Source organism: Podarcis cretensis (assembly GCF_951804945.1).
Source record: "Podarcis cretensis genome assembly, chromosome: 1".
Taxonomy (NCBI): Eukaryota; Metazoa; Chordata; class Lepidosauria; order Squamata; family Lacertidae; genus Podarcis; species Podarcis cretensis.
The window spans coordinates 76,474,247-76,546,335 of record NC_137170.1 but is presented as its reverse complement, the minus strand read 5'-3'; the positions used below and the strand labels follow the sequence as shown (position 1 = coordinate 76,546,335).

Sequence of the window (72,089 nt, the reverse complement as noted above, 5' to 3'; positions counted from 1 at the left end):
TAGAGTGCATTACAGTAGTCCAAGAGGGAGATAACTAGAGGATGCACCACTTTTACAAGACAGTCTGCGGGCAAGTAGGGTCTCAGCCTGCATACCAGATGGAGCTGGTAGACAGCTGCCTTGGAGAAAGAGTTGACCTGTGCCTCCATGAACAGCCGTAAGTCCAAAATGACTCCCAGGCTGCGCACTTGGTCCTTCAGCAGACCCAATTTATAATAATATAATAATAATAATTTATTATTTGTACCCCGCCCATCTGGCTGGGTCTCCCCAGCCACTCTGGGCGGCTTCCATAAAAACCAAAAATACACTAAAATATCACAGATTAAAAACTTCCCTGAACATGACTCAAATTGATTGTTTTGTTGTAGATATTTCAATAATCCCAACGTCTGCGAGTCAATAGCACAGATGTTTTAAAGGTTGTTGTACACAACCCTACCAAGGAAGGTAACAGTGGTTACCCAGAGCTGGTTGCTGGTTGCAAAGGGCTCCCCATAACAGTTCAAGCTTCAGGACCCTAAAAATGTAGGTCTGCCACTGGTTCAGCCTGCTCCTTTTCTATCATTGGTTTAAAAATACAGGAGAACATTCTTTGGATTTTCTTTGTAAGCATATAAGGGTGGTGAAGGGAGAAACAAGGGGAAAGACATTAGCAGATCACGCTTCCAGCCCAGTCCTAGCCATGCTTAAAGAAGTCCTACCATTTCAATGGGACTTGCTTCCAAGAACACAGGGAACTGTCTTAGATCATCATCTAAGTATTGTCTATACTGACTGACAGAGGTTCTCCAGGGTTTCAGACTAGGGTCTCTCCCAACCCTACCTGGAGATGCTGTGAATTGAATCTAGAATCTTCTTTCTGCTGAACATGTGCTGGGCCATAGAGCTGTTCTCTGAGAAAATGTGTGTCCATTGCTTCCTGCACATGAAATTTGTTTAGAACATCATGAAACCTGGTGGGGTTTTTTGGTTGTCTTGTTTCCTTTTCCTGATATAAAAACACCTGGGAAGGGTCAAAATTTAAAGGCATATGAGAAGAATTGACTATCAGTATCAAATCAAAGGTCTCTTGAGCCCAGAACTCTCTTATGAAGATTGGCAAACCAGACACCAATAGCAGCAAGCTTACAAGGAAGACATTATAATGATGATGTAAAGACTTTAGAACTTGATTATCACAGCTGCCCAGCCTCTGAACCTAGGAAGTCCATTATTAGATATAACTCCCTCTTACAGTAAGCACAGTTATGGCAAGTGCTAAAAGGACTAGAGCCATAAAATCAACCACCACATAATGAAACAATTCAGCAAGGACTGAACATGTTTAGTAGCCACAGAGTGATGGCTGTCACTTGGAATAGAAATTGGGGAATGGAGCACGCTGGGAAAGGGAAGAGCTGGCTGGAACCCCAAACAAGAGCATTCCTGTTAGGCGGTATGGAGATACTGCAACATTTTGTCTCAAGTAAAGACACAAGGCAGCAGCGTTTTTCATTCCACCCTGTATTCATCACATGCAACACTCTTTCCATTCCACTGAAGTTCATCTCCTGCCCAAAATGACAGCATTCATCTCATGGTCTACTGTGGTGAAATTATGTAATTTGCAACATCTGTGCAATTAATTATTTGAAATACATAATTCCATGACATTTGTTTCAGTGCAAAGGAAATGCAATGGGGTGGGGTGGGGTGGGGGTGTAATCAATTACTTATCATTGAGGGTTGAAAGCAAAAATGACAGTGAAGAGTCATTGTATTCACTGGACTGATTTTTGTTGTGGACATGGGCTGAATAAACCATCATTGGCAATTTCTGTTCCCATTTCCATTTCCGTCAGAATTCTCTGACATGCCTATTTGCAACTCCCACTTGCTATGACTAATGGACAAACTCTCCATGAACTTGCCTCTTTAAGAGGCACCTGTATCCATTATTATTACAATAACCCATGGCTGAAATCAATAAATCAATGAATTCATCCATTAACTGTGCATTGAGTTAAAGACTACTTGACTACCATGACCTGAGGTCTAACATTTTGAGAGCGAGGAGAGCGAGGCCCATTTCTTCCCTCTCCTTTCTCCCCATACTGCTCATATACGCAGACATCTTGGTCAAGAGCTTATGCTGGTCATCTTATTTTTTTAATGACACCCTCCCCCCCCCATTTTTAATGGAATATGATTGCTGCTGTCTCCAGCCCTATGGGTCTCATGAGTCTTGTTGCTGCTTCTTGGAGAGGATGCTTAATCCTCCCCCTACCAACCCTTTCCCTCTGCAACACACCTCCCCAAGCAGAGTTCCAGACCCTTGTTCATAAATTCAGTGCAGGTCTTCAGTCCTTTTGGTGAAAGGGGAGAAGTAGCTGCGAGCAAATATTAGTACATCCTCTGGAGGGGAGGGGACGCAGGTGGCGCTGTGGGTTAAAGCCTCAGCGCCTAGGGCTTGCCGATCGAAAAGTCAGCGGTTCGAATCCCTGCGGCGGGGTGCGCTCCCGCTGCTCAGTCCCAGCGCCTGCCAACCTAGCAGTTCGAAAGCACCTCCGGGTGCAAGTAGATAAATAGGGACCGCTTACCAGCGGGAAGGTAAACGGCGTTTCCGTGTGCGGCTCTGGCTCTGGCCAGAGCAGCGATGTCACGCTGGCCACGTGACCCGGAAGTGTCTCCGGACAGCGCTGGCCCCTGGCCTCTTAAGTGAGATGGGCGCACAACCCCAGAGTCTGTCAAGACTGGCCCGTACGGGCAGGGGTACCTTTACCTTTACCTTTACTGGAGGGGAAGGACTGCTCCGCCCCTCTCCTATAAGCAGCCCCCACATGAGGGCTCATTTCAAGAAGGAAGCAGCAATCAGGTCAACATCACCGACTTTTGTGGTATAACATTTAGCCTAGTCTGGATGAGTTATTCTGAATCAAATGTTCCTCAGCAATTGGCAGCTTTCTCCCAGAAGTCATTTTAAAAGCTTCTCTACATCATCCTTTTTATTTTAAGCACCAGTACATGTTATTTCTATCACATCTTTTGTAAGCACAAAGCAACTCACAGTAACAGAAGCCAGTGTTTTTACTCTAGGGGAGATCAGTCACTTCAAAACAGATCTCCCTTTCTCTCCAGAGGTTTGACAATGCCTAAAACATGTCTTCTGAAGCCTGCTTCAGACTTCAAGCTACCATATATTTCATACATGAAGATATGCTGCAGCTCTACCTCTCTCACTGTCCATGCGTGTGGATCTGGTAGCATTTCTGGAAAAGCTCATTTGAAGATCCTGGATTTCAACCACCCATCTAACCACCTAAAGTTGGATTCCAGGACATCTCCATTGCATTTTCCAATAGTCAAACTTACTGACTGGTGCCAGGGCATGCTCACATCCTACTTTAGGGATAACTATTTGCAGAAGTTTTCTTAGTCCCCAAAGGACTATAAGGATTACAGAAGTGCTGTGTACATTTTTCCTTTGGAATTTGGTGGCTCTGAATGGGTGTAACTAGGAGGATTTGGCCAGATTCTCAGTGTTCACAGACCCCAAGCTGCTCTGTTGTGAAGCAAAGAGTCAAAATGGCAACTGTTTCCTTACTCATGTTTTTAATGGGATGAAGGCAGCTGCTGTCAAACGTTGCCATGGCTGAAATCTGCCACCCAAATAAATTGTTAAGAAGTGTGTGGCTTCTTGGGGAAGATTTTCTGTTGGTTAAAATTTTTAATATTTTAGCAAATGCTTAAATTTGACTGAAAAAGCATGACCATGTGTTAAATGAAGCATGCCTTGCAGGATAATCTGGAATAACAAATTGAGAATGAAAGACAATGAATTTGATCCAAAGCAAATGCCAGGAGCTGTGGCAAATCAGATTCATAGTCTTGGGATCCAGAGGCAGATTTTGGCAATCCTTGATAATATGGCGCCCTGAGCGAGGCCAACATTTGGCACCCCCAAATGGGTCTTCTCAATTATGGATCTTCTCAATTTCGTGCTCCCTCAGCTTGGCACCTTGTGGGGAGGGGACTGCCCACACCGCCCTAAATCTGACACTCGCTGCAGGATATGTCCCGTGTGGTACCAGACTGTATGCATACTTGTATAAAATCTGTGTCCAGAGATGTTGCCCTGTGCTTGCACTTCAGCATGAGCCCACCACCACCACACAAAAAGCCCCACAAAGGGAGTAAATATATTGTGGGAATGTGGAGTACTGTATGAGTAGAACTTTGTGAGTCCACATATGTAAGATTTGTGTCACAGGGGTCTATGCAGTTCAGCTTGAATAAGTGGGGCTCCTTGGGAGGAACTTCGAACTGGTTAAAGCAACACTCACATCCTGTGGCGTGTGGACAGCCCTGCTCTCACTAGCTCCCTGAGTGATCAGAGTGCTTGCCAGCAGCAACACCAACATAAGCAAAAGCAGCACCCAGGGCTGGTCCAAAGTCATGGTCTGAGCAATCAGAGTCCAAAACAAGGGGTCAGGTGACAGGCAAGGGCAGGGCAGCCTGAGGTCACATTCAATTTGGTTTATGGCCAAACGGGGGCAGAGGCAAGAGACAAACTTGGGGGAGTCCACCATTTGGTTCAGAATAGACAGAATGTCATGTTGCTATCAAAGCACAGTTCAGGTATGAAGATGTTGTACCAGAAGCTCTTCCAACCAGATACTGGGGGTTTTGAGCTTCAGCTGCCTGAGACGCATCCTGAACCCATCTAACTCTTGTCAGCTCTCTTCATCCAGAGGTGTCCTAGAAAAGCGAGTCTTACTCCCAAGGAGGCCTTGACTTTGGAGGAGTCCTTGCCTGCAGTGTGGCACTTCTGCTGATGGGGTGGGTTTCTTACTGGGATGTGAGGCACCATCGCTCCCTTGGACCTCATTCAGCTGAGTGTCAGAGGCTGAACACCTCCATGTTGTAGATGACCCCCCTCCCTAGTCCCAGATTAAGCCTGACCTGTGGCTTGGTGCAATGCTGAGGCCTACAGGCCATCATCTGACGAGGAATCCCCCGGCTGAGACATGACAAGGGGGCATTGGTTGAGAAAGGTCTGTAAAGCAGAGTTGGTTTGATTCAAAGCAATCCTATCATGAGACATATGGGAGAATAACAGGGAACACTGGATGCCAAATGAAAAAAGTGAGTGAGCAAAGCATAGCAGTTCCTGATAAAAAAAAGGACTAGTGTGGAAGCAGCCACAGCCTGCAAGGGTGATCAATCAACTTCATTAATTTGAATTCTGGAGAACAGGATCTCTTCTGTAATTTTGTCTGAATAATTTACATTACCCATCTCCCTGATTATCATATTAACTGCATTTGTCCTTTGCTGGTGCATTACAGCTAATCAGAAATGCAGGGGTGCAGAGTGACCTTTTTCTGCCAGCGTAATCCATTACTCAGCAGCATGTGAGAAGTTGGAAAAAGCACAAGCTTAGTTAGCAGGGCTCGTCTTGCAGAGGCTGCTGCTGTGCTGAAAAGCTCCGATTTCCACAAATGTTTCCGGTCCCCTACAGCACTCACCTGTATTACATGTGGCCACTTGCTATAGCCCAGGAGCAGAATTCCACACTGGGAAGGGGAGGGGGGAAGGGCTTCTTAGGACAACATATCAGTGACCCAATAACTGGTCCATGGGCCTGCTGCAATTGAGAGGTGAAATGTTTTTTTCCCACACCCCTTCCGAGGAGTGCCAGGAAGCTGAATGCCAGCATTTTTGTCTGCTTGGCATTCGACAAGGGGATGGAATTTAGGACGAGACTGCAAGCAGGACACAGACCGGCCGAATCACATGGCTACCAACACAGCATCCAAAGAGCAGGCAGAAATGAGAGGCGGAAGGTACAAGCCCAGTTGCACAAAGTGAATGGGCGAGACAGATACATTAGCTAGCAGGACAGGGACCATCAGGGTTTCTCCAATTTACCAGCATTATATAATCTGATTTATAGGCTTGTGAAAACACTCCACTGCTGTTATTACTGCGGAAACGAGAGCAGTCTGCAGCTTTCCCCCATCCTCCCACTTGTTCCAAGTGAAGTAGCAGGAAGTGTGAACAAGTGTTCCGAATTATTAGAGGAAGTATAATTGCAAACATTGGAATCTCAAAAATCAGTACACACAAGCAAAAAAGCAAGTGCTCCCAAGAAATATAGACAGGCTTGTAACAGGCCAAGTAAATATGTCTAGCAGCTCAGTGCTAGTATATCTGACACATTAAACGTTCACAGTAACAACTTATTAAACAGATAAAATAGTAATGTGTGGTCTCCAGAGTAGGTGATTAGGCCTTCTGTAAAGGCCTAAGTAACATCATTTTGAAGGATTTCATATCTCTTTGGAATTTTGTTGATGGAATTTTGTCACAGATTCCATAACTTTGACTAAACAAGAGACTGGAACAAATAGATTTTCTTCTATATTTATAATTATTATTTATTAAATTTGTATACTGCCCTTCATCCGAAGATCACAGGGTGGTTCACAACGTAAAAATACAAAATCAACCCCCCCCCCAACACACATTTTACCAAATTCTAAAAATCCCTCCATTCTATGGCAAACCTACCACAGAATGTCAAATCAGTCCAAGGCCCAGTTGTAGAGAAATGTTTTCCTCTGGTATCATCCTACATATAAGCAGGTGAAGTCGGATTCTGCTCTGTTAGGGGCAAGGAGGAAGATGTTAGGTCCTGTTTTTCGAACACGTAACTTGGTCTTAAAATTTCATCCTATGATAGACCTCCTCATAAGACACATCCTTGGTTTTGGTGTTAAAAATATATTATTTTAAGGGGGGAAATGTCTTAACAGCAAAATGTGGTGTTTCAGCCTCTCTTTAGAAGCCACATAACTGCAATGAGGTTGCAAGCTTTGATAGCAACATGATGGAAAGAAAACTTCCTGAAACCAATTAGAAGGTGAATGAACAGTTTCTATGACGTCTTTGCCCTTGCATACAGCCAATTGGAACTCATATGCTTTGCATACAAATCACCCATTGGAATATTGGAACAAGAAACGCAGCTTTCAAACAATAACATTTGAACCTTTTTTCCATAGACACTTAAAACAGCATGCACATATTGCTGCAGCTGTTAGGGGACCGTATTTTGCGAAGGTGTGTGAATCATTGGCTTATGATTCTTCAAAGAAATCTAATATCTAGAGATCTTCCTCTAAATGGGCAATTTACCTGCGGCAGTGTGCTTTGAGACTGGGGGGGAAGAGAGAGGCACAACAAAGGAGTTTGCAGTTTGAATCTGGAGCAGAGGTAGAGAGAGCTGAGACTTTTTAACTGCAGTTGGCTAAAGGTGAGGCATCTGGGGGCTGAAGTTCCTCCCTTTGAGAATCAAATGCACGATTTGGAGCTGCACCACCTGTTTGCTAGGCGGCTGTATATGCCTGAATACATTGCAAACAAAGTCAGAACTCGAACCAGTGGCTTCAAGTTACAGGAAAGGAGATTCCGACTAAACATATGGAAAAACTTTCTGACAGTAAGAGCTGTTTGACAGTGGAGCTTGGGAGATTGTGGACTGTCCTTCCTTGGAGGTTTTCAAGCAGAGGTTGGATGGCCATCTGTCATGGATGCTTTAGTTGAGACCCCTGCATTGCAGGGGGTTGGACTAGATGACCCTTGGGGTCCTTTTCAACTCTAAGTTTCTGTGATTCTTGGATACTCTAATCTTCCAGTAATCATTCATACAAAAGAAAACTGGGCTATGTACACACCATACATTGAAAGCATATTTTTCCCACCAAAGAATCCTGGAAATTGTATTTTACCCATCCCAGGGCACCCTTAAACTACATTTCCCAGGATCCTTTGCAGGGGTGATGTGCTTTAAATTCTATAGCAGTACAGCTGGACTTCTCACCAATTGGGGTTGAACAATACCTGGTATATAAAGACGTGGTACATCAGAGCCTGACTGATTCACAGGCAACTATCAGAGTTGTTACAAGGTTGTGGACTTCCACAATACAGTGGTGCCTCAGGTTAAGGACTTAATTCGTTCCGGAGGTCCGTTCTTAGCCTGAAACTGTTCTTAACCTGAGGTACCACTTTAGCTAATGGGGTCTTCCGCTGCCGCCGCGCAATTTCTGTTCTCATCCTGAAGCAAGGTTCTTAACCTGTGGTACCATTTCTGGGTTAGCGGAGTCTGTAACCTGAAGCGTCCGTAACCACTGTAGGTACCACTGTAGGCAGAAAGCTGTAAATAATAATAATAATAATAATAATAATAATCCATGTAGATTTCCTCAATTAGTTTTCCTCCAAGTCCTAAAACATTTCTGTAAACCTTCCTCTTCACACAGCACTATCAAAATCCCTGAGCATAAATGGAGCACTGCATTGATTTTGCCTCAGTGCCAGACTATAATCAGTTTTACAAGCTCAGGTCTATTTCCTTTCAGAATAAAATTGGTCTCCCCACCCCCCCCCCCTTTCAATGCTATTAAATTTTGAGCGCTAAAAGACTTCCTTCCATTGTCTCCTTGACTACTACTGAAATTATATGGAGAGGGATACAAGGAAGGACCTTATACTGAATCACATCAATGGAGCATCCAGGTCCACAAATACAAGGAGTCGCAAGCTTTCTGTACGGATCATTTATCAATCTCGCCTGCTGCTGTCCACTTCGACTGCAAAAGCTCTTCAGGATCTCCAACAGGTTTCCTCTATGACCATCCTATAACTTGAGACTCATTACTTTTTTCTTGCCAAACAACAACAAAAAACAACTGGAGTTGCCAGCAATTAATCTGAGACTTTCTGCATGCAAAGCATTACCTCTACAGCCAAGCTGTAGCACTGGTTATCCTGACTGGCAGGGCTACCCTCCAGAGCAGCCTTCTCCCAACTGATTGGTGCCCTCCAGATGTTTTGGACTGTAATTCCCATGACCAGCCCCAGCCAGCACAGTCATGTGGGCTGTGGCTGATTGGAGCAGTAGGCCCACGAAGGCAGGAGTGGGGAGAAGATAGGAAGGGATCTGCTGGCAGATCTCTGAGCAATTTGAAGTAGATCAGCAATGATATCTGACCCCCAGTTGCTTAACAATGCAACAACAAAATAACAAATCCATGCACAAAATATCCTGCTGAAAATATTTATCTATTGTTTTCCACAAAGGTTTCATGGTGGTGTAATCCAAACAACTTCAAAAATAATTCTATATACAGCGATACCTCAGTTTTTGAACATAATCCGTTCCAGAAGGCTGTTCAGCTTCTGAAACGTTCGAAAACTGAGGTGGAAAAAGAAAATGGGGGGGGGGGGGGGACACAGCGGAAACTGTTCAACTTCCAAGGCACATTCAAAAATGGAAGCAATTACTTCCGGGTTTCCGGCGTTTGAAAACTGAAACGTTCGGCTTCTGAGACACTCGAAAACCAAGGTACCACTGTAACAGATAATTTTTTTAACAATACAAAGCAGACACATGGCAGACAGTTGGGAAAGCTTTTTGGAGGATGGGGGAATGTCTTCGTTTCCAGAAGATGGAGATAGTGGGCACCTGTCATATCTCAACAGGGATGCTATTCCACAGAACAGGGGCAGCCACATCAAAAGCCCTGTGGAGTGGGCTTCTGAGATCTTTGGAACTTGAAGGAAAAGCTTTCCTGCAGACTGCAGTGACCTAATGGGCACATAAAGAAAAAAGATGGGCGGGGTCATAAATAACAAATTAATATATTATTATTATGAAAGAAAGCTGCAGGGAAGGGAGTAACCAGGAGTGTGTGTGGTAGGACTGTGAGCTCTGTTCTTCCCTGACCTAAGGTATTGCTTTAAGCACAGGAATATGGGTTATAATAGAATCTGCTGTGTGAAATTTGCACTTGTAGTGGAAAGCCGTGTTCAATAGAGATTTTGATTTCCCAGCTCTCCCATCTAATCTCTAGTGGCTCTTGTTCCTGCTTCCCTAGTACCAGTATAACATAAAACATGCCCATGGGCATCTGCATTACATCATATCTATTACCTACTCCTAGGTAATAGGAGTCACCCTATTGCCTAGTCTCAGTTACATTAGAATACAGTGGTACCTCAGGTTACATACACTTCAGGTTACATACGCTTCAGGTTACACACTCCGCTTACCCAGAAATAGTGCTTCAGGTTAAGAACTTTGCTTCAGGTTGAGAACAGAAATCATGCTCCAGCGGCGCGGCAGCAACAGGAGGCCCCATTAGCTAAAGTGGTCTTCAGGTTAAGAACAGTTTCAGGTTAAGTACGGGCCTCCGGAACGAATTAAGTACTTAACGTGAGGTACCACTGTACATCATACCATATGATAGTTGTTGTCTAAGTTGTATTCTTTTAAATACCATATTTGTATGGAGGCTGATATAGTTGGCACCTTTATAGTCTCACCATGTACACAAACCCTCCTCTAGCCGCTGTACTTCCCCCAATGGTTGTCTACTCTTCAAGCATTACTGACAGTGCTGCCTCACATTCTCTGTTTGGTCCCACCCAGTCCAAGATGGGGAATCTGGGTGCTGTGTGTACTAATATTGGTGCCATCCTATCCCACCTGCTCAGGATTTATATCTGACCACCATCTTCTTGCTGACCCTGCCCACAGACGCAGCATGGCTAGTGGCCTTAGTATATTGCTGCTCATGCTATCTGACCCGCCTACCATTTTGAACCTTTTGGAATCTGCAGCCTTCACCCACTTGCTATTCTTCACCATCCCCTGTCCCGTTCAGGCGTGTCCTTTCCACTCATTATTATCTCTGGGAATATCTCAGGGAATGGCCTTCCCTCGACTCTATGCCTATATCGGATCCTGATGTCAGCTTGCGGGTAAAGTCATTTCCTCTCTGCCCCATGTTAATAGTTTCCTTCTTTCACGCCTCCTTTTCTTCCAGAATTTAAAGTAGTGGGGGTGGGGGAGCTGACCACACCCTCATGGGGAAGACAAGGAGGGGATATGAGCTCAGAAGTCTGGTGCCAACTTCATTCTTCTAATCTTTTACTGATTGCAGTCAGAGCTGTTTCTTTGTCTTGCCACTCAGTACTCAAAGTCAGGGTTAAAAACCTTGCTTCCTTTCAATCCCTTCATCCCACCCCCCCATCCATTTACAAACTCCAATGCAGGCACACTTATTGATTCTTTATCTGTTAAGCTTATTTTCAAGCCATAAGAAGACCTCCCCCACTACCAAGAACACTAACAATTGTAATAAAAAGAGCATACAGTCATACCTTGGAAGTCAAATGAATCCGTTTCGGAGGTCCATTCGACTTCCAAAACATTCAAAAACCAAATTGCGGCTTCTGGTTGGCTGCAGGAAGCTTCTGCATCCAATCGGAAGCCACATAGGATGTTCGGCTTCCAAAAATAGTTCGCAAACTGGAACAGTCACTTCCGGTTTTGCAGCATTCAGGAGCCAAAACATTTGGGAACTAAGCTATTCAAAAACCAAGGTACAACTGTATTAAGGATACATCATACCATATGATAGTTAGAAAGCCACAGCATGATAGAACAGACCCTCCAAGTGTCCCTAGACCACAGGTTTCCAGGAAACATCAAACTGGTACAGCTTGTATTTTAGGCAAGCTGAGGCTTTTGAGTATTCTTCAGTGACAACCCCATATACAACAAACACATTATGGCAGTCTAATCTGGCTGTTTCCAGGGCATGGGAGGACATAGCCAGGTTTGCATAAGTGAGCGGGTGATTCTTAGACAGGCATTCTAAAGGCATACATTATTCAAGCAACATCAGATGGAGCCCTACGGAAGGGTTTCGGTAATGCTGGCCTTGCTTTTGATGAATGGTGACTTAATAATGAAAGCTGAATGAATCTGGGGAACCTCCACACTCCAGACTTGGAGTGATTCTACAGCTGTCTTTCATTAGCAGCTCTGATCTGGGCTCCAAATAAAATGGGCCTGGATTAAGTGGTGTGGCAAGTGAAAGCATTAATTATACTTCAACAAAATAATGGAAACCTAGCATTACCAACCAACCAAGCAACTTGAACGCTTCCCAACCTAAATATTGATTCTTCTTGGTTACTGCACCTTCACAGCCAAATGTACAACCCACTGCACTGACGTCTTCGTGGAGAGTTAGTTCTCCAGCCTTTAACAATAGCTAGTATGAAATTAGCCCACTTTAAAAGGCAAAAAGGCAGCTAATGAGGAACAAGTGACTAAGTGGCTATTTCAGGGAGAGAAGGAGTGGTGTAGCATCTGTATAGCCTACATGAGTCTTCCCGAATAATACTGCAATGCCAGTGGCATATTTTGACTTGGAAAGCTGCACAGCCAAGAGTCACTCTATTACCTAGTCTCAGTTACATTAGAATTCTGTCTTAAACTTGCAGTTCTGCCATGAGCTATTTTTGCTATATGGACTTTGAAACGTCTCACCTGCTTGCTTGAGTGAGAAAATGCTCCATGACCTTTCCCATATGCAGAACTTCAAGATTTTTTTTATTAATATTGTTTCTTAATATTGATCTAGCAATCTAAAATGAATGGGTGGGTTTTCTTAAAACAGCAATAGCCAATAAACAAGATCAGCTTTTCATTTCCTGAGATTTTTATAAAGTAAACTTTGGCCCACAAAGCAGATCCTAATAAGGATCTGGCCCATGGAGCCAAAAAGATTCCCCACCTCTGGAATACAGAATTGGTCTCAAATTAACAACTAGGGGTTTTGTGCGTCTGTGTGTGTGGTCTGCCACTGCAGAACAGAACAGACATTTTGTTTGTTTGTTTGTTTGTTTGTTTGTTTGTTTGTTTGTTTAACATTTTGCCTCTTCCTCCCAGGGAAGCCCAGGATGGCAAAAGAACAACAACCGTCAAGTGATAAAACAACGAAAACATATTGAAAACAAGTCCAATACAACTTTGCAGAGGCAATAGAGCAAATTGTGCCACTAGCACTCCTGGGCATGCCTTGTTTTTAAAATGAAATTTGAAATGCTATGTCAGCTTCAGAGTAACTAGCCAAGTTGACCACCAGAGTCCCTAAAGCTGGTGTTTTTTGCACTGTTCTGCTAAAGAGAAATGGATTAAAAATAGCAGAAGCTGAATCTTCTTTTCTGCCACCTCCCCCTGCACTCAGTCAAATGTTGCTCAGGAAGTTTGCATGATGCACGAGGCAGCAGATACCATATTAACTTACAGATGCCAGACATTATGCAACCTTCTGCTTTTCCAATTATGCTGCCCTTAACAATTCCTCTCTGCTTTCTCCACGCATGCATTACAGTACGTTACAAACATGCACATGATCCAGAGTGGTTTAACCTTTAATCTGTTAAAATGGAATGTTTCACTATTTGAAATAACCCTGGTGAATTTGTCCTGACAGGCTTAAAAAAAAAAAAAAATCACCTGTACTTAGCGGGAGGAGAAGGGTTTGTAAAGACACCTTTCATGACCATCAAGTCTTAATCTGTTTCTTATTCTTCCGCTGCACCGAAACAGCTTAGCAGAGTGCAATGATAGCAAAGTTGCTTCCGCTTTTCACTGATCAAAAATGAGGATTATTATGTTGCTGGTGTGCAGCGCTTTAATAAAACAGCCAAGGGACAGTCATAGCTCAGTGGCAGAGCACATGGCTAGTATGTCGACGGCCCCAGATTTAATCCTCAGCCTCTCCATGTAGGACTTTTGTAAAGACTAGTCCAGCCCCCTGAAATGCAGGAATCTTTTGCCCACAGCTGTCCCTGGGTGGGTTTGAACCACCAGCCTTCTGATTAACAGTCAGCTATAGTGTTTGTTTCAAATAGATGCTATGGAACTATGCATTCATTCCCTTATACATAATGTGATCTCTCATTTTCCCTCACAACTGAATGTGTGCACCATCTTTGTTACAGTATGTACTGAGCGGAATCCTAGAACAATAGGATCCAGAATGCAGCAGTCTGATTGGTCTGCAGGAGCCACCCAATCCAGCTCCAGGTGGAAGTGAATCAGCAACCTGATTGGCCTGCAGGAGCAGCCAATCAGGCTCCTGGATGCTATTTCGTTTATTTTGCACATTTATAGTCTGCGGGCTAAAATTAAAGGAAAAGGGAAAATGATAACAGTGGTTAGTTTAAAAAAAGAGAGAACTGGCATTTTAAAAAGTATTTTAGACATTAGAGGTTTGCCAGGAGAGAAAGATGCACAGTTCATCTAAACGAGCCTATCTATTAGATTAGTTACCTCAAACTTTAACCAAGTTTTTCCTGGGAGGGGGCATCGCTGATAAAGCCTGATGCTTGGTAGGAATGCCACGAGTTTTATATTCCTAGATCTATGAGCAGAAATGAATCTAAGAAGATGCTCCCTCAGATAAATTCTTTGAACTAGCATAAAGTAAGGTGTAATGCCTCATTCATTCGCTGGGTGTTATAGTCAATAAGTGATGAATGTATGCACTAACTTTTGGTACCTTGGAATAGGGTTTAACCCTTTCAAATAGGCAGGATCTGTTAAACTAAAATAAAAACTCTTGAGTTTCAGAAAAGGTGGTAATGTCTGGAGTGTGTGTGCAGGTTTAGTATCCAGAATAAAGAACAGCCCACTTCACCCATGGAGCTGAGCACTTCTTGACCAAAATTTTGAGTACAGTCAATCCTTGATATTCAAACATCTTGGCTGACAAATGTTTCAGAAGGCAAACGCCCAAAACCCAGAAGTGAATGCTTCTGTTTTCAAATGTGCCTCGGAATTTGAAAGGCTTCTGAGGCGCATTTCTCAGTTTTCCTCTTTGAACTTGCTGACAGTGCTTTGATCCTTGGTTTTTGAACGTTTTGGAAGTCAAATGGACTTCTATAACTGATTACTTTCGAAAACTGAGGTTCCACACTTATTATGCTATTTTTGTGATATACAAATTACATGAGAATACTTGGTGTACTTATTTGTGCATCCTTATTCTTGCTTATAAAACCAAAGAAAGAAAGAAAGAAAGAAAGAAAGAAAGAAAGAAAGAAAGAAAACCAAGGTTCCACTGTACTTTAATCAGGACAATATCCCTACATAGGAAGATCTTCAGTTTAGCAAACTGTAGGATTATGGGACACATGTATTTCACTGAAAACATGTAATATATACAAGTTTTGGAAAGGTAAAATTTCCCAGAGCTCCCAAGTGCCTGCACATACAGTGAAACACATGTGCAATTGTTGCATGTGATCTACACATGAGTTGCATGCAGCTCCTTATTTGGACATAAAACCAAAACACATCGGTTTTAAAAAATGCTTCCATCCAAATCAACAAGATTCCAGATTTGTTGATGCCAGTAGCAGCAAGACCATATTAACCTCTCTACATGTTGAAAAGCAACTTGAGGCATTTGGGTGACCTGTGCATAATAGGGGGGGACGACACCTCCATCATACATACATTAGATTTTTAAAAGAACTGGACTAGTGAGTGGGTTCTGACCACAGAGCTAATTTTACACCCTCCCCCCCCCAAAAAAAAATGTATGTAGGGTTAAAATGAATGAAGATATTTCATGTTGACCAGTGCAAAACAAGGGTGGTGTTAGATATTTCAGCTATCTGCAGCTTCTTTTCATCAAAGCTTCCTTTCAGGAAACAGAATAATTTAATGATACAAACAGGAAGCATCTGCTTTCTCCTATATGATAATAAAAGTAAGCTCCTTACTGCACATAGGAAGGAAAAAATAAAGACCTGAAAAATTGTTGATTTTTCAGTTCCTTTTGCTCCATAAGCTCTTAGTGTCACTGAGGGCCAAATTACACAACTCCATTAGCTTACTGTAGTTTGAGCAGATATACGCAGTGTTTGGCACATGCTGAAGCAACTGTGTATTACTTCACTGACTTGCAGCTCAAATAACCTTTATTTGGTCTGTGCTAAATCCCCTTAAGATTTGTGGCATGATAAATATGCTGAATTCACGCTGAATTCACAACGGAACCTAAGAAGCCACCTTACATCAAGTAAGACTGTTGGTCCCTCTGGCTCAGTATTGTCTATCTACACTGACTGACAGCAGCTGTCTGGGGTTTCACGCAGGAGAGGCCAAGGAGTGGATCTGGGACCTTTTGCATTCAGAGCACATGCTCTGCCACTGAGCTATGGCCCTTCTCTGTGAGAAGGCGCTGAAGAATGAAACAGTCATATACCTCCTTTGTACAAAACATAATGGATCCACTTTCGCTAAAAAGGTGTTGCTTCCAACAAGGCCACGGGAAATAAATCCTTTCAAATGAGCTGTGACAAATGTATCATGAGCTATGCCTAATGCAAAAGCTAATTTGAGGTTTCCTACTCTCTATAAAAGCTCCTAAAGAAGAGACCATATTCTGCTATCCAGTCCATTTCTTAAACATACAATCTCACTAGGACTTTGTCAAGCTGCTTTTCAGAGCTGCTGCGGACAAGGGCCACAATCAAAAGAACTCACAGTGCACATCGATCAAGGAATTAACTAGGGGAAATATACGAAGGACTGCTTTTTCCTTTATTTATTTGAAAAAATTCTATGCTGCACTTCGGGGTCAGGCAAAGACTTAGTATTTTATCCTAGATTGACCCAGGATGTCTCTGCAGCTTCTTAGTTGGAATATAAATGGCAGAAATTCCCAGAGAAAAGAAGAAGAATTTTTCATATATTGAAAAAAGAACAATTGGACATCATCTGCTTGCAGGAAACACATGTGACCAGGCTCCATAGAAAAGTTTTGATTAATAAAAGATTAGGCCAAGAATTCATCTCATCGGATAAAGTAAAGAAAAGAGGAGTGGTGATTTATGCAAAGGAGAGCCTGTCACCAAAATTTTTATTCAAAGATGAGCAAGGAAGAGTTTTGGCTATTGAAATACAGGCCCAAGGAGAAAAATTTTTGCTATTAGGAATTTATGCACCGAACGAGGGGAAATCAGGATTTTATAGGAAACTGCATGAGACAATCCTGGACTATTTGGACTACACCAACATCATTATGATGGGAGATATGAACGGAGTGGTCTCTACAAATATGGATAAGTCACAAGACCTAAGTCTAACAAAAGATGGCAGACTACCCAAAACTTTTTTTGAACTAACTGACAATATGGACTTAATCGATATTTGGAGGACTAAGAATCCCTTAGGTAGAGAAGGAACTTTCTTTTCTGAGGCTCATCTGTCATGGACAAGAATAGACCAAATATGGACAACTAGAAGGCTGGCACCTATGATTAGAAAAGTGGAAATCTGCCCAAAAACTTGCTCCGACCATAACGCTATGAAAATGGAATTAAGACTTACTCCAATCGGCTCCTTTAGATGGAAAATGAATGACACCCTATTAAGAGATCAGGAGATTGTGAAGAAGGCCCAAAAAACCTTGAAAGATTATTTTGAAATAAATTTGAATACTACGGTGGAAAGGAGAACAATCTGGGATGCAAGCAAAGCAGTTATGAGAGGGTTTCTGATACAACAGAACACGATAAAGAAAAGAATCTGGAATGGGAAAAAAGATAAGATTTTAGAGAAGATAAGAGATGGAGAGAAAAAGTTGAGATCTAAGCCAAAATCGAAGGAGATCTTGAGAGAAATTAAATTTTACCAAGCACAGTACGCGAAATTGATAAATCAAGAAGTTGAGTGGAAAATTAAACAAATGAAACAAAGATCATTTGAATCAGCTAACAAGTGTGGGAAACTATTAGCATGGCAATTGAAAAAGAGACAAAAATTGAATACAGTCACCAATCTAGAGATTGAAGGGAAAGATATCCAGAAACCCGAAGAAATTAGGAAGTGTTTCCAGAGATATTTCAAAAAGCTCTATACTCAAGGGCCACAAGAGGAGAAGGAGATAGACCAATTTTTGAAAACAAATGGTTTACCAAAACTTGCCCAGGAAAAGAGAACAATCCTGAATCATAAAATAACACAACAAGAAATAGAGGGTGCCATCCAGAATATGCAACTAGGCAAATCTCCAGGTCCGGATGGGCTTACCTCCAAGTATTATAAGATATTGAAAGATTATTTGATACAACCATTAATGGAGGTATGCAATCAGATTTTGGAGGGGAAGAAGGCACCGGAATCGTGGAAAGAAGCCTTCATCACATTGATCCCTAAAGTGGAAACTGAAAAGACTCAACTTAAGAACTACCATCCCATCTCACTCCTAAATGTGGATTACAAAATTTTTGCAGATATTTTGGCAAGTAGATTTAAAAAAGTATTAAATGAAGTAATTCACAAGGACCAGGCAGGCTTTCTCCCAGGAAGACATTTGTCTGATAATACTAGGAATATTATTGATATTTTGGAACTTTTGCAAACCAACATTAATACAAAATCAGTGTTAATTTTTGTTGATGCGGAGAAGGCCTTTGATAACATTTCTTGGAGGTTTATGAAGAAAAATTTGGAAGGGATGGGAGTGGGACGGGGGTTTGAAAATGGAATAGAGGCAATTTATTCAGAGCAGAAAGCTAAACTGATAGTAAACAATGTGGTGACAGAAGAATTTAAAATTGAAAAAGGAACACGACAAGGTTGCCCCCTATCCCCTCTGTTATTTATTTCTGTTCTGGAGGTGCTTTTGAACATGATTAGGGAAGACCGGTTGGTACAAGGAATACAGGTCGGAGTGAAACAATTTAAATTGAAAGCTTTTGCAGATGATTTGGTTTTAACACTACAGGAGCCAGAATCTAGTACAAAGAGAGTGTTAGAATTAATTTATGAATCTGGTCGGGTAGCGGGGTTCAAACTGAACAAGCAAAAAACCAAGGTTTTGGAGAAAAATCTGACACCTTTGGAAATAGATGGGTTTCAGAAAGAGACAGAGTTAAATGTTGTTAAAAAGGTAAAATAGTAAAGGTAAAGGTACCCCTGCCCATATGGGCCAGTCTTGACAGACTCTGGGGTTGTGCGCCCATCTCACTTAAGAGGCCAGGGGCCAGCGCTGTCCGGAGACACTTCTAGGGGTAAACTTGTCTGCCAAAAATTTGAATCTATTTAAAGATAATTATGAAAAATGATGGTCAGAAATTAAGAAAGATTTAGAGATCTGGTCAAGATTGAAACTTTCCTTGTTGGGTCGAATTGCAGCTATAAAGATGAATGTATTGCCGAAGATGTTATTTTTGTTTCAGACCCTACAGATCGTGGACAGAGTGGAGTGTTTTGGGAAGTGGCAGAAAGATATTTCTAGGTTTGTCTGGCAGGGCAAAAAGCCCCGAATAAAATTTAAAATATTAACGGATGCAAAAGAGAGAGGGGGGTTTGCCCTGCCAGATTTAAGGTTATATTATGAAGCTGCGGCTTTCTGCTGGATGAAAGATTGGTTACTCCTTGAGAACACTGACGTCCTAGATCTGGAAGGGTATAATAATGTTTTTGGATGGCATGCATATTTGTGGTACGATAAGGTAAAGGTTCATAAAATGTTTAAAAACCATATTGTCAGGAAAGCTATATTTATGGTCTGGACAAAATACAAAGACTTATTGGAAGGTAAGACCCCGAGGTGGTTATCACCAGCGGAGGCCAAGGTTCGAAAAAAACCCAATATGGAGGCCGGATAGCCGAAATACTGGGAAATAATAGAAAAAATTGGAGATAATTGGAGGCTGCAGAGCTTTGAAAAATTAAAGAATAGGGTGCAAGACTGGTTTCATTATGCTCAAATTCAAGAGGTTTTTAAGTCAGACAAAAAAATAGGATTCCAGGTGGAAAAATCGAAATTAGAGACAGAACTGTTAGAACCTAAGACCAAGGCACTTTCGAGAATGTATAACTTGCTGCTTAAATGGAACACCCAGGATGAGATAGTCAAATCAGCCATGATAAAATGGGCTCAGGATATTGGGTACAACATTATGTTAGAAGACTGGGAAAGGTTATGGACCACTGGAATGAAATTCACGGCATGTAATGCCCTGAAGGAAAATATTATGAAAATGATATATAGGTGGTACATGACCCCAGTCAAACTTGCAAAAATATATCATTGGTCTGATAATAAATGTTGGAAATGTAAGGAGGCTGAAGGGACATTCTTTCATCTTTGGTGGACTTGTCCAAAAGTGAAGGCCTTCTGGGAAATGATCTATAATGAGTTAAAAAAGGTGTTTAGATACACCTTCCCTAAGAAACCAGAGGCCTTCCTCCTGGGCATTGTGGACCAAAAGGTGTTAAAGAAGGATAGAACTTTTTTTATGTATGCAACTACAGCAGCAAGAATACTCATTGCAAAATATTGGAAGATACAAGACCTTCCCACGCTGGAAGAGTGGCAGACGCAGTTGATGGACTATATGGAACTGGCGGAAATGACTGGCAGAATCCTAGATCTGGGAGAAGAGACAATGGAAGAGGACTGGAAGAAATTTAAGGACTATTTACAAAAACATTATAAGTTGTATGAATGTTAAGAATCTGCATGACTTGGAAATTTTAGCTCCTGCAATTAGATTAGGAAAATAGAAAGTTAAGTTATAAGTAAGAAAAAGTTGAAATTTAAAGTTATTTTATGTATTATCTTAAGGTATAAATATTTGACAAAAGGTACTTTAAATTTAGAAGTAAAACACTCTGAAAGATATAAATAAGATACGAAACAAGGTAATAATTTGCTGATATGTTTATTGTAAAGAACGCAGGGTGAGGGAGATGTGGGGAAGTCCAGTTAGTAACCTAAAAATGTATTTTGAAAGTTGGATTGTTTTTCTTTCTTTCTTTTTTCTGGTTTGTCCTTCTTTTTCTTTTCTGTAAACTGAAAATATAATAAAAATTTTAATAATAATAATAATAAAAGTATTTTTTTCCTAGGCCTCCCTGTAGTTCCAGTATTTTAAGCAATTTTAAACATATTTAATTAGCTAGTGCTTAATATTGTTATTGGGAGTTGTTTGGTTTGACAGGGATTTTTTTTGTGTGTGTGTGTGTATTGTTTTGCTTGCCGTGCGGTTTCCTTTGTTAATAGTTGCTTCTGTGTGTTTTGATATGATGCTACTACGTTGCATGTCACCTACAGAATTTTTCTGCACTGGTTATTCATAAACGCAATTAAGTAATAATAAATAAGGACCTTGCACATATGAACCTGCCCCTCATTAAAATCTTATTTGGCTTCAAGGCTAGCCCAATGCATACTACTGCTACCCTCCCCTCTCCACCAGTGTCGCCCTGGGCTCCTTCAGGATGAAGGGCAGGATATAAATTCAATATAAAAAATAAACTGTTGGTGGGCAACTTCAGGTGCCACCCCCTGCTCTCCCTTTCTTTGTCCTTAAGGAAGACTTCCATTAGTAAGCCCTTCAAACACTTTCAGATAGAGGGCTTTCCTCTTGATAGCCCTTTGAAGAGAGGTCTATCCTCTGTAAAACCATTTACAATGCAACCCTATCAAGAGGACGCTAATGTTCTTGATATCAAAGTAGATTTCAGAAGCAGGAAGAACATAGGCCTGCCAGAGGAGACATGCCTCAAAATATGGTCAGAAAAAGCCATGTTCTTTCCTTTGTCTCTGGCTCCACATACAAGTTTGGATCTACCCATAACTGGAATGTGTTGACCAAGAGGGCCCTTAACAGCCTTGGTGATTCACCCTTCGCCTTGGTCAATCAGTGTCAGAGCCAGCAGTTGTGATGTAAGTCTTGGCAATAGCAACTTGAGGACCCCAAACTGCAGTATGACAATTGGCCCTTGCCATTTAAGAAAGCACGGGTTCTGCTTGCACATATCCTTTTAACTGAACTGGACAAAACCAACAATGTGCAAAGTTAATCTCTAAACAACAAGCATCTGTTAATATAATAAACCTTTTGGTGCTAACCAGCTGACTTGTGACAATGCATGGCTTATATTAATTAAATATACTGAAAGGGCAGGAAGCTCAACTTTGCAACTTGGCTTGTTCGTGGCACCGAAAGACCAAAACCAGCAGGCTGGTCTTATCACAATGTACAATTCAAGGAAAGTGAAAGGGTATTATTCATGAGGGTGGGACATCTGACTGTTGATTCACTATCCCCACCCAAAAACATTCCTTTTATTTTTGTTTTAAGTGTTACGGCTGCTTTTAGATGGGTCTTCTCCCCCCCCCCTTTTCTTTTACAGTTAACGGGACTACTTGGCCAACAGAGTCCTTGCCTACCACAAGTTATTGTTGAGGTCAATGGCTTAGATTTATTTAAAGATTAGATCTGCTGGTTCTAAGAATAGGATCTGGAGTTACATGTGCAGTCATAAAGATTATAAAGCCCAAGAGTCAAATGAAGTAAGGCTCTACTCCACCCTTCCCTGTAGCAACACAATCCCAAAAATGGTTTGGTTTCTTTTCTCCTTTTTTTGTCCCAAGGATTCTTTAAATTTAAATTTTTTGCTTTAGCATCAAAAGTGTCCAAGATATGTGTAAGAAATGAATTAGCCAAGTGATATGGACTTCACTCATCATTTCTGCTTTCTTAATTCATAAGTCACTGGGATTTTAAATCTTTCAAGACTGAAGGGAGCTGGCAAGTGGTGTTAACAACATATTTGTTCTCCGGCAGTAGTTTATGCCAAATACATTGAGCAGAGCTGTCTGTTTTTTTCTGAGGTGATTTGGAAATATTTATAATAGAAATGGTCGTATTAAATTATCTCAATGTGTTCCCCAACCTGTACTAAATGGGAGATGTATAAATTTGGTCTATTTTTTCCCTTATTGATGATGCAAGGGACACAATTTTCCAACATTCTTAAATCAATAGAAATATATACTTTGTCTGATCTTCACAACACTCTGAGTTTGAAACACTTTTCCTAATTGCACAGTGGAACAATCCATCTCCAATGGTAAGTTATGCAATTTCTTTTCTTGGCAGTGTCAAGGAAAGGACATATAAGAATGGAGTATGGTAGCAAGCTAAAAGACAGAGGCATTATATGTTGATGTTAGAGAATGAGTGCCTTTTCACGATACCCACAGTCTTTAGTATGCAGGACTCACACCATTTGGGAGACCAAGTGTGTTTCAGTAGCTCCTACATCCAGAGGATTTGAAATGCCGCATGTGATTAATTGACCTTTGCATGTAATCTCCAAGATTTCAGTCTGCTTTGGCAGGATGCGTTTGGATTAATTTTGTATCACCTGCATATTTGGTGACTCTGCTTTTCACATCCTTCCCAGGTCAGTAATGAGTAGATGTTAAATAGCACAGGTCCCAACACAGAGACTTTGTGCATCCTGCTGTTTACCTCTGTCTATTGTGAAAACTGGCCCTTCATCTCTATCCCTGGCTTCCTATCTGCTTAACCAACTGCTGATTCATGAAGTAAAGGGCTTTCAGCCTCCCTTGTATTCCAAAACAGACCTTTGCTGGAGAACACTTTCAAAGTTGCTCCAAATGGAAAGCTTGTTGCATTAACCAGTTTGCTATTATTCCAATGAATATGGTAGTGGAGAGCTTCATTAACTCTGAACCCCAAGTTGTCGTGGAGTTACGCACAAGGATTGTACCTGCAGTGAACATGGCAAGTGTTAATTAATAGCTGTGGTGAATGGTCTCAGGCTGCAGTTTTGCATTTCATTTCCATTAGACACCATTATTTATATGCTTTTCTTCTCTCTACACCTGTGTGTGTGGAAATACGAACACATGCTAACTAAGGCTGAACCTACCTGAATTTGGTGAAGTGTCCACTAGGACACAAAAGCTTATGCATTATTGGTTTGTTAGTCTCCAAGGCGCCACAAGCTTCTTGGTTGTTTCTGCCGCAGCAATAGACTAACCTGGCTAGTCCACTGTAAGTTGTTTGGTTAATGTGAACCCAGTTGTGGACCTACTAGGCTGCTGAAATAGTAATGATGTATGATGATGTATGTTGGTCTCTCACTATCTGGATTATTCTCATCTACGAAAAGATAGCCTAAGCCCACAGTTTTTATGTGGTCTTCATATTGGAATCGGTGCATTTTCCAAGGTGGTCTCACATCTGAAATTGAATGTATGGCATGACAAATACAATTCTGAAGAACTGGATCGTCATAGCACGATTTGTAGCAGCGAGTTATTAGTAACATCAGATACTACCCCAACTATCTGCCAAATGGAGAGTTTGCATGAAAACTTTCTCCATCTTGGTATATTCCTTTACATTGGCACTCCTTTACTGGAACTTTATTTTCTTTTTCTTTTCTGCTTGCTTTTTCTGCCTGGAGGCGTTGGAGGTTGGATGGCAGCTAACAGACTGAGGTTGAATCTTGACAAGACAGAAGTACTGTTTTGAGGGGACAGGGGGCAGGCAGGTATGGGGGACTCCCTGGTCCTGAATGGGGTAACTGTGCCCCTGAAGGACCAGGTGCACAGCCTGGGAGTCATTTTGTACTCACAGCTGTCCATGGAGGCACAGGTCAATTCTGTGTCTAGGGCAGCTGTCTACCAGCTCCATCTGGAACGCAAGCTGAAACTCTACCTGCCCGCAGACTGTCTCGCAAGAGTAGTGCATGCTCTGGTTATCTTCTGCTTGGTCTATTGCAATGTGCTCTATGTGCGGCTACTTTGGAAGGTGACTCGGAAACTGCAATTAATCCAGAATGCAGCAACTAGACTGGTGACTGGGAGCGGGAGCTGAGACCACATAACACCAGTCTTGAAAGACCTACATTGGCTCCCAGTACATTTCCAAGCACCATTCAAAGTGTTGGTGCTGATCTTTAAAGCCCTAAACGGCCTCGGCCCAGTATACCTGAAAGACCGTCTCCATCCCCATCGTTCAGCCTGGACAGCCTGGTCCAGCGCCGAGGGCCTTCGGGTGGTTCCCTCACTGCAAGAAGTGAGGCTACAGGGAACCAGGCAGAGGGCCTTCTCAGTAGCGGCGCCCGTCCTGTGGAACGCCCCCCCATCAGATGTCAAGGAAATAAACAACTACCTGACTTTTAGAAGACATCTGAAGGCAGCCCTGTTTAGGGAAGTTTTTAATGACTGATGTTTTAATGTATTTTTAATATTTTGTTGGAAGCCGCCCAGAGTGGCTGGGGAAACCCAGCCAGATGGGTGGGGTATAAATTATTATTATTATTATTATTATTATTATTATTATTATTATTACTGCTGCTCCTGCCACATTCCTAATCTGAGATTGTATTATTTAGTTATTTATTTTTAAAGGAACTAAGGCAAAATTGCTCAGAGGACATTTCCGCCAGAAAATTTGGGAGATTTTTTGTTTGTTTGTTTTACTCGCCTCCCCCGCCTCGCCCTTCCACAAGAAGGCCACTTTGCAGAAGGGTCTCCAAATATTCTCCACTATTGACGTTTCCTCACCACTATCAAAATGCCCTAGAACGAGGCTGGATCCAGGTTGTGGAGTATGCAAAATGGTAGTCAAACTGTGAACACTGTTGCCGGGATGTGATTTGCATTGGCGCCCACCTCCCTTAGGAAAAGAAAGAAAAATGTTGCGCTATTGCCACTGACGCTAACTTCTCTAACGCTGACAAAATTTGGTGAAATGGTGCCCACAAATTAACTGTCTACAAATAGAGTATAGAATTTCAGGAGGTGATTTATGAACCGCTCTAGGGTGGGGGAAATGCTTGTCCACAGAAGCCATTAAGTGCCAAAATTTGGGGCTTATGGCACAGTGGCACAAAGCGTTTATTGTGCAACATTGCAGCCTTGAGAAATGATCTAATTGTCTTTCCCTTTTTCCCCTCCTACACCCCCAAACAACAAATTGGCAGAGAGGTTTGTTTAATTATATAACCATAGATAGCCTGACTCATAAACAGATCTCTGGAACTGGTTTTATCTTCTCTTATTATGTGTAAACAATAAATTGGACCCAGCTGACACCTTGGTGCTGCTATAAGAGGAAAAAGCACATGTATTGGCAAAAACAAGGTCTTTGTAACAAGCTATGGCCCGTACTCTTGGTTCATGTTAGAAACCAATTGTTTCCCTTTAAAAACATAAAAGTTTAAGAAGTGGCACAGTATGATAAAAGTTGGTAGTAGGTTACAAACTATGAACATGTTTCTCTTAGGCGATTCCAAAGATCTACATCTCAGTTGTTCTCCATGTCAAAGCAATATCACATTTATTGCGCTGCCGCGCTAAAGAGACCAGGGTAAGATCAGCAGGTCCTCAGAAGAACATGGCAACTTTAAGAACCACTGCCTGACTTTGCTTTTTCCACTCCTCTCTCTGCATCAGCAGTGGCTGGTGAGGCAGTGTTGCTCACCTGGCTTCACAACAGGAAGCTGATAACCAAAAGTGGGAGGGGCAAGGCAGCGGAGAGGCAGGTGTGGTGGCAGAACCAATCAGATACTCCAGCCACTGCACCTGCACCATGCTGACCTCCCTGCTCCCTCTCAGTTACTGACAGTGACCTCCATGTTGCTGCCCCACCCCAATGTGCCCTGTTGACTGCTACTGATCTGCATCCCTTTTTCATTTTGTGGTGTGCCTTTTCAATTGTAAGCCTGGGTGCAGGTATTATTTAAACTGTTGTTGTTGTTCTAGTAGCAACCCCGGAAGCCTTTTCGGCATCTGGTTATTGTAGTTCGCAATTAAGTATCAAGTTAGCAAGCTACTATTTCTCAATTTTAAATATTTATTTTTGGACTTGGTTGGGAATGACCCAGTATTTGTTCCGATACGCGAGATTGAACTCCAGGCCAAGACCAGTCAGCCCCTATGGAAGGGAGAAGCCTTGGCCAAAGAACATAAAGAAGAGGATAAAGATGAAGACTGCCAAAATAAATTATTGAACTATGCAGGACAAATTATTACAAAAAATGGCAATTGTTTAAAGCATATTTTTTAAGCTTTGTGTATAGATTTTTACATTAGTATAACTTGTAAAAGTCACTTGTAATAATACGAAGGAGGTTTTAAAATTGGATTGTTAAATATATAAGGTTTTACGGATGTTCCTAAACAAGTATATTATAATGGAACCAAGAGGGGGAGTAGAGGGAAGTCGACCAAAATTTATGGTTTAATTTGGTTATGGTTTTTTTTCTGGTTTGTTTTTTTGTATTGTTGTTTTTGGAAAATCAATAAATTGTTATGAAAAAGCAAAGCAAAAAGGGAATGACCCAGTATCGCTTCTTGTGCTGTGCTTTCACCAAAGTTTTTCCTTGCATTGGGAACCTGGGAAGGGGGAGATATAAACTGTGACAAACTGTGCATGCACCAGTTCTAAAATTTGTTTTAGAAATTCTCCAAATCATACTAGAAGAGAAGTGGAAGAGAAAGCAGGGTAGAGTCAGCCTACTAAACAGTGATGAATTAGAATGGAGAATCTGCAGGAGTTGTTCTTCGGTTCTGCTTGTGGGTTTCTCATGGGCATCTAGTTGGCCACTGTGAGAACAGGATGCTTACCTACATGGGCCTTGGGTTCTGATCCAGCGGGGTCCTTTTGTGTTCTTATGACATCTGTTTGTATCTAATTTAGTAGTTATCCAATAATTCACTAAACCTCTGGAAATATGAATGCAGCATAGTGGGGAGTAGTTATTCTAAATACAGTGTTGGACCTAGACAATATAAGACCCTGGACATAATGTTGTTTGGAGGACTCCATTTAAACAGCCATGGGTATCCTTCAATTGTGAAGCAAACCTTTTAATTCATACAGCTGCATAATTGACAAAAGCATTGGATTTCTTGGCTTTTAAAGTCTGTTGATTTTATGAATGTTTTATATCATTTTATGCAAACTGCTTAGAGGTGGGGTGTTTTTTGTTTTATTTTAATTAAGCGGTATATAAACTTCTTTAATTAATTAATTAATTTCTCCCACAAATTATTCCAGTATCTGTTTTCTGTTTCAAGCCATGAGCTGAAATTTTGCAACAGGACCAAGTTCCACATGACTCAGTATGGCCAGCTTTGGGGTTATTCTGCTCTGTGTCCTGGAATATGAGGAGAGGCATGCCTGTATTTTTGCCATAGCCCTAAAAAACTATTCCCCCCTACCCTCTCAGGACCGAGTCTGTCACCTGGGAGCTCAAACATGGCTCAGCTCCATATTGTTCTTTAAAAAAAAAAAAATAGTAGGTGTGATAATGTGCTCTGTTACCTCTCTGGCAAATCACAGGTTAGTTACATGCTGCTGGTTGTGCAAAAAAAGGCTGCACGTTTCACTTTCCCCAGGCCTGGGACTAGACATTTTGCTGCCTGAGGCGAAGGACAAAATGCCTCCCTCAGGCCCCATTCTGGGTACAGAAACCAGCCAGGCTGGCAGCTAAATCATACTTCATCGCTGTTGACAGGATAGTATATACCACCGCATGTGAGGGTAGCAGCAGGCTAACTCACAGGGCACAGGGAAGGAACACACAGCTCTTCCCTTTAACTGAGAAGAACGGCTGGAGCTCAGGTGGAAAAGTCAAGGGGCAATTGCCACCTGAGGCAGTTGCCTCACTTTGGCTGATGGTAAGACCAGAACTGACTTCTGCCAATGAATCTTCTGTTTAATGCATTAAAGTTTTAAACTTTGCTTAGGAATCAACAGAGTGTCTTGAACGGCAATGTTTCCCTCTGGCAGCCTCAGCGTGCTGCATTTTCTTAAGGTGGGAACAGGCCTTTGATAAGCCCACTTACCAATACATGTGAAGCCTTGCAATGGGTGGCCAGGCCAGGCCACCACCATGAGATGCCACAATTCCCCAGTTGGCATTTGTCGCAGACAACAGCCTAGAAAGGTGTGATCTCACCACCACTTACAACCAGGTTAAAGAACCTTTTTCAGGTGGAGAGGCACATTACTTAATGGGCAAACACCGAACTCTTTTCTTTTTGTGGCGAGGGGGGGGTGCATGCTATTGGTGAGTGGGGCCAGAGGCAAAGTGGCCAGAGCAATGGGTGGGATTCTTGTTTTTGTACAGTAGGCTAGATTTCAGCCACACAGAAGTTAAGAGGCTTCTACACAACCACATATACATCTCCATCCTCCTTGCAGGCAAGCCAGAGGCATATGGCAGGCGAAAGACACAATGTAGCCAGGCAAAAGCACTTGTTGGGGAGGTACACAGCAGGACCAATGGATGATGTGGCCAAGGGATGGGCACAGCCAATGGAAAGTCCCAGGGGTCACATAGAGAGGTCTGAAGGGCTTTGTTTTGCTTCCAGTTCCAAGGTTCCCTAGCCTGCCTTGCAGTACAACCCTATGCATGCTTGCAATGGTGGCCAAAATGAATCAAAGAATCATTCAGGCCAACTCCCTGCAATGCGGGAATCTTTCACCCAACATGTGGCTCGAACCCACAGCCCTGAAGAAGAAACAAATGGAGTGGGGTGGGGGAAGCAAAAACAAAATGAGGGCACTAATTCATTTTTTAAAAAATGCACATGCTAATTTATATGTATAGGTAGGAATTTAGACATTGCCAAAATTTGAATAGAAATGCGATCCATTTCACTATAGTGAAGGTAGCTGTAATTGGGTTGACTGCATGCCTAGTCAAGTCTGTGGGTCCAGATACTCTTGAGGGGCAACTTCCAAGGCCCCTGGCTCTCCATTTTAATGGTTATCTTTAAACCACTACTTAAAAGGCACAAGAACATGTCAGGCCAGTAAGTCAGCCCCAACAAAGGCCTGAGCTGTTTGGAAGAAGTGTGGGGCGTGATCCACTGCATGGATTAAAGAGAAGACCATTTTTACAGAAAGCCACCTGAGGCGGAAGAACATTGTAGCCGATTGCTTTATTGATACTGTATTACGAATGAAAAGTACAATAGGTGCATAATCCGGGCAGTTTGACTCTTGCATATTGAGTGCACACAAGTGAAATATTTCAAGATACATCAACACCCATTCCCCCCCGCTTCCCCACTCCCTCCCCGCCATATAAAACTTGAGCAGACAATAATACATATGACAAAAAAACAAGAACATTTTTTTCTTTTTTTAAAAAAACAACAAATACAATTCTTCCCTTCATTTAGTGCAGAGGCAGCTAGGTCCATCACCAAAAGTCTGAGCCTTTGCAAACAGGCAGGATGAAATGGATGAAGCTCTTTATGGGCCAGTAAGACTGTGGAACCAGTTGGGGGAACCAGACTCCCTCCCTCAAGCGTTGTGGCTTTGCACCAGAGGTTGGAAGAAAACAGACCAGTATGTGTTTCAGCAATGTTCGTGTGTCCATTTTTAACCCTCCCCCCCCAAAAAAAAACCACCCCAGAACAAAACACTAGTTTGTAAACGACAAATGCCCCAAGAATCAGTTGTGTTACACCGATAAAGGTATTTTTACATCTAACTCCTAGCGGGTTGTGCTCAGACAGGCTTCTACTATGAAAACAATAGCCATCCTTGATTTGGTTGCTCTTCAGCAGGGGCCCATTTCCATGATTACGCTTGTAGTGGAAGAGCAACCTCACAAAATCAGTTACACTTTTGCTCACTGCAACAGAAGGCTTGAAGACATCAATACCCATCAACCACTCATTCAAACATTACATGCCTTAGTACAGATTCTGTAGGTCTCTTGGGTCAGCAGGTTGTTGAACAGTGTTGTAAGTTTAGTAGTTCCCAAGGCACCTGGGTGATTCAAACAACCAACTGAGTGTTCCGTAGGGTGTACTCAACTATCCCAGTACACGAACACATTTCCTTTGGTTGCATTGCCACTATTTTTTGTATAAAGCAGGCAGACCAAGGCCTATGTATGTTTACTCGGGAGGAACCAAAGTATGCGCACATAGGAGTGAAGCATTAAAGAGAGTGCATGCAAGCCTGGAAAAAGAAAGCCCAACAGCCAAGATGCTATATAAGTTTTGATCATGTTCGGGGAAAGTCTTGTCTATATAATACGCAGCTCTACTTCCTGTGCACAGTTTAGGTTGGATCTAATTCAAAGAAATCAATGTGGGCACTCACTCAAAAAATATACCTCTCTAGAGTATACCAAGATTCTAAACTTCCTGGGATTTATTATGTTGACTGATCGGGCCCTGAATTTACATTTGCTTTGCCTTTTGAAAAGTTTTGGCAAAGTATGATAAAAACACTTAACTTTACCAGGTAATAAGGTAAATGATTATACAAGGTGGAGGGGGAAGAAATCAACTGTGAGGGGGGCAGTGAACCAGCCTGCAAGACGCAAGTGTTCCAAAGCCAATTTATAAACATACACTTTCCTTCATGGAACATTTACATGTGCCCCTTCACTCAGTGTTGTCTGTTGAGACTTCTCGCCTCCCACCCACAAGTTGACAAGCACTTGAGCATGTATTAACTTTGTGGACATTCCACTGACTTGGACTAATATGCTGTAAGCTCAAAGCATGCAGGTACTTAACTGCTTTGCAGTATCTGGGCCTGCTTTGTTAAGAATATTACAGAACTCAGCCTAGACTATATATAAAATTCCCTTTGCTCTTTCCTCACTCTCGAAAAAAATGATCGTCCCTGTTCCCTCTACCAAAGCATATATAGAAAGCTATAAACGCAGCTTGATCATCTTTGAGCAACTATTTTACTTGTCACTTAAAAAAACAAAAATTAAAGGGGGACATTTGGTAAAGAGCTTCTATGAAAGCATCTGTGTTGGAAACATTTTTTTAAAAAAAAACACTTCTTTTGTTTTCCCCACTCCACCCCACCCAACCCCAAAACATTTTATCTGAGCTGTGTATTTCCCCGCTCCTTTGTAAGTGATTAAGGAGCATATTTTTGTGGTTTGCAGGGCCATGGAAAACAAAAAAATCCCCCAATGTTTCATGGCTCAAGAATGCAAGGTAACAATTTAAAAACTGATAACATTTTTTTTTAAAAAAAAAAAAACCCTTACTCTTTCTTCAAAAAAAAATTCAAGTAATCATTATGTTCTTTAAATGTAGATATATAGATATAAGGCAAAGCAGGTACAGCACTGATAAGATGTTCCCCTTTTTCTATGCAATTTATATATGTGGCATTGCTCTTATGGTTCTAAATGAGCCAAGTGATTTGATTATTACTTTTTATACCACCTTCTCCATACGTTTCCAATTAAGCCTTGAGTTTTGAGCAGATAATTGGGTTTTAAAAGTTCCAGTCCTTGATGCATCAACTCTCTCCTGTCCCTCAGGTCCTATGAGGCAGTGAAGAACAACCTTTCCTTCAAATCTGTTAGGTTACCTCCTTTTCCTCTGGAGTTTTTGTACTAACCCCTCCCCACAAAACTTCTCCCTCACTCTAGCAGGGAAAGGGGAAACTTGGTGCTTTAAGTGGTTGTTATTGCTGTCATTATGGGATGGCGCAAGAGAGCCTTCAGAAGAATTGCACCTTCCCCTTTTGACAGGGAAGAAGGAAGCAGAAGCAGAAGCAAGATAAGGAGATGGTCAATTGTTTTGAGCCATTTCTCCTAATAAGGCTCGATTGGGCAACAACAAATCTATGTTCTTGCCAAACCTGATAGATGCAAAGAGTCGCTTTCCGGAAAAATGGCATTGCATCAGAGAGAGGATGGCAGAGGTGGCCAGAAAATTGATTTAAAACACCTTGGTAGGAGGATGGTGACTCTCAGGCTGAAAAAGCCAAAAATGAGTACTCTATGTACAATGATTGCTTCCATGGAACAGAATCAGGTAACTCACAAAGCACATGCATATGCCTTTGCACTTGGCATGCTCTGGGTATCAGGGAATGAGTGAAGGACTTAAGAAAAAAATATTTTGATCTAAAATGCATATAGATGTATTATTGTGTTTCTGCATGTGCATGCATTTTGTGTATATGAGTGAAAGGCAATTAGCTCATAAGGTCATGACCAAGCTATATTTCAGAAGAGAAAAAAAAAAGAACACACGTATCACACTTTCCTAAAACGAAAAGCTAAAAAATTTCAAGTTCAGTATTCGAGATCTTGTCCTTCCCACCCCACCCTCTTCTAATTTTCTGGGTTCGTTTTCCCCTTTTCCAACTTACATTAGCACCATAACAACATTTAAACATTACAATCCCTCTTCAGTTACTACACACACACACACACACACACACACACACACACACACAAATGGTCCCATTAAAAATAGTGCTTTTTCTGCCAAAAAAAGTTATATATAATATATATCTTATATAATTCAACTAAATCTGTGGCAAATGTGCAATGCAGACGCCTCCTCCATTAAAGTGAACTTAACGTTCACACACTCTCACTTCATCGGTGATTTTTAAAGGTGCAAGTACATTTGGAATTGTGTAATTTAAAAAAAGGTAGTGGGCCTCATCATTTCTTCTCTGGCTTTTAAAACATGGAAAAAAATGAAGAAGAAGTCTCAAACACATACTGTAGACTTGTGATTTCCAAAGGAAAAAAAACTAGTGGGGTGAAAATGAGGCCAAAATTTTAAACCTTCAGATATCCCACTCCAACCCCCCAGCCCAACTTCACTTTTATTGTCAATACAGACATAAACTGGGCTTCTTTCAATTTCATTATTTTCTCTTTCTCTGTCTTCATTGGTTGGTAAATTGACAGGCAGTGGCCCAATATTAAATAGTTCAAGTGCCTTACTGTCCCTTTTAAGTAAAGGCTGAGAATACTGGGTAGGAAAGGAACAAGAACCAGCAAACAAAAAATACTTAAAAGACAATGCCACAGAAATGTTGTTGCTGCCACCGCCAACGTTGTAATCCTGTTTCTCTTTCTATGTCAGTTGTTTGGTGTTAATGGTGCCCCTTGTGGTTACTCCTTGGTGTGAAAGGGCATTTGCCCTCACCCCTCCACCTTGGTTTGGGAGAGAGAAAAGGGTGAGGCCAGGCCTAGGAAATAAAAAATAAAGAGTCCATTTTGGAAATTGTTCATCACAGTTCACTTCTGGCTGCCCAATGTTTCTGAGGTGGTGGTTTGCACAACAAGAGGCTTCTGGGTAGGCAGGACAATCAAGGGGCGATGGATCTTTGACTCCTCAGACTCTTGCAGTCCTTCAGTTTGCCATCGATACCGGCGGGCCCGGTGGATGTTGGGAATCCCTCTCTGAAGGCGCTGTGAACTTTTCTTCTGCCATATGTCGTATTTTGAGTACCTGGCATGAGAGGGCTTTTGAAAGGGATCCTTAAAGGAAAGCAAGAGGGGGAGAAATGGAAGTGGAACATCAGTATGCTGAGACAATGAAATAGAGATATCCACAGTTTAAATTCACCATAAAATGTCACCCCACTCAATAGCAGCTACAGTTGTACCTTGGTTCTCAAAAAGAATGAGTTCTGCGGGTCCATTCGACTCCCGGAACTGTTTAAAAACCAAGGCACAGCTTCCGATTGGATGCAGGAGCGTCCTGCAGCCAAATGGAAGCCGCACTAGATGCTCGGCTTCCGAAAATCATTCGGAAACCGGAACACTCACTTTTGATCGTTTGGGAGCTGAAACGTACAAGTTCCACATTGTTCAGCAACCAAGGTATGACTGTACTATTTGATTGGTACCCACTGGGCCAAAAAGACTGGCAACCTTTGGAAGAGAGAATGAGTGGGTGACACACTGGCACCCTGAACAGGAGAACTCCACATTCGGAAGGCTGCTCAGTAGCATTTCTCCCATGACCTATCAACAAGTGCTCACTGACAGTAAAAATCCTGAGCATGTTTATTTAGAAAAAAAAAGCCCTGCTATCTTTATGGTGTATATAAAGTAGGAACAATGATATACACATTTGCTTTATATTGCTTTTCTTTCCCACCCCCAGAAATTTCTCGATCTGCTTGTGTGTAAGACATTATCTGCACCTCACGCAGATAATGTTTTGCTGTAACTGCAAAAGCAGCAGATGCTAAAGATACGGGTTCCTGGTTGTCCAATGCTAAAATGCCTCCTGTTACTCAGATAGCATCTTCACTTACCTTGTTCAGTGCTGGTAAGGCTACAAGAGAAGACGACGAGAGATCACGCTCCGATTTGACAGATTTTGCGCAGTAAGTTTCCAAAAGGTTAAGATCGCAGCTCCGGAAACAGCACTCCTCTACTATGCCACGGTTGAGCCTTCCTCTGTTTCTGCCCACAGGCCTACCTGTAATAGCAGAAATGCCACCTTAAAGTTAGAAAACAAATTAAGAGCATTTATTTATTTGCACATGGCACATTTTTAAAAAGCAACCCTAACCCTGAAAAGACAGCAGCAAATCCACCACTACATCCAAAGATCTAGCAGTTCATGCCAGCCAAGGCAGACGGTGTAAATGGTTGGTGTTTGTTTTTGTTACACCAGGTTCAAGCTGGCATGGCTATGGGGCTTGGGGAGCAGGATCTGCAGGGCTTTGGACACAACAGTTCAAAAGCCACTGGTGTTCTTCCTCCAGTCATCCCGTTCTGGCACTTTCTACTGCCTACTACCAATGAGAACCCCCAGTAGTAGCTTCACATCAAGCTGGGCAAAGCTGTGGACTCTGCCACAAAGACAGCCCCCTCCATTGGTAGCATTCCTCTCCAGTGACAGAGGCTGGCAGAGGTGGCTATGCACCACCCTGCCCCTTCTCCCCAGTCATTAGCATGGGGTGCGTGTTGTGCCCTTGGTTAGTTAACACAGAAAGGGAGGGAAAGGGGACCAGGGTGCTAATCTTTTGTTGCTGTTGTTCTTTAAGACTGGCGTCACCCAAGTAGTTCACAAAAATATTTATTTATGAATCACTTTGTAGCCTAAGGCCATCAGGGCCAGAGCAGTGTACAAAATAATGTTACAGACAATCCCACATTTTATAGCAAAGTATTGGCATGCCATAAAAGTGTGGGAAGCTGCAACTTCAACTCTGCAATGGCTGCTCATCAAGAACTCACTGAACCTCTTTTTGCTGCCTGCCAGAGATAAAAATGATGACAACAACAACAACAATAGCAACAACAGTAGCCAAATATCAGAGTGGCCAGACTCCTGAAGCTTTAACAGTTGCACAGAAGAGTGAAATTTCTTTTTCTACCCAACAATTAACTGTAGGAGCCTCAGGGCTAGCCCAAGGCATTTTTGCCCCTGAGGTGAAGCACAAAATGCCCCCTCCCTACTAAGAAAGAAGGAGTGAGTAAAGATCTACAGCAGGATCTCCTGCCCCTGTGGATTCTGCCGTCTGAGGCAGTGGCGTCACCTTGCCTCATGGGCGAGATAGTCCTGAGGGGGAAAAAACCTTTCTGTGCTTGTCTCTGTGTACACATTCCCTTTAACTCTGCAGCCAGTGCGCTCACTCTGCTGGTTTGTGAAGCTGTGTACATATGACACCAGCCACCAGCCACATCTGTCCTGTAATTTCTTGAGAAATACTGCGTTTTGATGTGTTTTCCTCCAAACCAGCTTCAATTGGATTTGAAAACAGAAGCCAATGGAAGACATTCGTGCCCATTCTCTGCTCATTCATGTGGACAGAGAGCAGGTGATTTGGAAACACATTCCACCATACTGATGTGTAGACAATGTGCCAATGTGATTTGAAACACAGCAAGGGAAAATGACCTTGCTGGAATTTTGGCTGCTAATGGATACGCAACTTTCATCATTCCAGGAAACAAGATCCTTTCATTTTAATGTACAGTACGTTGCATCAACATGCTAGAGTTAAGTGTCTCTTTGCTGTCCTGACACATGCTCAATTCTGTGTCCACTGTTCTGCAGGTCAAAATATAATGTGCATCATGGCATTTCATGAGAAATTCCAGTATGCTTTCTCTCAGTTTGTTTCTGTCTTCCTGGCCTGAAATGAATTAACTTTTCTATATCTGTCATCTGCTATTTTCTCTTTCATGGTTACTGCCAAATATTTCCTAGGATAGGCCACATTATCCAATTATCCTGTTAAATAATTGGACAGGGATTTGACTGTCCAAAATTCAGTATATCCTTCCATTCAATGCAAGACTCCCACCCCCACCCCAATAAAAGGTGGGGGGGGAGCGAGCAAGGATATTCTATATCAAAACTATTTCTGCACACCATGAATGAAAGCAATGCACTTCTAGTGGGGAAAAAACAAAAAACAAATAGTGCTGGTTAGTTTGAGCATTCATTCCAGAATGCAGTCATGTATACACACTGTCAGGTGGTGAGTTTCCCAACAGCTTAGCCTGTGATGCAAGAGTCACATGCAGACAACTGAGATTTTGCTGCTAACTAGAGAAGATGAAACAAAGCAAGTCTATAACACAAGCACACAGTAATAAAAGTATTTGGGCAATCATATATACAACTCTCAGGTGTCCAAAGCACACTTGCACCAGTTCATCTATCCTCACAGCTGCCCTGTAAGGTAGGCCAGCATTGTCACCCCCACATTGCTGACTCCTTGAGGCTGAGAGAACTCCTCCTTTAAAGCTGCCTTGCTGCCAAAATGAGATCTGACCTTGGGCAGTTTCTGCTCCACAGCTTAGGCACTAACCCACCCTGCCAGCTCGCATCAGAGAGTAGGTGGCTGTCTTCCTTTAAATTGTTCCTTCTCCTTTCAGTTGACTCACCTTCATTACGAAGGCTGCTTTCGTATTGGAGAGGTGTTACTGGGGCCCCGTACAGAAGGAGGTCCCCCAGCCAGAGATCACTCAGGCTCAAGCTGGCTGACTTTCAGCAGTAAGCTATATTTGGGGCCCTTTGGTCCATTCACTGTCATGCAATCTTTTGAGCTTCCTCTCAGGGAAAGACCCAGGAGGTCACATTCAACAGCACATACAGCCTCTGCATCCTGCACCCACACAGCAGCAGGCGACAGACACGGACACAGTGGCTAGACACTAATTTGCTGAAGAATCAGAGTCCCCCTTGCCTTCTTGGGATTTTCGTTTGCCCCCACTTCCCCCCCCCAACAAAAAACAGGAATCGCAACTAGCCTATGTTGTGTTTGCAATGTTGTTTGGGAATGTATTGCAAATACACATGTGCGTACCAAGGAAGAAGTGGCTTGTGTATGTGCCTGCATATAGGGACTTATGTGCCACACTTCCGAGTAATTATAAGATCCAGCAAAACCTGTGCCCGCTTTCCTCGCACGCCCCCTAACCACCACTTCTGGCTGATCAATCAAGCACCAAGTCAAGCGGAAGAAGACTTTGGGTGTAAACAATCCTCTCTTCCCCTGTCAAAGGAATGTGGGCACCAACAAGTGGTCCTTTGTCAGATGGCTGGGCAGCAGCAGCCATTGTTCCAAACCCCTCCCCCAAAATAGCTTCTCTCCCCCCTCCCTATTTTTCCTAGTATTATTCTGCAGGAGGGGGGGGAGAGAGAGAGAGAGAGAGAGAGAGAATGTGCTTTGTCAGCATAAGTGGCTGGAAAGAGCTAAATTCTTATCAGCTGTTGGAAAGGAAGAAACAGGAGCTGTTGTTTACAGAAATCAGACGCCTCTTCTCTTCTAGTATATGAAGAAGGATTCAGGTCTCTCTTACCAATTTCTGAGAGAGGTTTAATTTTTTGGGTGGGAGTGGAGAGGAATCCCCTCAGAGCTAAAATGTTTATTCCAAGTACCAACCACTGTTCCACACGCCACACTAGGCTCCTTATCTGGGAAAGGTGGGATATAATCAAATATACATACATACATACATACATACATACATACATACATACATACAAGAACTCCTTAAATGCTGATCAGTGTTCTGGATTTTGTGTCTATGGTTGATGTTGGTATATGGAAGCAACAAGAGCTGTTCCTTCTGCAGCATCTCCCTTCATACATTTTTGCAGCAGTTTAAGTGACTAGTTTTGCAAACATTGTGCAAAACAAATACTAATTAGGCTTCTTGTGGAGTATCTGCTTCCTAGCCCTACCCAGAGAGTATTTTTAGCTCTCTAGCCCCTCTCTCCAGCGCCACCACCAGCATCCCCACCCCCACTAAGAAAGAAATGGTACTTAAAACATCTGAGAGCCAAACTCTCTTAGGACTCAGTGCAAGCCTGACTTCAATAGGACTATGATGAATTGCCTCAGCTGGGCTCCTGACCTTTGGGGCCTTCGGACATAGTGGTAGATTAAAGAGCCTAAAAAGCAACTTCCCTTCTAAAAATGTTTTCAGAGGAGACTTCAGACCACCTACTACAACATGGGAAGTAGGGGAAGGACATCTTTTGATGCCAGACAGGACAATGAGCCACGCAGCATTCTTACTATACAGACTCTGGTAGATACTATGCTTCCTGTCTAGTTTATGGCAGCAAACACTGGCAGGTCTTTCTGTGCTGAAGTGCTCCAAGTTACCCTCTGTTCTCCTACTGCAGCAGAACACTTGGAACTCACTGACGAGCACTCTGTAATTTTCTGTATCCTTGACCACCTCCCCCCACCTTGCCAAAAAAGCTTGTCATTTCTATGATGATAACTCTAGAATGAATTATACCCAGTTATTAAGTCAGGGATCCACGTCCTGGAACCAAGATTCAGTTCCAAGAGTTCCGTCTTGGGAACATATGAAGCAACTGGAGAATGCTTCTGGTTATGTGCTGAGCATGCTTCCCTCACTGATTTGCAACCAGAACGCAACGTCACATCTAGGCTTAAAAGGCAAGGTGTCCCAATCAAAGTGGGTGGGCTTGTAGGCAAGCTTTGAGCTCAGTCATTGATCTTTTAAAATGTCAACCACTAGCTCCAGTCCATGCACTTCTAAAATGCAATGCACACACACACACATATAATGAGGCTATGTGGGCTAAGAGTGGCCAGTGCGTGAAAAGGGCTCTATGTGCAGACTGATGTACCAATATACCATGGGTGGGGGCACCCTCATTGTTTCCAATATCGTTTTCATCATTCCCAGTGCACCATGAATACAAGAATGCCACAGAAGCATAGAGGTGCAGAAGAATGCAACACAACCGGATTCCCACATAGCAACACATTTTTTTAATCCTCTGTGTGACTAAAAAACAAAATGCTTTACAGTAGCCAGTTTCTCATCAATCACAAATGATCTCACGTGGTGGTTGCAAGGGGAATGACATAAGCAGCACAGCACATTGGTGCTCTGAGAGATAAACCAACCTATACTGAAGGAACACTTCCACAGACCCCATCATCTTGTGTGCTGGAGGGACTTGTCCTTGGGCAAGAAAACTCCTTGCTTGCTAAAGACTTCTCATTGGGAAATTAGGTGATGGTTCCAAAAGTACTGTTTCAGGGATGGTATTGTTATTATTGGATTGTATGTGGCTACCCATCAATGTAGGTTTCTGGTGGTAGTGGGCACTCTTTGCTGGGTAAAGAGTTCAACTTTGGCCAAATTCAAGGCAAAACTCTTCTGAAACCAGGTAAGCTGTGTTTTTGCTCAAACGCAGCTCTGACTCAAAATGGTACAGGGATCTATCTCAGATAACCCCCAGTCCCATTTTAGGTTAAGCAGTTTAGCTGCAGCATCCATGGGATTAGACTTCATGTCTCACAGAACTTCTGCGTCTCCAGTCAACAGCAAAGCAATAAAGCTCCATAAAGCAGGGCATCACCACCAACAGCATTGCCAGAGGTAAACAATGGGCAGGGATGGAATTGCTTCATGTTTCTTATTTATTTTATTGGATTTATATACCACCTTTCTGCCAAGACAGCTAAGGGCATTTACAACTATAAAACCCTAAAAAATATATGATGTAAAATGTAGAGTGACTCCAGAGACAGATTTAAGGGAGCTCAACCGGTTCAGTTGCACTGGGCACAGAGCCTCAAGGGTGCCACCATTATGGTGCCCAATGGAAGGTGAGAGGCACAGGGTGTGTGAATTTGAGACCCCCAAGTCCACCAGGGGTGACTCTCAGTTCCACCAGGAGCCCATTGTCTGTGTGCTCCCTGGCTTGATCTCCCTGGCTTCTGCCTTCCCTCAGGACACATAGGTCTTCATCAAACAAGGGAAGGAAGGGCCTTTTACAGACCCGTGAGCTGTAAGAGGAAAATGAGTGCAGGAGAGCTGGAGAACTAATACCACAGTCCTGCACATGTCTATTCAAAAGTAAGTCCCACCAAGTTTAATGAGGCTTAGTCCCAGGTCAGTGGGCAAAGGATTTCAACTTTTACATTTTATTCACACACACACACACACACACACACACACACACACACACACCAGTTATGAGGGAAAGACTTGTAACTTACATATGATGAATACAGGTTCGTTAGTGTCACATTGCCCAGTAATAGGAAGATAGCACTGGCCTACCTTATAGGGGCTTCTTTTGAGATGGTATTTCATGTATATGTTTTCAAAACTTGAAATACACCACATAAAAACAACGTCAACAAAGGCCGTGCATAAAGAATATACTTACTGAAGTAAAAACCTCGGTCTCCACAGACAAACTGCAGTGTGTCCACCAGCTCTCCCCCACAGAGGGTTTCAGGAGCACCATATGCAGAAACAGAATCCACTGTGTAGGCCAGGAAGGTGAGGGCAAGCAGCAGTATCCTCCTGGAGGTGCACATCTTCTGCACCTAAGAGACACACGTTCAAAGGCATTAAGAATGGCTACAGAACAGTTCCTTCTATATTATCCAAACAGCTGTGAAATGTTGAAAACGGAATACAGTATCAAACTAAGTGTGTGTGTGTGTGTCTTTGGTCTTTTTTTTAATCTGAAAACCAAAGCAATCCCAACAAAGCATAGATAATTAATATTGTATGATCTATATTAGTATTAACTCTGCAATCCATACTAAATCATTTGCCTGAGGCTTTTCCCACTGTACCTTTCCCAAAATTGAGTTCTTCAAGTGCAAAGGAAGAAATGACACCCTGCCTTGCTTTGAGAGTTAATTAATTTTGAGCTCTGGTCCTGAGCATCAAATTGCCACAAGTGACTTTCCAATGAGATAATGGCCTCCCCGATTGTCAGCTAAAAAGCAACACCTCTATATTGAACAGAGAGGTAGCCTAGAGAAAGATCTCTTGGTGGGAAAGGGAATGCCTCCCTCAGCTCTTGCACTTCTCTCTGGATGGCCTATCAGGAGTCAAATGTAACAGACAAGACTGACAATGGGGATGAAGAGACACACATCAAGGATAGGGCAATACACAAGAAGTTCACATTACAAATACCATAAAACAGGGATGGGAAACCTGCAGTTCTCCAGATGTTGCTAGAATACTGACTCCCATCAGCCCAGCCACCAGGGTGATGGGAGTTGGAGTCCAACAACATCTGGTCACAAGTTCCACATTCCTGCCATTAAACATACGTTGAAGAAACCAACATAACAAAGCTCACTGCAGCCGCTTCAGTTCACCTTGTAAAAACTAAAGCCAGGCAATGAACAGTTCTTTCACTGAAGGACTCAAGGCAGGGCCCCCAAGTCCAGATACAAGGCAGGCCCCATCTCCACTATATATTTAAAGCAGTATCACATCAGTTTAACAGTTATGGCTCCCCCTCCCAAAAAAATATATCCTGGGGTGTGTAGTTTGTTAAGGGTGCAGGGAGTTGTTAGGAGACCCCGATTTCCCTCATAGAGCTACCATTTCCAGAGTACCCTGGAAAGAGGAAAGCTCTGTGAGGGGAATAGGGGTCTTTCACCAACTCTCAGCACCCTTAACAACCTACAGTTGTACCTTGGTTGCCAAACACCTTGGAACTCATACATTTCGGCTCCCGAATGATTGAAAACCGGAAGTGAGTGTTCCAGTTTTCAAGTGATTTTCGGAAGCCGAATGTCTGGTGCAGCTTCTGATTGGCTGCAGGACACTTCTGCAACCAATCAGAAGCCGCATTTTCGTTTTCGAACAGTTTTGGGAGTCAAACGGACTCCCAGAAAGAACCAAAGTACGACTGTACTCTTCTCAGGATTATTTGGGGAAAGCTGTGACTTTCAAGTGGCATGATACTGCTTTCAATGTATAGTTCAGATGGGGCCCCGGCTAGGACAGAAGTGCTACCTGCATTTCCAAACAAGAGAGTGTAAAAGTTTGTCAGGGTCTAGACCCTGTGGTGGAGGTAACACCATACTATAAACATTTGGCTTCCCCTCCCCCCAAAAGGCTACAAGTTTCTATGCCAAAAATAAAGGTACTAATATATATATATATATATATATATATATATATATATATATATATATAATTAATTAATGCCATATAATGACTTTAGAGTCTACTGGAGAGATATACAAATATAAACAATAACAATATATTGCACCATATCAATAAAATACAAGTATATAATAGCACAAAACAACCATATTATGGTTGTTATGTGTTATGAATATCATGAATATCATGAATATCATGATTCACCAAGCATGTGTCAACTGATAAAAGTCTTTAGAGGCATACAAGTAAAGAGGGACATCTCTTTACTTTTGAGCAGGAGCTCTAAAGGGTGTAATTATATATGTGGCATGCTGCAAAAAGTTATTTGGTACAGTTATTTTTTTAAAAAAAATGAAACAATCTGTTGCTCTTTTAAAGTACAGCAACACTTGGTAAAAACCAATTCAACAACAGCTTGTCCTCAAACAATACTTGGTCATCTATAACAACACGTTGCTCCTCCTGTTCAGTGAAATCAGGGCACCTTCTTTGTCAATCATAAATTTCAAAAGTGGGTATTTTGACCTATCAAATATAGCTCCCCTAACTGCTAGACTCTTGCTCTGGACAACTTTAAACCAGACTTAACACTGCCTTCAGAGACAGCATTGCTGTTCTTTGGAAAGTCTAGCTAACGTATGGTCATCATTCACAACAGCACAAGGCAGACAGGGTGACCTTTCGTAGAGTTGGAATGAATCCCACCAGTGATCTAGTTCAATCTATTCCTGGCTTAGCCCCAAGCTTTCTAATGTGACCCTAGACAGAGTCCAAGGCCGGCTTTCTATCCATTAATCCATACCACCTATCCTGGATTACCAGCTTTCTAGTAACTTACAGCCTACTCAGCCCCCAGTGCAGTGCAGTGCAGTGCAGATGCAGGGAAATAATTGCTGTACTAGGCAGGAGCAACACAGTGATGGCCCAAAGGTAGTTTGGTATATTATTTCAAAACAATTTGATTTGGTCTTGAATCAAGTGCTGTTTCATAAGATTCACCTTGGAATTAAAAATCTTAAAATGCTTTCCCCTTTAGACCCAGAATAATGATATTAATAAATTGGTGTGTGCGTCAACTTGTAGGTCATGAAATCTATTAATGAAAGCAGTGTCTGTCCAAAGTATTTTAGGATCACACAATTTATCCTTGAGGGATAAATATATTTGTGATTATTTCGGTACAGTATGTTAACCTTTGCAGTTCCCCTATTTTGCCTCCAATATAGTCTGGAAGCAGCACAATGAAATAATGGTTTAATGTGTGCATGCTACCAACATCTTCTGCCTCTGTTAATGGTTAACACTGGACTGAGTCGAGTCTAAACCAACACCGCCTATCAGTTTACAACACATGGTGATTTGATTTTCCTTCATTATTAGAGAGCTGCTGTGATTTGGCATGCAGTGCTGCATGCAAGCATCTGTGTAGCTAAGTGGCCTCTCTAAGTGATTTTTGTAAACAGAGAGAGGCTCAGCTTGCTCAAAGCAATTGGTCCAAATCAATGGTATAGATTTACCCTGTCCTATATTAATTCTGGAAGGTGCAAGTATTGCAGACTATCCAGGCTTCTAAACAAAGAAATAACCACAACAACCAGTAACAACCAGTAACAAGGTGTTTGCAATGCACTATTTTAGTGTTTTGCTATATTCGCCCATATTACAGGTATGATTGCTGTTATCCCCTCCCCCTTCTAGGGATTCAGTATTTCTTAAAGAAAATAAAGGAGATATTGTTGCAAGTAGAGATCTGTGAGCAGGATCTCCTGATTGTGATAGTAGCTGTGGAATAGGGGAAGGATGTTAACTGTGCTGCCAGGGAAGAGAGGGCTTAGGTCTCTGTGCCATTTTCCTGGACAGGATTTAGCTTTCGGAGTACCGTGTTGCCTTTCCAACTGTCCACGGGAACATGCCAGAAGTTGAAATCCTGAGCATAGCGGTGGATGCCACAGGTGGGAAGCCAACAAGTGACTTGGTGAACTGCCCAAAACTCAGAGGCTAAGTAGAGGCAGAAATTCTGCCACGTGGTCCCAAACGTCCCAGTGAGCTACAAGTAGTGACCTGTGCTCCCTAGCCCTACCTACGCTGCATCAGATGAAGCAAAAGTCCCGCCAGCCTACCTGGGCTCATCTTGTAGGCCGCGTGTGTAGGCCGCAGTCCTGTGTTCCCTTTGCTAAGGAGGCTTAAGGACAACCAAAAATCCCAGCTCCAAATTAACATCTGCCTCATGTTGTTAGTTTAACCAACTTGTCATTGACCCTGGTCACAGTTAGTCGCCCACAAGTGGTTGCTTAATTCTGACAAACTGGCTAAACAAGTGTGTGTGTTTTCCAGGAAGCCTCAAAACTGGAATCCGCGTCTGAAGTTCACAAGTTATTTGGGGGGTGGGAAGGCATCTCTGCAGACATACATTGTAACCAAGCACACACTGCAGCCTAGTCTATTGGCCAATAGACTATTAGCCAATCCCACAGAGTGCCTCTTTCAAGCCAAACCTGGGAGAAGAAAAGACCCTGTGGGCACCAGAGAAGACCTCTGGGCTCACCTGCAGGCACCACTCTGGCCATTCCCGCTCTATCCCTCCACGCTATGTGGGCATTGCAACGACAGGAGGTAGGTGAAGAGTCAAATGGCTTGGCATGTCAACAATGCAGACACCCCCACTCATAACAATATCTTGGCAAAACTCAGAGATAACGGCATAGAAAAATGCAAGTGGGGAGATGCAAACCCAAATGAAGAAACTATTTCACCCCCACTTCCTCACTTCTCACCACATATTCTGTCTGCTAGCTTATCTCCACCTTTCTCTTGAAGTGGAAGTCAATGGTACTTTTAAGTGAGCAGCCAGAGAACTTGGTTCTAGGTAACCAACTTTCCACTCTATCCTTTGATCCCGTTATTAAACTATTCTCTCCTGCCCAAGCCACAGCGCAGGAGCTAAAGCAGGCACCTTGAGAGGAGGAAGCAACTGTTTTGTCAGCAGCAGCAGTAATTTCAGATAATGTTCAGACTGAAATTAGAATGGCTTCCCTTCACCACAGAACTGATCCATTTCCCATTTGAATAGAATTCCCTCTTCCTCACAATAGCTGCTTCCCTTCCTCCCCTTAGGCCAAAAGTGAACAAGCTACACTTACATTATTCTCTTGCTGGTGGTTTCTGTTAGGAGAGCCATTTCTGAAGCATCCTGAAATAAATGCTGCGCAAAGGGGAGTATGGCACTTGTTCTGTAACCTAAGCCAGCACCAATATGGATGCCCTGCATGATCCCATCCTCTGATCTCTCCTCCCACATTTAAATGCTGTGCTTTTCAGATACAACTCAGCAATGTTCACCTTGGGCAGATTTCCTACCCTTCCCCCCCCCTTCCCTCCTTCACCACCAGAGGCCAATGTAATAGGAGACCAGGCTGAGAACAGCAAGGGAGCAAAAAAAAACACCCTTGTTTACAGGGTGCTGAACTCCCTGCTCTTTCCCATCCCTAGATGAATCTTCTGCAAACAAGCTTGCATCTTTGTGTTTACTCCACAGGAGTCCAGAGACAATGGGGCAGCAGAGATAACAGGGGCTTAGTAGCAGGCTTAAGAGCCAGTGTTGCCATGTGGCCTGCTTGCTGCCAAGCTCTCCTGCTCCTCCCAGCAACAACATGTGGACCTTGTGGCTTTCTACAAGTTGCTGGGACTCCATCGTCCATCAGTACCAGCCAGCATGGCCAACAGTTAGGGATGCTGGGTATAGTTCAGTAACATCTGATGCCAGGTTATTCACCCCTGCCCCTAAGCACTCAGGCCAGAGCCCACACTCCACTCCCTTGGAACAGGTTGGAATCAGGGTAAGCACCTTGGTAAGGGTTCAGCATCAAAGACAAATGGCCACAGCTTGTCAAATGCCTCAGATATTTCCAACCTTGTGGATTTGTCTCAAGTGGATACACAGGAAAGCCATCAGGTCCGGGCTGATGAAAGGTGGAAATAAACACAGTTAAGTTCCCTCCTGTGTGCCTGAGACCACCTTGAAAGAGAGGGCTGACTCTAAGGAAGAGCATGGGGAGAGAGCAGCACAGGCCACATGGGAACATTCCTCAGTAGTACCTGGATCTCAGAGCAGCTTAATGGTTCTACATGCCAAGCGATTCCTATACAATTCACAGTGCAAACCAATACCAGTCCACTCAGAAATAAAGCCCATTAGGTTCCATGGGTCTTATTCCCAACAAAGTGGGTACAGGGCCTATATTACTAGCTGTGCATGCCAAAATAACACATCCCTTTGCTTTAACCAAAAGAAAGTGGAGCAAAGGGGGCCTGTTTGCCTCATGACTGGTAACACTGTAATACATTCATTTCATTTTAAAATGTAGCAAATGCTCATAAAAGCCGCAACTTTTTTTTTTACAGTTACAATTCAGATATATTCATGAGCTGACTTGCTGAATCTTGCATTTGAAATTGTCCCCCACAATTGAATCCCCCCCCCCCACTGTTAATATTATACTGGCCTTGTATATTAAGGGGCTTACTTGATGTCATGGGCCAGAGAGTGAGTTGTGCCAATTTCCTATAAAGCCATTGGTGGGAGGGTTTAAAAATCACAGGATAGGCTGGTGGGAAGAGGATGCTTCAATTATCAGCTGTTTTTTCTCCTGGTAGAGGTACTTCAGTTTCAGCTGGGAAGAAATGGAAGAAGCTTCTTTTTTTGGGTGGGAGAACATAGGTGGGGAAAAGATTCTCTAGCTTCCTATTGTATGCCTACAGATGTTTCTCCACCTTTTTAGGGAACAGCAATGGCAACCTGCTCCTCTCACATTGGCCTACTACAGTTACATCTAGTTGCCCCTTAACTCTTGTACTTGTATGATCTTAATTGGTTAGGTGCACACAGGAGCTTCAACAAAATGTTGTAGTGCAGGCTGTTCCTGTTTGGATTTCCAATCCTTCAATTCCAGTTCCCTTATAATTTATCTATTTATTTTAAATTCTGATTTAGCTACATAAGGAATAGCACTTGAATAACTGAATTCCCCACGGGAGGGGGGGGTGATCTCTCTCCGTGACACACTCTCTCTCTCCCTCCCTCCCTCCCTCCTTCCCTCCCTCTGTGTGTGTGTGTTTGTGTGTGTGTGTGTGTACACACTGCCAGTACAGGAAAGAACCTTTCCATGTGTTGCAATAAAAAGGCAGCTTTGAAACAGAAGTTCATTAGCATGGTAACTATAAAAATAAAAGGCAAGAGGCACAGAGGTGTTAACTTTTATTATGTATCCCTGGATTTCAGTATGTTAGAGTGTGGTATGATAAAGCTCCACAGCAAAGCCACATACCCCAAAAGCATAATATCAGAAATTAGAGGTCTAATTTATGCCTGCTGCTTCCACTGGACACTTCTATTCCAGCTTACACGTAGCTGTTTTCCTTGTCACCAGCATCCCAAGTCATAATAGCCTCCAGGCAAGCTGGCATGGATGTTATGGTGGTTTCAGGTCATAAATGCCAGGTCCTTTCAGGTCACAGATGCCATAAATTATCAATGCAGGCATATTTGTATACCTATCAGAAGAGGCATCCCTCCTCCTTTCTCACACAGGAGGGAAAGCCGCTTCTGAGATGGTGCCTGGAGTGACATGTGTGCAGCCTCTAGGTTTCAAAGCCTAAAACTAAGAAAAGAGCTAGCTACTGTTTTAATTCCTATGCAAATTATATAGTTTTAAACCAGACAGAAGCTCATTTTGGCATTAAGCAGCATATAAACTAATAAATCAACATCATCAAAATAAAACGAGTAAAGAGGTCATGCTGTTAACCGACCAACATTTCTCCAAGTGACAGCTCTGCTAGGAAGGTCTGTGGACTGATTTGCAAGGCTGCTTTAAGTTGGCTTCACCTGAGCTGCCTTAAGGGTGGGAGACAGAGGGCCATCTGTCATGGATGCTTTAGTTGAGATTCCTGCATTGCAGGGGGTTGGGCTAGATGACCCTTGGGGTCCCTTCCAACTCTACAATTAGAAGATTCCATGATTCTATGAACTGTGGCCCTCCACCTGCTGCCCTTGAGCCTCAGCCATCAGGACCAAATGGTCATGGTTGAGGTCCAGCAGCAGCAAGCGGGCCATAAGGCACCTCCCATTCCTGATATAAGTCCTATCTGAAGGGCCTTCAAAATGCCATTTTTAAAAAAGGTGAAAGCAGGTCACGCTGGAAGAACCCAGATTATTATTTTTGCTTTCAGGTGTGGAAAGTGTTGGGGGCTGGCTCTCCCTGCACCATTATATATAACTCGGTCCTCCCTTGCAACCTCTCTCACACATACACCTGTAGAACCAAAGCAAACTTCAGCCACCTGAGTCTGATGAAAATGAGTTGTATTCATAGAATCTTGGAATTGTAGAGTTGGAAGGGATCTCAAGGGTCATCTAGTCCAACCCCTTGCATTGCAGGAATCTCAGCTAAATGGAAGGATACTCCAAGTAGTTCCACTGAAATTAATGAGCATGTCTGACTTGAGTCCATTTGTAGTCTCATTAAACTGAGGTCACATCCAATACATGCCTCTGAAATTCTTTAGTTTTCCACCAAAGAATCCCGGAAACTCTAGTTTGTTAAGGGTGCTAAGAACTGTAGCTCTGGGAGGGGTACCCTACAGTTCCCAGGATTCTTGGGGAGAAGCCATGGGTTTTAAATGTATGGCATGGATGTGACCTTAGTCGGACGCAACCAGTCTTCAGTGCGTCTTTTCAGGTGGTCCTTTGCTTTAAGACAAGATAGTGGGGAAGGGGACTCAGCTAGCGGAAAGCTCCCCCTTCAGCCTCCTGTGCCACAAAGGAACATCATATTCAGGCACTAAGCCTCAATCTGTGTACATTTACCACTGAAATAAGAGTATTGCTTGAACTTTGGGGGGGGGGAGGATTTAGTACATTAAATAAAAACAGGAACACTCTTTCTAAAGGCATCTGGCAGGAGACAGGAAAAGGGAGATTTAAAAGTCAGTCTTCACCCAGGTGACTGATCAGTTTCAGTTCTTAGGTTAACAACTTTCTTTATTTCCCCCCCTTTCCTTTTCTGCATTTGCTTCCAAAACCTGAAGTCAATAAGAAAAAAAGGGGGGGGGATACGTCTCTCCCTTGCAAGCAAAATCCATGGTGAGCTGGAGTCGACTGGCACGCAATTTGCCCCCAAACAGATTTCAAATTGGCTCTGTTTCCTGGCAATTCGTAGCTAACCCTTCCAAGCCCTGCAAGAAGACAAAATTCCCGCCTGTTGAAAGCTTCTTGTTTCACACCGCCGCCTCCTCCTCACTTCACCCCTTGACGAAGCAGACTCTTGCCGAGAAAACGTCTTGGCACAATAAGACAGCCAGTCTAAAAGCCGCCACAGCACAGAATTTCAAGATAGTAACAGCAAGTTAAAGCACACAAGTCATCCCCCCCCCTCCGCCCCTACTCCCCCGCAGGCAATGCCTCTGTTGTACCCATTCCACAGACAGCTTAAGAAAATATTTGCACCATAAAAGATGAGTGCTTTTTGGCTGCCTGAGACGGCACTGTAAACTCCCCTTGATCTCCCTTGAGCTGCTGTAGATCACTCAACAGGTCAGAAAGAACTATTCTAGTAACAGCCTTCTGTGCAAACCACAGGTAAACAGCTTTTCACTTTAAAGAAAGTTGCGGGGAAGATGTCTCTTTCTGCAAGAAGTTACGTTGCATGTTCCCCAATAAAGATCTGGATATTAGCAAAGGGAAGTCCTTTTCACTCACACACCCCTCAACTCAACTGTCTCCCCTCGAGACAGTATTTTGTGCCATGGCTGGCTAAAATCTCTTGGGGTAAAAAGAAAAAACCCGAAACCTGAACAACTGTTGACAAACACTAGTGGTGCTGAAGTGAGTTGTAAACAGTCGTTTACAGTAGGGCAGAGTGAAGCACCAGCCGCAGGGTTTGAAGCATCGCTCTCTTCTCTCCCTACGACTATCTCAGCTAAAACCACCAATGCAAACCTTCCCCCGCCCACTCCTCCTTCCTCCTTCCCTTCTTTTTAAACACTCAGCATTCTAAGCCACAGATTAGGAACCCTGTCAGCGTACTCCTGGCTGAAAGCGGTTCAGACACATCTGCTGGTACAGTTATGTTGAAAACTACAGTTTCCTCAGGTCACCCAAATCCCTCCAGCTCAGCAGAGTGCTAAAACCTTTCCAAGTTTCTCAAAAACAATTACTTCTGGGGAAAGCAGTTGGAAGAAAAGAAAAGGAAAAGGAGAGGGAATAACAACAAGAATAATCTATACAAAGTAGAAGGCCATGTGCCAGCAGTTAACTCTCGGTCAGTTTTGGGCTTTATTTTCCAGTTTTCTCCCCACACCCCTCCTTCTCAGTGTTTTCATCCCTCAGAGACCTAACATGCTGTAGTGATTTTTTTAAGAAGTGAATTTAACTGCCAGGACTAAGGAACTGTGTGTTCTTCATACAAAATGCACAAATCTTCAAACACCCCCTCCCCACTTCTAAGCAGCTTGAGAAAAGCAGGCAATAATTTTGTAATAATAATACCAGTAATAATAATAGCACGACTTAGTGTTCCGTCCAGCAAACAAGTACATGACCTTACATGTCCCTGTGCACAGAATTGCAATCCAGATCTCCAAATCACATGTAGGAGGACTTACGCCTAACTTCATCTCGACACTTCTCCACAGGCAAAATACAAAGGGCACCTTCGGTTCTCCACCCAAAAGGTCCACATACAACCTGAGGACTACCGGCTATTTAATTTCAAAGCACCATAAATGCAGTTAAGACCCTTGGCATACAAAAATGTCCCTAGGTCGCTTTTTTAAAAGTAACAACAGTAATAACAATGGCAAAGGGCAGAAAACGAGGCGCACAGCTTTTGCAAAACAATTTCTGGCCAGCAGCAACACCTCCATTCATAAAAGTGACGAAGGAGTGGAGGGTTGCCTCCCGTCTCCTTTGACAGATCTAACTCTCCGTTGTGTATTGTGCAGCCCGCGCCTTCAAGTGAGATTTACCAGCCCCTTCCCCGTGAAATTGCCTCCCGTTTCATCGCTCTGGGTATTAACAGTCCTGCAGCCCCCAGCCCCTACAGCCAGGAATGTTCCCGGAGCTGGACGCTTGCAAAAGCTGGAAGAGTGCAAACCTTTGCAAGGAGTCCAAAACAGGGGACTCTGACCCATCCCTCGGGGTCCCTCTAGCGTCACCAGGCCAATATTGCAGAACGGGGGTCTTAGGGGGGTTTGTTTTTCCTGACTGCTCCGCTAACCCGAAGTCTGCCCACCGAAAGTTGTGTGTGTTTGTGCGGTATGGTTGGTTTAAAAAAAAAAGTATGCAAACTCTCGCTCCGTGCAGCCGGTCCACTTTGCAGCGCGAACTTTCTGCAAAACGCTTGCACAGCCGTTGCGAGAAGGGGAAAACCGCCTCACAAAAAAAAAAAAAAAGGTGTGCAAGGCGGCGGGGCGGGGAGACGGACCGCACAACTCCGAGGCAGAGTGCGCAAAGTTGTGGGTGGCCAAAGGAGCCCAGGACTTGGAAAAGTGCTCGCGTCGCTCTCGGGAGCCGAGCGCAGAAACTTTTGTGCTTCTTCTCCAAGACGGGCTCCCCATCCCCGGCCGGACTCCAGCTATTGGCTTCTCTTTTTCTGCAATCGGTGTGTCCTTCGGTGAACTCGAGAGCCCACGGAGCGACGGGAGAGAGCGAGAGAAAGAGACGGAGCGCGCAAAAATAAAATAAAAAAGAGCATCCCAGGGGAAAAAACCGCACGAATGTGGCAGCTTTGCTCTCGGGGAGAGCTGCTACTCCGAGATGCTGCTGCTGCTGCTGCTGCTGCTGCTGCTGCTCTGCCCTCCGCGCCCTGCACCCTTCCCGCTCGCTGCCCTCCGCGCCCTGCACCCTTCCCGCTCGCTGCCCTCCGTCCGCCCGGCTGCTTTGCAAACGGGAGATAAGTCCCGGCTGGTTTGCTTTTCCCCTTACCTTTGAACTGCCACAGCTGCTGCTACCGCTGCCGCCGCTCTCAACTTCTTGCGTGCAGATTTGGAACAAGGCTGGGTGGCTGTAGCATTCATCCATGTGGTTCCTCTGCTTTCTTGACATCGTGAGGCTGCTTTGCTGGGTTCTCTGGCTGTATTTGGTATAGCAAGTCCCTTTTTTGAAAGAGAAATCTCTGTCTGTCTGCATATATTTAAGAGGCTTCCTTCCCCTCACCGCCACCACCTCTCTCTGTCTCTCTTTCTCTGTCTGTCTGCCTGCCTGTCTGTCTTTGCTGCCTCTTTGCGTGGCTCTGGTTTCCAGAGGCAGCGCTGGTGGGGCTTCCCAGTAGCAGCTAGAGCCTCAATTAACTGCTCCACAGCTGAGGAGACAGACTGAGAGCGCTCACTGTCCCTTCTTTTATACACCCATCCAATGGGCATGCTCAAACTTCCAGCCATCAAGGTAGCAGCCAATAAAATTGCAGAGGTTATCTAACCCCTCTCATTCGCCCCCCTCCTTTCTTAACCTCCTCCCTTTTAATTTTTTTAAGCTCTCCTGAGACTCCCATTTGGAAGACAAAAAAAAAAGTTCCAATAGTATGGTTGGGGGCTCTTACTTCATGGAGAGCATTCCTCGTCCTCCCCCCTCACAGGAAAGAGGGGGAAATGTGGAGGGTGGGTTTGCTTGCATGCATGCATGCTATATAGATATACATTTCTTTGGTGAACTAAATCAATGCTATTGGGATTGAGAGATGTCAGCACCTTCAGGCTACCCAATGTTTAACAATGATTTGCCTTTCATCTCACTGATTGAATTAATCCTCCTTTTTAATGTAATCAAAGCTCAGGTCAAGGAAAGAGCTCTGCAGTCATGCTCCAGTCACACTGATCTTGTTAATCAATGACTATTGCTCACCTATCGCTTCTTGTTTATCAGTGGCTATTGCCCACCTAAATTGTTATATGTAAGTACAACTAAAGAAAGGCCCTGCCAACTTGCTCTGGGGAAGGGAGGTCAGCCCAAAAGCTCCTGACCTCAAGATCTTACTCAAACTCACTGCCCTAGGAAGAGTGGGTGCAATGTTGAGGGGATCTACTTCTGCCAAGTGCACCTCAATTTCTATAGGAGAAAAGGCAGACTCAATGGGTGATCTTGGGCACTGCCACACCCACCCACCAACTTCTCAATCCCCTACAAGGGGCTCTCAAGGTGTTTCCTCTATGGGAGATTGCCAGTTTCTTAGTATGTTTACTCAGCCCCACACTATCCCTGTCTAAAGTTGTAACAGCCTTCATGTGGATTTAACAGAAGCAAGGTAGACGCCGTTTCAGATGGATTCTTAGTCAGCATAACAGAAAGCCTGAAAGGAATGGAAACAACAAAACAAACACCAGTCTCCCACAATCCAGTGGGAGCCCTTGGGGAAAAGACCTGCCCTATTGTCCTCTAGTGGTGATCTGTTGTAGCCCCACAGAACCTGGGAAGGGCAGCTTAGTTATAAATTGTTTCTATGGGCTGTATCCAACTTAACACAATTAGGAGGGTTGGGGGGTTTTTTGTTTTTTGTTTAAAAGGTGCTGTTAATTATGAATGGGTTTTTCTCCTTGAAATTGACAGTTCAGTTTTCTTTTGATCAATTGTCTTATTTTCCCATAAAAATCTAAACAAGGGAGTCAGTGTTAAACCGATAAGCTTTTGTCATTTTTTATGAAAAGTGTAGGACAATCATCTTCTATATCAAAATAGGTCCACAATTCGTGCTCCCTACGTTTTCTTTTTTCTTTTTTCTGGTAACAATACAAAACTTTTATTAACCTTTGAAACACCAAATCTAGGAATTGGTGGAATTGTAGAGTTTGGCACTAGCTGGATAGAGCTTCTTCTTCTCAGCTTTGGTGCTGCCTGAGAGTAGCAAACCTTGAATTATTAACTATCTTTATTTTAATGATACATCTTTAGTGCATACAGAACTTCAATCACTCAGTCAGCCGAGCTGAGTAACACACCATTAATATATAGCCTACATATTGATGCGGTTCCATTTTTGAAATCCGGTGTAGATTAATCCATGGTGGGATTGGTTCCTTGTGACTGGCATCCTTGTTAATCATTCATAACTTCATTAACATCACTGTTGATTTGGCTCGCCTGTTCAGAGAGACATAGCATGATCCTTATATACCTTGAAAGGTACGCTGGCTCCACATTCACATGTAAACAAGCTTTTGCTTATGAAGCTCTTGATCCTGAGCAGGGCTTAGTCACAAACACTTTTATCAGCCATTGGGGCTCTTTCGCCTGTTTAAAGTCAGCATGAATGGGGTCTAATTTTTCCAGATGTTTGAAGTTAGTCCTAGCATGACTGGGATATAAATTTGCTAGTAATGTTGCCCATTATTTGCCACAGATCAAATGGGTTATGCTGCAAAAACACACAATGCAAAATCAGAGGAGCATCACCAAAAACACATCCATGCTGTAAACACTTACCTGCTAGTATTTTTCATTGTCTCCAGGATCAATGTCTAAGAGACCGGATAATCTGAAAGTAGGTGAGAGGGAACCGGGTGACCTAGTGTCTCCAGAATCAGCATCACAACACTGTTTTCCAAATACGTACTTCTATGCTGGAATATTTGTGACATTGAGAAGATATAAATGTCAGCAAAATTAGGACAGAGGGAAGGGGAGATTTTACATACCTGTTTTCCTTTGGTTTCTGAAGCCACTGTCACTGCTTTTAGGAATGCTTTACTCACAAGTTAACCTTACTGCCCAGAGGGTGACAATGATTTTAAATGGATTATCATTCCCTAAAACTATGTCCAAAATTATAAGGCGCCGGTTATTTATTCACTCAGTGAAACCCATTAACTAGCTAGAAAGAAAGGTTAAACTTCTTAACAAATTATATTCCAGTATAGGAAATGATACGGTGAATGTCCACATATGTTTTTTTTCTGTATGTAATGTGTATAGATAGATACAGATGACAAATACTGCGTAATGGAAAGGGTCCTTTGGTCTGTAATCTGTGGTTAATGGCTAATGGTTTAGAGAGAGAGCTGACCCATTGATTCTCTTCCCCTCTGCCCGTTGGAGGCATCTCCCTTGTGTAGATAAAGGAAAATTATAAAGGGTGGGGGGTTGTGCCCTAAGGAAGACAAAATACGCTTGTAGCTAACAACTGAAAGCAGAAGGATGGAAAATACAGCAGAATATTTCTAACCAAACGGAGACTCTCCAGAGCGTGTTAGTTTCTCCAAAGCTGTAAAAGCACTAACAAGTCTCCGCACCAGTCCAAGCAACGTAACCAGCATCACAGGCTGCCATTGGTGTGCTTGTGTTTGTTTCTTTGATCTTAATTGCAGCTTAGCTTTCCCTGAGTGCAAGTAAATAGGACATGCTGGAGAAGAAAAGGACACAAAGGACAGAATAGCCCAAGACAAGAGCTATTGATCACAAGAGACAGGTTGTTTTCCCTTGCCGTTTGGAAGTCTGTGTCTGACAGTGGGCAAGAATCACATGAAAACTTTGAAGCATCACCACCCACAGTCAATACATGGTTGCATTTACATTTAACCATTTCATCCAAGATGGCAATTTTAAAAATACTGTATCAAGCAAGCTCTGAAACCACATCTACAAGAGCATTGCCATTCGTTGTGCTCCATGATGGAAAGTCTCCAGATAAATTAACACCCCGACCCCACTGCCATTCTGCAGAATCAAGTGCCTACACCATCCATAAGAATGAATAGAAAGGATACAGGCATGGAGAGGGGGACAAATTCATCTCTTTAACCACACTGGCTGTGAGAAAAGGTTGGCAGTTAAAGGGTGGCAAAATCTGTTTTTGTTTCTATGGATTGGTATGTACTCTAAGTACTTGTTTTTATTTACAGGCAATCCTCATTTGGCATTTGGGTTATATTCTGGGCCCCCATGCATGTCAGTGGGGCCCACATAAAGCATTCTGCCCCACCCCACCCCTTTCTGTCCTTTTAGTGATGCTTCAGTGATGTTTTCTGGTCACTTCCGGGTTTGGCGTCTTGATCACATGCATGATTGCGCGTTGATCAGGTGCACGTCAATCAGTTGTTGCCTTTATTTATTACATTCATGTACCACTTTTTCTTCCAATGAGCTCAAGGTACTGTACATGGCTCTCCTCATCCCCAATTCATCTTCCCAACAACCCTCTGAGGTAGGTTAGGCTAAGACACGGTGACTGGCCCAATGAGCTTCATGGCTGGGTGGGAATTTGAACCCTGGTCTCCCAACGTTCAAACCAGTATACCAGTTTTTCTCAAGTTGTTCCCCAGCTCCCATCATTTTGTAGTTAGAAGTTACCCTTCGAAACTAATTTCTAAACTAATTTGCATTCCATACAGCAACTAGCCAATTCTTTAAGAAAGTTAGCACCAGGAGCCAAGGCCTTCTGGCTGATGAGGTTAAACTGGTGTCCAGGAAAAAGGCCCCATACAAACACACCACTAGCCATGTGGGAACCTCTTCCCCAGGAGGAGAGGAAGCTGTGTGGTCACGGGTTCATTGAAATCAATACCGTCTACTCTGACAGTCTGCAAGGGTTTCAGTCTGCGGTCCTTTGGTGCAGCCTAGGGTAACCATTTATGCAAAAGAAGACATTTGTTTCCATGTGCACATGCTCATTTACGTGTATAGATGCAAACTTAGAAACAGTTACTATAATTTAAAAATATAATACATCTCGCTGTAGCAGGGAAGGTTGTGACATCTGCAACCCTGCTGCTCACAACAGCCGTCATGGACCATGCAGAATGATTGGGCCTGATCCTGACCTGATGCTGCACCTGTTCCAGCTAATGGCCATGAGACTTACTTGGGATCCTGCAGAGCCCAGCTCGGCTCTCTCCCAGCCTTTGGGATCCCCTATTAGGGCCAGCAGCACCTCAGTATCTTCATATGCTCAGAAACCTATATTGGCATCTCTGCAGGTAAATTAACATTGTGTTAGCAGCACCCACGAATGGCTTAACATACAAAGCGGCCTCCATGCAGTGGAAGAGAAAGAGTGAGGAGCCTTATTTATGTGTGGGTGGCTCACCTCTCAAGCAAGGAGCAAGAGGGGAGCTATTCCTCAAGAGACCCATGTATACAATTGGTGTGAGTTGGCTCTGCTGGATTGAGGCCTTTTCTTCCTGCACTTTGTTATTCAATAGAAGCTCTTTAATTATATGCCAGGGCATGCAGGGCACAACTGGGGCAGGATGTGTATATGTGTGATTAATATTTTGCAGATCTTGGGAGGTTGTGTTTTATGCATTTTATGGAAGACATACACTTTTAATTTTTTAATTTTTTTGCCGTGAAAGCTGGGTGTGGTGGTGAGAGATACATCTGGGTTGTGAAATTACGGTAATGGCTTTTTAAAAGCAGAGCATGTTGGCTAAAATGAAATACCTCGGAAAAGCTCTGGAATGCCAGGTATGCATCTGTAAGATATTTTCTTCCCGTGTTATGGGTTGCTGTTATGTGTGGGGTAACACTGAACTCTTGACAGCCCAGCCAGCAGCCACATATATTAAAATTGCACCCTGCAAGGCACTCCAGAAAACACAGCAACATCCCAGGGTGGGAGGGGGTGGAGGCAGATAAATCAATGTGAGAAGTGCTCTCTGGGAGTAGAAAGTTAAAAAAAAAAAAAAAACCAACCCTCTGCTGCAGATACTTAATTCTAGGTTCTTTGGATTTTAGTTTGGAGACTTGCTATCTGGCCAGACAAGGGGTGCCTCCGGATTGTCATTATTTTGTGGGAGGAATTTAAGGATATGCCAGACATTTAGGGTTGCAGAATTAAAATGGATTTAAGTGCTCTGTCACCATAGTGCAATGAATCTACTTACACACACACACACACACACACACAGAGAGAGAGAGAGAGAGAGAGAGAGAGAGAGAGAGAGAGAGAGAGAGAGTGTTTTGGCAGTTAGGAAAAGCCACTTCCGGGCCTGCCCAGGAGGTGGGGTTGCGGGCGTCACGCCCACCCCACGTGAGCGGGGGCTGGGGCCAGCCCCCGCGAGAGCAGGGGAATCCTCAGCGGGACGGCCCCCCCAGCCAGCCAATCAGCTGGTCGGCGGGGGGGCGTGGCTTGCCCTATTTAGGGCCAGCGCGGAGGGGGCTCGCCCTCTTTTCGCTGGCTCGCCCCCACGTTTTTCCCACCCTCCCTCCCTTTATTCGGGTTTAGGCTCAGGCAGGTCTTGACATTGCTATGGACTTCGGTCTGTCGCCGCAAGGGGCATGGTAGGAATTTTTCCCAATTGGCAACTTCGGGCCTTTTGGTTTTTCGCCTACCTCGTAGCAACTCGTCACAACTTCTCGGCATTGGCGGTAGGCATTGGTAAGAAGGGGTTAAGACGATGTGTGGGGGGGGAGGAACGCCATCACCTCCCCCCAGCGAGCGAAGGGTGGTCCGTTAAAGGACCCCGGGGGGCGTGGCCCTGTCCGAAGCCTATGGAGGTGTGGGCCAAAGGCACGCCCCAGAGCGGTGACCCGGGGGAGCTCCTAGTCGACGTGCCTCGCGGGAGTCTCCCCCGATATAAGGTTAACCCTTCCCCGTGTTTCCAGCAAATGGGCTGGAGCCGGATAGCCGTTAGGACCAATGCCTATGCCAATGCCTCTCATTCCTGAATTCAATAAAGTTGTGGCCTAATTCGCCCAATTAACCTTACATACGGTGTCTTGTGTCTTTATTTATCCTGGTGGGGGCGGGAACTCGCCACGCAATTGACAGTTAAATGCACTGAAAAGTGTGAGATGAATGCATGGTTAATGGGAAGCCACAGGGCTGGCTCACTCAAGAGGCAAGGTGAGATGACTAACTTGGATGGCAGGATCCACAGGGGCAGCAAATCCAGCCTCCACGTAGTGTATTGTCTGCTGCTGATGCAGTGACAACAACAGCTGTGAGATGTTTTCCAGAGAGTGGATCTTCTCAGCAGTCTCCTCACTGCTACCCCAAGGTGGCCTCTCAGCGAAGAGAAGGCACTGCTGGTCTCCTCTTACCCCCAGGGAAGAAGTGGCAGGGGCTGCCCTATGGGGTCTCCTGGACTCTGCACCCACCCAGCAGGCCCCTTCTTCCCTCCTCCCTGGGACGGCCTTTGATTCCTACTTCAACCACTGGTTAAAGTTGATTTCATTTGCCCCACCTGTTCCCGACGTTGATCTTCACTCACTCCTTCTTCCCTGGCAGAAGGCCCACCATTTTTGTGATTCATCTCAGGTGTCAAAAGGTCTTGGGCCAACCCTGGGAGGACATATAAACACCCCAGGAGCAAATCAGGCTGAATGTGGGAGGAAGGCTCCTTCTCCTATAACCACACTGTAAACAAATGAGAGAGAATGCTTAATAAATGTTAGTCTAACCATTGTGTGAGCTTTGTGCAAGGAAATAAAGATCAAACGCTCATGGTTGTAGAACCTCCCCACAAACAAATCAGAACAAATGCTCAATAAAGACTGGGGAAGTCTAATCTCTAATAAAATCTAATGAGCAGGTTGTCTGGAGGAGCCTAATTAATCTACTGGGTGGGTGGGTGAAAGGGGGGCATTTTATTGATAGCTTTTACCTGACTTTCCCATCAAAAATAGCTTTGCAGTGCTAGTGCATAAAGTATCCTGTACCGTTTGTAAACGGATGTTCTCAGTAAATGGAGAAGTAGTGTAGGAGGAATTTGAATGATTTGTTTTTCCCATTTCTGACACACACAAAGCCCCACAACATGGGCTCTCTCATAATCAAGGTGAGGAGCCAACAGCTCTTGGCAAATAACCACAGAGGCTAAGTGCATTTTGTTGTAAATGTTTATATTCTGCTGCTGAAAAAGTATGATAGGGGATCGGAGAGAGGGAGCAGGGTGTGTGCGGCATGGCATCCAACATGTGTACTTGTCAAAAGAAGAAAGTGAGTGTTCTGAGGTGAGCCTCTGTGATGTTTTTCCTTGTGAAAAGAGTGTGTGTTTGTGTGATCAGAAAAGAAGAAAATATTTGACCCCAGGTGCTATCAAGGGCCCTGAATAAACCTAAAAGGCGTATCAGCGGGGAACTTATTTTCTGGCAGGGTTTCTGCCACTCTTTCAGCTATATGACATGCCAAATCTCAAGAGGGGCAATCTTTCCAGGAATGAATATACCTTAGATCCTCACCCAAAGATGGGGGTACCTTTGTGTCAACCTTTACATGCTTCCTCGGCCACCGCTGTGCCTCCTACCTCTCCTGAGTACCACCTTCAGCACCTTGGAGGAAAGGTGGGATATCAGTGTAAGAAAGATACTGGTACCCTCTTTCTCCATCCTTCCCTCTTTCAGTTCCCTGCGCAATATGCTGCCAGGCAAATTCAAGTTCTGTTGCATGCAGCAAGGGGAGGAAGTTAGGTTGTAGTTCAGGTTAATCAAAGAGGCAGTAATGGGACCAGATGAGCTTCGTGGCCAAGTGGGGCATTTGAACCCTGGTCTCCCAGGTCTTAGTCTGACTCTCTAACCGCTGCACCGCTCTGGCTCTTGATGGAAAGGGAAGGCAGCTAGGAGTTCCGTGCTGCCCTCCAGATGTTTTGGGACTACAACTCCCATCATCCCTAGTGGTCAGGTATGATGGGAACTGTAGTCTCAAAACATCTGGAGGGCCAAGTTTGCCTATGCCTGATTTAACTGTACCAGTGAAATGCCACCTATGTCTTTGCTTGATCACTTATATTTCTATTATATGGTATACAAAGCGTAATAACAGTAATCAAGAGGGGGCACATAAGAAGCAGCAGGAAAATAAAGAACATGTATTGGGTTTGGGGGGGTGTCTTGGGCAGATGCCCTTTGGGTGGGGTTTCCTGAGTAACCCCACCTCCTCTTCACTGGGGTTGTCGATGCCCATTTCCTTGCCTTCTCCTTCTAGGACCAATCAGTAACACTAGCCAGAGAGAGAGAGAGAGAGAGAGAGAGAGAGAGAGCAAGAGGCGAAGGCAAGCCAGGGTTTCTGATTTTCCTTCCTGTTATCTGTGGTTGCATGTTCAGAGAGGGCAGGTGAACAAGTGTCAGTAGCAAGGAGGGAGAGCCGTTGGGTCAGGGGGCTCTGGGGGTTGGTAGTGGAACTCCTGATCTGGTGCAGACCTTGGCTAATGCCCAGCTGTTTCAGCTGCTTTGACCTCAATGTTGTTGTTGGAAAAGGAGGATACAAATAGTAAATCAAATCAAAATCGCATCAGATCAAACCACTGATGCTGGCCCGAAGTTGGTTGAAAAACAGGTTTTATTCCCCTCTTCAGAATTCCCTACATATTTCAACCATGCACATTCTTCCTGAAAATGCTACACCATTGGGAAACTCAGGCCACACTCAAGGAAACTGAATGAAACACTGAGTGCAATCATTGCAATTGGGAACTTCCCAAATCTGAATATTACACACCTTGGGTGAGTGCCATGCTGTACAACCCAATGTTCATTTTTTATCACATTTTTTATGATGATTATTTTTTAGCTGGAAGGATGATGCACATTTGTTAGTAATTTGTAAATGCGTACAGGATTTTGCAAACAGCCCAGAAGCTTTTGCTCAAGATTATGGTTCTGTTGTGGGGATATCACATTTTCTTGGCACCATGTGGATTCTTTCTTTCTTTTTTAATAAGGATAAAAAAACAACCCTGGAAAACTGCAACTGCTGTTGTGTTTGCAATGTGGAATGTGGTAGTGCAAGTGTCACATTAGATACTGCCCCTGACAAAGTTAGTGATGAGTGCTCAGCTCCCTCTTATTCCCACATTGTGAAATAATTTTTTTGTGTGAACTTGGTATCCGTAACCCCTTCCCTGCTGCAGCACAAATAATTATAGCCCTACCACCGCCACCCAACTTATAAAGGGGAGCAAGATCACCCCTTTCCATCCTCTGTTCCCTTCATGCATGTTGAGGGGTGATTCCCTCCCTGTTTTAAATTATTTTTATTCTTTAAAAGCTTGTACTCTTCCATTGAGCCTAAGTTATTGACCTCATAGAAGGGAGCAGGGGAGTCATCCCACTGCCTTACTGCTGGAGTAGTGCCTCTTTTGGTGCTGAGTAGGGACTATGGAGGTGTCACACCAACAAGGAAACATAATTACGGAACACTTTTTTGTTTGAGCAGAAAGTCTTTCTGAGTCTTTGTTTGACCAATTAACATTCCGGTGGTTCCATTATTCTAGGGCTGTTTGGTTGTGGCTATGGGGCCATAAAGATCCCTCCCTGTGCCTTCTTATTGTCTTGCAGGAGAAGAAAACTCCCAAAGCGGAGTGGAGGACAAGCTGAGCTACTTGACAGCCATCACTGAATAGTTTCTTAATATAGTGGTGGCTTCTTCTTTTTTACAAGCCATTTAGAGGGTTTATCACCCCGCCCCACCCCACCATTGAAGTGCCTTGTAGGTGCTTTGCTCAAAAATTCAGGAGAGGAGGCCAGACTGAAAGGCAAAAGACCCCACCCGCTAGGTAGCTCCAGGGGCAGTTTGTCTCTCTGTAACTTGCACTCCAATCTGCATGATGTTATTAACTGTTTCTTTGTTGGTTTCATTAGACCCCTATCTCTCTTAAGTAAATGGAAAACTTTGCAATCCAAGGACTACTGCAAAGTATGACTTTACAGGTGTGTATGTGTGCTGTCACTTTAAATTGCTCCAACTGCTACTGATTGAATTATTTTTGTCCATGTCAATGCGGACACCTTTTTTCTTTTAAAGCCATTTGCAATGGCATGGTGACCATAGCCTGATCCATATGAATGGCTTATCACATGGGAACAGTCACCTTGTGAAGCAATCTAAGCAATGGGGCAGCCACAACATTGGTAGGCTTCATTTGGATCAAGTGATTCATGCTGTTGGATCAAGTAAAGAGAAGTTGAAAACAAGTGCTCAGCCAAAAAGTGGAGGCAACCAATACAGTTTCTGGGTAGGTGGGGGTACAGGAATTGCCCCTTTTTGAGCATTTTTCATAGTCTTGCAAAAGAGGGCAAGAGAAGAAAAATGTCCTGGTTGCCAAGACAATCAAGCTGAGGCTGCTTGTGTTGCAGCAACAAGACTGCCACAGCACAGCAGGGCAAAACAAAAGCATTGGCCCTGTTGCCTTGGCCCTTGGTAGCTAAACCAGATTGGCTACAGGTGCCACACATGACGCCATGGTGGCTGATGCCCAGTGGGGCTGGAAGGGCAGAAGGCCAACAACAGATGGAACCAGCTAATAATGATAGGTGGAACCAGCTATCCTTCTCCCTGCTGAGTTCTACAAGGGCAAACCTGAGGCTGGGGGTGTGGAAGCCAATAGGCAGTACCCTCCCTTGAAATGGTTGTATATAAGAAGGCAGGCAGCTGAGAACTGACTGAGGGCACACTGAGGTTGGTGAGGCAGCACCATTCTCCCTCATGGACCACTGCATATGTCATTACATCGCTTACATGTCCCCCGATTGGCTGAGATTGCTTGAGATTAAAGAAAACAAAATGGTGCCAAAGTGGCAGCAAAGGAGGAAAGCGGTGGTTGGGAACAAACACAAACACTGTGTGTGAATGATTTGGGGCTGGGGGGATTGTCAAATCAGCAGCAATTAACTGCCTCTTCACCCCTCCTGTCAAAGAACTCATTCCTTTAGTGACCACCTGGTTATTGGACAGGAAGGGTGCCAACTTGAATGAAACATTGGGGGGGGGTACCTGCCCCGCATGATTAATCACATGATATGGTGCACACACACCATTTGAATGGTAATGCCCATCAAATTGGGGGGAGCCCCCTCAAATATTTTATTGGAGGGGTGAAGGGACCTCAGCCCCTGGGAGCTGGCTCCTATGTTATACAGCTTTCATGTACTTCATTTTGGTTGTTTCCTCCTTCTCACTCCAAACCTTTCTTCCTATTAGATTGCTAAGACTTTCCAGCCAGGGCTTTTGTTTTATTCTTTGTCCAGCGCACAGCAGAATGTTAAGCACTGGAGAGATAGTGGTGACCATGTGGGTCTTGCTTATTAAGAACATTTGCTTCCTCGTATGGGCTTTTATCAGAAATTGTAGAGCCGTCAACCACTTTAGGCACCTTTATCAGTGGTGGATTGGGGATTTAGTGCCCCTTCTTTATGAAGTCTATATTTATGGCATGTGCTTGTACAAGGAGCTCAGAGTGGTGTACATGGGGCTATCTTATTTTTATCCTACAGACAGCCTCTGTTAGGAGGTATTTTGGCTTGTTCAAGACCACCCTGAGAGTTTCATGGAAGAGCTGAACTTCCTGCCTCTTTAAACTCAGCCCCCATTCTGTTTTGCCACACTGGCTCTGTAGGACAGTTCAAGAAAATATTAATCTTCCAGAGTTTAATATAATCTCTGTTTGACAATTATATAATTCTAGAGTCCTGTCTCCCAAATTAAAGATGCCCATTAATTTCACGAAACCTCCCTGGACTCAAACACCTTCCTCCCCCAGATCTTGAGACTCCACCCTTCATATTCACATATCTATTTTGGATCTGGATCTGTTTTGAAATGGATCTGGACAGGACCTTAAGTGCAAGGATGGCTAATCTTTCTTGGTCCAATTCACCCTCAGCCAATCCTCCGGGTACCACATGCCAGTGGCAGGCGTGGCCAAATGTGGGCATGTGCTCTCTCTCTCTCTCTCTCTCACTCTCTCTCTCTCATATATGCATGGCATACATATACCACACAGTTAGGACACACAGAACAAACAAACAGGATACAGCCCTCTCTAGTGGATTAGTTTAGGAGGGTGTTTGTGGGGGGATGCCATATCTACTCAGTCAATAGAGCATGAGACTCTTCATCTCAGGGCTGTGGGTTTGACCCCCACCTTGGGCAAAAAAATAGCTGCAGTGAAGGGAATTGAGCATAGTCCCTTCCAACTCTACAACTGTATTATTCTATGATTTTTCCTCCAGTCGCCAAAATTGTTTGGGTGTTGGGAGTGTCCCATAAAAATTGCTATGAATGGCCCACCATGGGTTAGCAACACCTGCTTTAGAGGTTGGGCTATAGCACAAAACAACATTATTTGGGGTCAAATCCCCCATACCACTAATTCAGTCCCTCACAAATGCCCATCTTTGAGACCTAATGTAAAAAAAAGAGAAGGGGATGCAAGCAGATCCTATTCTTGGCATGAAAGAGTTTTCTACGTGCCCAATATGCTTTGCACTGATTATGTCCTCACCGTTGCTCAGGACCTAGAAGCTTTATCTGCATGTGTAATTCAAATTTAGAGAGAATTACAATAATTAAAATAGAAACACAATGTGTTTCACCATAGTGGAAAACAAGAGTGGGACCAAGTGACAATCTGTGTTTCTAATCTGTTTGCTGCCCAGGTGCTATCTGCTGGTGGCAAACTTCAAGATCCAGACCCTTCCTTCTTATGGCTCTTTAGATTGGACTTCTGATGAACAGCCCTTCGAAGAGAGGACTCCTTCAAACTGAGATGTGTGTCACCTGTAAAATAGCACACATGGCCTAGATTTGGACAAAATCTGGAGTCTGAGCAACCCATGTATAGTAAAAATTGAGTCCATATAATGTACAGAAGAGCTTTCTTGCTTTGGTGCTTTAAATCAACACATCATGGTGCAAGAGGGTTTAAAAGGAATAATGAGAAGCAGCGAGATTTTCAGGCAACACCTTCCATGCCTAGAGAACAGCAGCACAAAAGAAAATTTTCTGAAAATGCACATGAGCTTAATCCAAATAGTAATAAGATGCCAGACTCTGGAAATCTGAATCCAGTCTACATCATAGCTAAGCAACGGATGGACAACGTCCTTATCAGATCTCATGATTTCTGGACATCCACTGAAACGTTACCAAACCATTCCCTTTCTAGTGAAAGCCTCTTCTGCATAAAGGCATTTAGTGAATGCTGACTCTGAGCACTGAGAATGCTTCCTGTACACTTAGGAGATTTCTTCTGAAATGTGCTGCTTTGCTCCTCCAGGAACCAGTCACTGACTTCTAATTAATTTGAGCTTTTCACTGACTGAATGAGGCATTGCCAGTCTCACTCATGCACCCAGCAACACCATGTGTGCAAGGAGTCCAACCACTGAGCAGTAGGGCATGGGCAAGATCTTCTTCAGAAGCCCACCATGAATTCCCCCACTAAATGAAATGTGACAGGTAACTACCAGGGAGAGGACCTTGTTGGTACTTGCACCCTGGTTATGGTTAATCTGCCACCTTACGGTCATTTTTGTGCTGGGTAAAAGTCTTTCTCATTCACCCAAATAACTTAAATCTTATGGTCTGGTCCTCTAAGATTTATGTATTTTAACTGTGTTATTGGTATTGGTATTTTCAGTGCAATTACCCATGTTGTTTTACTGTCACAAGAAGGTTTGTAGACCATGGTAATGAAAGGGTCAAATGGGATTTTGAAACCAGGGTGGAGAACTGGAGAGAGAGAATTCAGGGTGGGGGGTTCAGAAAGGAATCTAGTGATATCATAGCCATGCTATTTAAAAGCAAAGGACGGTGGAATTCCTCACCTAATCCAACATCCCAACAGCTTAAAGGAAAACTATGATGTAATAAAAGATAACACTCGATCTAAGTACAAAGAAGATTGAAGCTGTACTTCGTAAAAAACCTCTCTATGCAAACTACACCCTGTGATCCAGTCCATTAACATTTCTCCCCTAATGCTCTCATTTAATGCTGGTGATTCCTCCGATGTTTTAAACGTATAGCAATAAAAAGAGGAGCTCATCATCAAAACCTATTGAGAAACAAACATTTTCACTAAATCCTGGTGCAAAGTGATTTTGCAAATAATATATATGCCAATCATTAACCATTATGAAACTTGCTTATGACATTTTCTGTTTCAATCATTTCTGACAAAGAAAAATAGTTCCCACCCACCATACTGGGCAGGTTATGGGGCAAGCTGTTGCTCAAATTCATCCCATTTTCACGACATCAATGTTTTTGTGCTTTTGTAAAACAAAAAAATCGTTTCCTCTGTAATTATGTGGGCTAGACATTTGACTTTAATAAATGCAAGATTCTCATACAAAATACCTTGTGATGAGCATATGATCTACCTCATTGGATCTAGAGATTTGCATACAGACCCTACAATTGTCTTGGTCACAAGTTCTCAGCATCTGTCATCTGATAAATATATGGTTTACCATACAACACCAAACATAAAAGCATAAGGAAAGCCTGCTGGATCAGGCCCATGGCCCATCTAGCCCAACATCATGTTCTCACAGTGGTCAGCTAGATGCCTGTGGGACACCCACAAGCAGGATTCAAGCACACAAGAACTCTTCTCCTCCTTCAATTCCCAGGAACTGCTACTCACAAGCATCGCTGCCTCTGACTGTGGAGACAGAGCATAGCCATCATGGCTAGAAGCCATTGACAGCCTCTCCTCCACTGCTGTGATTGCAACTCAATCTGCACACCTTGGCTGGCTATGCAGATGCAACTGTGTCTCCTTTGAGGATGATGGCAACATTGATCTTACATTGCAGAAGAGGGGAGATGGCTAGGACCAGTCTCCAGCTCATCAGAATGAATGAATCCAAGTTAAGCTACAAGAAAATGTAACAGAAACCCAATATATTTGAAACTCTTGACAGTCTTCTCCAAGAGAAAATCTGAAGTCACTTCTGGATGACCCATTTGTTGAACCTCCATCTTGATTTGTTTGCCATGAGAGCAGATGTTGTTGGTTGTTTATCGAGAATTCATTCTAGTTTGTTTTCAGAGAAGTTAGATGACAATTGTGACAAGCGTCATCCCACACTTGCCATTGCCTCTCCTTGCCACTTTCCTTATTGCAACAAGTCCAATTTTGGGGTAGAAATGGGTTTGTTGCCCAAGACTTCCGCATCAACTTGAATTGTCCAACCTGAATTTGGAGGTTTATCATTGAAAAAATAGTGACAGTCTGGAAGTGTCCTGCATTTAGGAAAGGTATGTCTTTTATAATTGTGCAACTCAGCTTGCAGAAGAGGGGTTTGCATGGGATTAAGACAAGGTGAGGGACATCAACATTCAAAGACTATCCCAGTAAACTTATCAGGTTACTTCCCTAATTCATTGTTGCTTAGACTGATACTTCTTAGGTTGCACCCTGGTTGCCGTTTCCTCTTCCTCACACATCTTCCTCCGATGTTCTGGTCACGTTACCCATTTTTCTCTTTGCTGCCCATGCTCTCTTCTGAATTCCTGTTTGGATGTAAAACAAGAAAACAGCCCAGTGGTACCTTAAAGAATAACAATTTTTTAATGGCCTAGAAGCATCTAGTGCATGAAGTCTTATCACTTGGTGCTTTATCTTTCTCTTTCATGTCACATCCATCAATAGAGGGGGGGGGAATAGGGCCATATCACCACCAAATGAGAAAAATATACAATTCTGTATCAAGCTGGTGATAAGCAATGTGATCATTCACAATAGCTGTAACTGAGGATAACACAATCATCCCACCAGAGATTTCTGAACTATCACCCATCCCAATGGCTGCGTTTGTGTCATCACCCATTAATGCAGTTGTGAATGGTTACTTTGCCTATCTTAAGCTTTGAAAGAATTTGTCAAAGACTTTAACTTTTTGCACTTCTTTGTTATTTGGCCCCATTCCTCCCCATCTATACCTTTGTATATGTATGCATGCCAACACCAGTTGTGGATAATACTTACAATTCACACACCTAATGAAGTGGATTCTGGTCCACAAAGGTTTGCGCTCAATAATTCTGTTAGCCTTTAAGATGTTCTTCATTGTTTTGACACGGCTACTCCCTCTGATTTAGGGAAATAATACTGTTCATGGCAAGTTTCCCACCTGGGTAAAACTTTCCATCTGGCTAGATAGGACCCTTTTCCAGGTAGGCAAATTTTTAGACGTAGAATCCTTCCCCACTACATGGATGTGCTGGCAAGTCTCAAACACAATTTCACATAAATGCATAAATACAGTGGTACCTCAGGTTAAGTACTTAATTCGTTCTGGAGGTCTGTTCTTAACCTGAAACTGTTCTTAACCTGAAGCACCACTTTAGCTAATGAGGCCTCCTGCTGCTGCCTTGCTGCCGGAGCACGATTTCTGTTCTCATCCTGAAGCAAAGTTCTTAACTTGAAGCACTATTTCTGGATTAGCGGAGTCTGTAACCTGAAGCGTATGTAACCTGAGGTACCACTGTATGCTTTTATGCTTTTCCTAGGCAAAATGTTCAGAGCAATTCCAAAGAAGGTCAAGAGGTGGTTTCTTCAGAATTTAGAATAACTCCCTGAAGATGACTTTAAGAAAAGTCATTGCAGTGCCTGGGGAAACCAGTTGGGAGATGCCATAATGATGATTGAGGGGGTAGCAAGACGGAAGCAGTAGAGACAGGATGTCACCGTGAATGTTGAAGTCAACAGGGAATGGGAATAAAATGCTGCCATAAAGACATGCATTGGGGTCAGAAGTTAATGGTGAGAGGAAGCTTAGGGAGGTGATGTGTCATCCCAAGATGTGGAGTGGGGGTGTTCTGGAGGGGAAATTTTGTTGTTGCTTCTACAGATAGGGAAACAGAGGCATGGTGAAGTAGGTGAGCTGTTCAAGATCACACAGGAAGTATGGCAGCAATGGGTGAAAATGAGGAGGATATATGGGGAAGGGCCACAGCTCAGTGGTAGAACATTCCTTTGTATGCAGAAGGTCCCAGTTTCCATCCCTGGCTTCTCCAGGTAGGACTGCAGAGGTTCATTGTATGAAATTCCAAAAAAGCTGTTGCCAGTCAGTGTGGACAATTCTGAGCTAGATGGACCACTGGACTGACTCAGTAAAAAGCAGCTTCCTAGGTCCCTACACAGAATGCGCAGCATGTGGTAAACTGTTCCTCGACTATACCATTTCAGACTGTATAAATGTTTCCCCACTGGAGGGGGCGTATCCTATATATTGAAGGCCTAGGGGAGAAGGTTAAGCTAGATCTCTTACTCTCTTTGAATCTAATTTTCTATGTGATGGTAGTTTTTAATTTGGAAGAACATTCAGCCATTCAATCTTTTACCTGCAGCCTGAAGTGGTACAGTCCAGAAACACTTTAACTACAGGATGAGCTGTTTATCTAGACAACTAGGCTTGAAAATAGTTTTTTTAAAAAAAAAAATAGGTGTTGTTGTTTTTTTTAAAAAAGGGGGGGGGGAGAGAAACACCCCACACTTACACAGCAGCAGCAGTCTGTGGAGGGAAATGTGCTGAGGAACTATAAATACCTGTGCAGGGAATGTTAACATTCAAAACTCATAGGAAAAATACATATGCATGGACACATACTGAGTGAATTATGTGAATTAATATAACATGATGGAAAAGTCATTTGAAAAGCTTTAAACCAAGCTCCAAGGAGTCTACAGATTTCATACCACTGGTGTCATTAACTGAGCCAAACCCCTGTCTTTAGTGCAAACACTTATCTGAAGCTGTAGGAGGAAGCTGAACATTGTCCCCATAGTTTATCACTTCTGGGGGGTTGGATAATGGCTGCTTCTTCACCCAAAACAGATGCATTCAGGGACATGTGCCTGTTGTACACATCTCAGTGTACAAACATGCACTTTCCCTACACAAAGGTGGCATTTGTCTTGGAAATTTTGTGTGAAATGACTCTCTATAATGATAATTTTGAAGAATATTCTAGACAAGAATATTCATCATAACAAGAAGGACACGTGTGTGTCCAGGTTCAATCAGGGATGAGTCAAGTGAAGAATTGACATCACTTCCTTGCGTGTTGCCATCTTTAAATGGAACATGGGGCTCGGGAATGCCTGTCTGTAGGTGCACATTCTCTGAAGTTAATTTGTCCCTCCTTCATGGTCATTCTTACAACCAGGCATCCCCAACCTTTGGCCCTCCAGATGTTTTGAACTACAATTCCCATCATCCCTGACCACTGGTCCTGTCAGCTAGGGATCATGGGAGTTGTAGGCCAAAACTTCTGGAGGGCTGCAGGTTGGGGATGCCTGTTACACCATGGAGCAGGGAGAAGGGAAGAGAAGAGAGGCAGAGCAAGTAGAGCCATCCACGTCAGCCTCTTTATGCCATTTGGGTAACAAAGGACTCAGTGTTGTTGTTGTTTAGTCGTTTAGTCGTATCCGACTCTTTGTGACCCCATGAACCAGAGCACGTCAG

At 43.4% G+C, this 72,089-nt stretch overlaps 1 protein-coding gene across 2 annotated transcripts; it reads right to left on the bottom strand.

Moving 5' to 3' along the window:
* Window positions 1–29,635: 29,635 nt before the first annotated feature.
* IGF2 (insulin like growth factor 2) lies at window positions 29,636–53,285 on the bottom strand. 2 transcript variants are annotated; one of them, XR_013837259.1, is made up of 5 exons: window positions 52,887–53,285; window positions 41,151–41,313; window positions 34,777–34,943; window positions 31,299–33,991; window positions 29,636–31,266 (listed from the first exon to the last, which is right to left on the bottom strand). XR_013837259.1 is itself a non-coding variant. In XM_079970546.1 (4 exons), the coding sequence occupies exons 1-4, from the start codon at window positions 53,088–53,090 to the stop codon at window positions 33,749–33,751; spliced, it is 777 nt and encodes a 258-aa protein (XP_079826672.1). In that variant the 5' UTR covers window positions 53,091–53,285; the 3' UTR covers window positions 29,636–33,748. The 2 variants fall into 2 exon arrangements, 1 of the variants encoding a protein (XP_079826672.1); XM_079970546.1 differs by having other exon boundaries at window positions 29,636–33,991.
* Window positions 53,286–72,089: the final 18,804 nt, after the last annotated feature.

Bases quoted from the DNA above. Each gene is read 5' to 3' on its own strand.
- IGF2 (XM_079970546.1), bottom strand. From the start codon at position 53,090: ATGCAGACAGACAGAGATTTCTCTTTCAAAAAAGGGACTTGCTATACC. The intron at 41,314-52,886 runs GTAAGGGGAAAA...TGTGTCTCTTAG, and splicing joins GCAGCTGTGGCAGTTCAAAG to GTGCAGAAGATGTGCACCTC. The intron at 33,992-34,776 runs GTAAGTGAAGAT...CTTTCCTTTAAG, and splicing joins CCTTACCAGCACTGAACAAG to GATCCCTTTCAAAAGCCCTC.